This window comes from Chiroxiphia lanceolata, chromosome 2, assembly GCF_009829145.1.
Source record: "Chiroxiphia lanceolata isolate bChiLan1 chromosome 2, bChiLan1.pri, whole genome shotgun sequence".
Lineage (NCBI taxonomy): Eukaryota > Metazoa > Chordata > Aves > Passeriformes > Pipridae > Chiroxiphia > Chiroxiphia lanceolata.
Window position 1 is genome coordinate 14,198,900 of NC_045638.1, and position 72,089 is coordinate 14,270,988.

A 72,089-nucleotide genomic window follows, 5' to 3' on the forward strand; every position below is an offset into this window, starting at 1 on the left:
CATGGAGGAGTGACCCACGGGACAGCAGTTTGGGAAGAGCTGCTACCCAAGGGATGGACTCACACTGGAGAGGCCCATCAAGGACTGTCTCCTGTGGGAAGGACCCCACAGGAGCAGGGGAAGGACTCCTCTTCTGAGCAGTGGCAGAAACGACAACTGACCATAACTCCCATTCCTCATCCCCCTGCACTGCTGGGGGGGAGAACATGGAAGGAAGGAGGGGTGGGGGGAGGGTGGTTTTTTAAGATTATTTTACTTCTCACTCTTTTGCTCTTATCCTGTTAATGATAAATATAAGTGCTATCCCCACTGTGAATCTTTTTTGCCCATGAAGGTAATCAGTAACTGACCTCTCCCAGCTCTTAACTCATGAATCCTTAGCTGGTTTTTTTCTCTCTCTCCAGTTGCAAAGGGGAGTGAGAGAGTGGCTTTAATGGGTACCTGGCAACTAGCCAGGGTCAACCCACTACAACAAGTTAGTGCTGATTCTGAAACAAACTTGTGCTGTAATGCTGGTTGTCTGTTCGGGGGGCAAGAGAAGTGTTGTGATGCAGTAAGATGCTTAAAAATCAAGCTGAATTTCCAGTGTGCTGTATACCAGGACACAAGTGATGCTTGTGCTGTTAATATATGCATGAAAAAATGAGTACTATTACTATAATTAGTAATTTTCATTATAATTAACGTAGCAAGAGCATGAGTCTGTAAAAAAAAGAAGAAAAGGTGTTACTCAATGCTCATACTACAGCAAAGCTCAGGACATTAGAATTTTACTTATCCACAGCAGAAATAACCATGTCAGCCAACAAGTGCATTTGTATGGTCAAAAAGTTAAATATTGCTCCCTGCTTATATACTAATGACTGAATCACAGAATGACTGAGGAAACTCGGGTATCACTCATAAAAAGTGACAACTTGAAGAGTAAAAGATATGAGTGATGCTTCAAAGTCAAACAATAGTTTCTTTAGGTAAGATTTTATGTCCTTTTTAACTTGTGTAAATACATGAGGATATATGTCTCATTTCTAGATCTGTTTGGTTTGTGTCTAAAAATGAGATTCTTAGCCTTTAATCTGTAGATGATCGTGCATCATGCTATTATTAAATAAAAATGCACTCTATCACACAAGTCGGACGCTTATAATGTGGCACTGTTTGTGGAATCTTGTTTCTTAAATACTTCATAGTTGCTTCCATTTGAAGTCTACCTTACCATAATTTATCTTTTAGGCATTCAGCATTATCTTGCAGTGTGGAATTCAAATTTACATTCATCATAAATTCTGAGGAGAAAACCTTTGTAATACTGCAATTTCATATCATGTCTGTACTGATTGTGGGGAGATGAATTTTTTTCATGGAAAAATCTTAGAGAGCTTGTATAACACAAATTTCTTTTCTCTCTGGCATAATTAATTTTATGGTAAGATGTTAAAGATGCATTTCATTTAGTGTACTCAGAAATACTACGCATTTCAGCTTTTGCATGCTAACCTTTTCCATTGCTGAAACTTAAAAAAGCTGCTGAGAAAGACCAAAAAACCAAAGCTTCTGATTAAATATACCCCAAAGTTAATGAAAATTTGGCCAATTATGTTCCATCCGAGTTCAAAGGCAAAACTGAAATATTGAGAATTTCTTGTATTTTCAGTCACCATTTAAAACAGTAGCATCTTTGGTTGTCTTCATCAAAGAGGGAAAAAGAGAAATATGTTGTAGTACAGGATAAAATATTGCTTCTTTTAAATGTACATGCTTTGTAGGCCATTAAGAGAAAACTTTGCACATGGAAAATGAATGGATTGGAATAACCAAAAAGAGGACAACAGCAACATTGTATCTGTGAGTCCCTTTCGACTCATTCATGTAGCACAACTTCTAAGATCAGCAGCACGCTGAGTAATTGATATTGGCAAATGAATGGCATTGCTGTGCCTACATCTTCTTGATTTTCTCAAACTATTGGATCACAGGAGGGCTAGAGAACAGCACAGGAAAGGGATTAAAATAACCAGGTTTTTATGTAGCATACTAATTTTTGCTATCTAAAAGGAAGAAAAAATAAAAATGAGGACTTAATTTCTTTTTTTTTTTAATTGAAGCAACTTGGAGCAGAGGACCTAATCTGAAAACTCTTGAACTAAATCTTGAAATACCTTGTTTCCAGGCACCATGGGCTCTACCTGCCCAATCACTTTGTTCTCACAATATAAATCAGTGAAATGAAGAAGGCGCATGGACCCCTTGGGATCTCAGGTTGTGAGCACCATTTGCACACTGTGCCCTTCTCATCAGTATTGAAACTAGGCAGGTTGTAAGCAGAAAAAAGTATTTTGTTACCCAGATTTGCATGATTTTAAGTTTGTGGTTTTTTTCCCCAATTACTAATGAAAATGTGTACTCATTATTAATGTCTACAGGGAAATGAAGATCAACTGCAGTAAGAGCTATTGAGTTCACACAGTATCTATTACATAGTTCCTAAGGAACATGTTGCACGTAACTGTTATTGCTTGCCAAAATCAAATGAGAAACAGAAAAGTCCCCAAAATAACCAAGGTGAAATTGGTGCAGTACCTCAACATACATTAGTGTCACAATGCAAACACTGGAGTGTTAATTCACCTTTTTCCACACCTATCTGAGTTTATACAGATAGAAGGGAAGAAACTACTAAAATATTGAAACAACAAAAGGCTGCTAGTTTTAAAAAAGATGGAAATTTATTTGCAAAAATGTAACTTTCCATTAAAGATTCTTTAAATGAAACAAATTCATCTGAAGTTCTTAATACATGCAAGTTTGAAGTGAAGCAGGACTAATAGTCTCATACAGTACTTGGAAAGGTTCATTTTGAGTGAAAAAAATTGCCCAAACTCTTCAATTTTTCCTCAAACTCACAGTGTTTTCATACCAAATGTGATGGAAAGGGGCAGAAGAAAAAGGCAAAAACAGGACTTCTGAGAATTTCTGTCCTTTCTTCTCAGAATAGGTGGGATTCAATTTGGCAAACTTTACTACAGCCTGGAGGTGCCTATCTCTGAGCTATTCTAGGTTCCCTGTGTGATCCATGGAGAGAAGTAGGCTCTTTTAAGGGGTGACTCATGTAATCTATTTCAAACACCTACTCTCAGAGAAGATGTCCATATAAGAGCCAAGGGTGTCTGGCTCAGATGTGTGTGTCTACACTTGGCCAGATGAACCTTACCCAGTATGTCTGTGCTGTAGACTGCCAAGAAACATGATAAATTTAGCTGTATAGAGCTCAGTGCTGTCACAGTGAGGTTTTCAAAAGCTAGCTCAGGTATTTCTGACTCCACAATGCAGTCTTCCATACGACAGTGTTCACTTAAGATACCAGGGTATCTCATGGTACTTATAACTCAGATGTTTCAGGCTCTTGTTTTCCACAGCTGCCACCTCTCACTGGTGGCACACATAGCCAGGGAACTCTGGAAACCACCCCATGTGCAGTGTGGGACTAAGGAAACCAGGGTTTGGTGAAGAAATATCCTGTAGGAGTTAAAGTATTATTTGACTTCTGTACTGGTGAAACTACTGCTGAGGTCTGAGTCCAGTTGTGGTGCTGATGTTTTAAACACCTCTGAAATCCTTCCAGCACAGTCAGAGGTCTGGACATGCTGCCAGTCAGGAGAAGTGAAGAAGCTCAGTCTTTTTATTTTGACAAAGAAAAGGTTAGCACGTTATTTTATCGTGGTTTCAGAGTTGCTACACAGCGACATTTTTTGATACAGGATGACAATTTAATCTAGTGAATGAAAGCAGGATGCTACTCAATCTCTAAAACCAGATTATTTCAGGTTACAAAAAAGAGCACTTTTTACAGCAAGGCTAAATAACTGCTGGAATAACTTTATCTGGAGTTTTATAGATTATTCTTTTCCTTGAAAATCCTTTTTAATCTAGATATGATACAGCACAATGAGCTCTTACTGCTTTAATGAAGGAATTAAATAGTGAAATGTTGTGGCCTGTGAAGTGAGACTCTGAAGATATCCCTTTTGGCCTAAAAAGCTGTTTAATGGACCCAGTGCAGCACTGGATCTGCACGTCTCACAGTCCTGGGAAATCTGCATTTCAAAAAGGGCTATGCAGCCTTTCCCATTTCCAATACAATCACTGTCAATCACCTGGCCCTATCTTGCTCACATTATGTTCCTTTAATAAGGTTTTTGATCTGAAAATGTGCTCGGTAAACTAGCTTTCTGTGAGCTGACTCGTTTTATAGAAACATAGATAAGGGAGACGTAGAAGCAGAGGGTGCTGGAGCTGAAGGTCATGACTGTAAGGTATGTCACAGGGCTTAAGTTTGAGGTATTTTGGTTTTACTACCAAGTCTCTGCTGGATTTTCTTTTTCACCATTATATACCAGAACACCTTTAGTAAGCCAAATATAAATCTCCTGTTTAATTTTGACAGAAGAAAATGAATGCTTCTCTTCAACACCAGGCAACAAATACAGGTCCCTGTGTTAGGAATCTAGTCCATCTTTGCTTCTCAGAGTGGAAGAAATTTGAATTTGTGCTTTGCACCTCTCTCTGGAGGATGCTCTGTTGATAGCTAAAATTATAGGATATGAGTCTTTGCGAAAACTATGTTATTAAATGTACATCTCTCCCTCACCCTACCCCCCCGCCCGCTTCGATCTCTTTCTTGCTCAGACTTTATTGAGGCTGAATAAGCTTGGCCACACCTATATTTCTCATCCCATTGGTAAAATATGTTTCTTCTTTGAATAACTTTGGCTTAGGCAGAACTAGAGCGTTCCTGTTAAAGCATAGAACTGCAATTCTATACTGTCTGCTTTGTTTTGTAAGTGTTCCCGTTTGGGGTATATTCCCTTCTCTTCCCTGTTCAAAGCATACAGGGCACACATCTGAGATGAGCTGTGAAGGATTCCTATACTATGTTCCCCTACCTTTACCAAGAGGCTAAAAAATGAAATGCATCTTGGAAGATGCATTGCAGTAAGAGTGCACAACCCCTTGGGAAACATGGTTGTATCAACCTTGATACATGATTGTATCAACAAGTTTCTGAAATGGAAATTTATTGTTGAGTGGAAACATATTTTGTTTTTGCACAATTGGATTTTCTACTCTGTAATTAAATAAAAGCAGCTTCACAGAAAGCTGTAGCATCTTAAAGAAATGATGCATTTTATAGAAGAAAAAACCTGTAGTAGTTAAGATTTAATTTTTTTTTCACTGATCCCAACTACTTTTCTTTTACAGAATGGCAATATCAGTCATCCAACACCGTAGCAGCTCTGATCTGCACAATTGAAAGGTTTTGAAAAACATCTCATCTAGAAATCAGACCTTTTGCATAAAGGCTTTCAGATGACACTGCATCTTGAGGCTGCATCTTCAGCGAGGATTGCTTCTGCATGAGAGTGAAGATACTGTTCTTCCTCTTCCCTTCCAGGCCCACTCTGTGTGTTCTCACCTGTCTTGGTCTAGTCCAGTCTATCACATTTCCTGGCTGATTCAGGGCAGGGCAACGTTTCAGTTCACTTCCTGACTGCCTCTACTCAGGAGCGAGGAGGTGGAGAAATTCTTAACTAAGGTCCTTTTCTTATATTTCTGTTCCTAGGGGTCCTCTTTTACATTTCCAGAATGCCTTTTGATCTGCCTCTGCCAGCCAAAGCATTTGTGACTTGTGATGACCCCTCACAATGTTCTTACTCCTTGCTGTCAGCTTTGAAAAAGACAGTGATGCTGATAAATGATATCTGCTGTGATGTTGCTGGGGTATGAATAATGCTAGAGCTTAGGCTTTGGAGTGGGTTTCTAGTAGAGAAGGGCTTACATATGTACATTTCATAAGTGTAATACTGACAAATCATATAAAATAACAATGTACAATTAAGAATAAAATTAGGAGATGTCATGTGTTCCTTTTATAATAATAAATAGAAATTTCATAGGGGATACGAATGAAGTAAGAAGGATAGAATTAAATTGTCCAATGTGGTAAGAAAGCAGTGAAACTTCCCAGAGTCTATAAACTCTTGAATTAAACATATACTGTACATTTTACGCTGTACTAAAAAAAGTGTAATGGCTGCACATCAGCTTTGGAGAGTGATGCAAATTGCACTATTAATGCCATCTTTGAATTTAGATTTGTAACTACTTATTGTTCTATCAAAACATAGCTGCATTTTCACTCCTGCTTGCTTTATCAAACCAGTTTGAATTTAGGAGAGGAACTTAGCTTGTCTGTTTAGCTTGCATATTATTAGCAAACTTTGCTAGTAACATGGGAGTCATCTACACTAAGTTTGATGTCTGAGCCTAAGTCTATTGCCCTCCATTTATAGGCAATGAAGTGAACAGACAACTCTAGAAGGTGATGCTCTCATGATAAGTTAGCTCAGATAAAGGAGATTAATTGCTCTTTTCAGATGCTTTTTTTCAATTATCAGCTGCAAAAAAAGGAATAGCCTAGGCTTAAGTCTTTCTTTGTTTCTTTATTTATCTTTGTTAGGTACCTCAAGGAAAGAAGATAAACCCATGTTTTGTCATGGATCAATGGAACAGCTTTTGGGTCATGTTAATTTTTATAAGATAAGGTTAATTTGTGTCATTGCAGCTATTTGTAGCAATATGCTTGTTTTGCAGAAGAAGTTCAGGGAAGGGAAAGAAAAGCAGAAAACCTTGAAGTGACCTGATATAGTTTCCTGGTTTTTTTGGATATCACTCACAGTAACAGCCCTGTAAATACCGAAGAGGGTCCAGGGCTCATCAAGATGCTCAGGGGCTGAAAGCTCCTGAACTACGGTGAGAGGCTGAGGGAATCAGTGAAGAAATTAAAGAACAGTATAGCATAGAGTAGTATATAACTAATTAAAGAGCAGGGATAGAGATGACAGAGCCAAAGTCTTCTCGGCATAGTCAAAAAATATATCGGGGATAAATGACCGCACTGAAGGTTGGAGAGCTCAGAGTAGATGCGAGGAGAAGCCATGTCTCTGGGTGGGAGGTGCCCTCTTTACCTGTTGGAATGTTCAGGACTGAGCTAGACAAAGCCATGGCAGAGCTGATCTGGGGCTGGCAGCGCTCGTGCTTTGGGTGGGAGGCTGCTCTGGGTGAGCACCGGAGGTGTCTCCCAACCACTGTCCTTAAGACTTTCTTCTCTTTACTCTAAGGAAACCAATCTCTTTCTGTGCAGTTACGCCCTCAGAATCTGGAGCCTGATCCTGGTCTCCTCTTCCCAACCCTGCTGTGCTTCTCACCCCATGAACTCCTGAGGCATCTGTGCAATATGGGGGTATGCTCCTGCTGTTCCTGGCGCATGGACCATTTGCAAAATGCTCCTAATTTCACTGAATTGTCCAACTTAGGACACTGCTCTGTCACAGTGTGTTTGATCAATACCAATGAGACACCTGAAATTAGATTTTTTCATATGTAAGGTGGGTATGCTTTAATGATCAGCCTATTGTCTTTTCTGAGGAAAAGTCAGAAATAAAAATATCTTCTCAGGGTCCCAGTTTTCCCTAACTGGGAAGTGGGTTTATAGGATGGAGACAGCTAATGTTTTCTGATCTCTAAATGTAAACTGTGATTTCAGAATCTTAATTTCCTGTTGGGATGCTGGAACTAGACAGTACGCCTTTTACAAAATAAGCTGCTTTGCAAGTCAGGTCATTTTGAAACAGTAACTACTTATAAACATGGAGAATCTTGGGGAAAAATTAGGGAGAAGAGAGATACATGGAACTGGAAAGTGCTAGTTTAGCATGGCTCTTCAGCATGAAAGAGCATCTTAAAATCTTCCATAGCTTGGTCATCTTGATACCGAGTCATCTTGATATTTTCTTCTGTCTCATTAATCCTCACCTATTTTAGATGATATAAGCAAATGCACTTCTTTTGAATGTTATCACTTTAACCCCTCTTCACCTTGAGTTCACTACAGGAAATTATATTTTTTCCTGTTAAAAAGATTGCAGAATAAGCACAGCTTTTTCTAGTAGAATAAATTTATTTGTTTATTTTGTTATATTAGTGCTATGGTCTCTCTTGGTTTCCGGGCTAAGCATAGTACAATGTATATTTTTAAATACCAATACTTGAAGAATTGGAGAACTGAAAGAACTCTTGCATCTTTTTCTTCAATGATCCATCAGCCTTGTAGACTGTTCTGGTTCTTTGCCTTCAGAGAAGTTATTTTATATTTGGTTGATTTTAAACTGCATTTTTATTTTATTGATCTATCCAGTGACTATACAACTTGCAGACCCCTATCATTGTGCTGCGATACTGAACATTACGCTTTGTTTCCAGCAAATAAAGCCAGTAAAAATGTATGTACCTAAAAGGCAAGTAGGAATCTTGCATTGTCTCTGTGCACTTAAAACACAAGTACAGTGAAAGTTTTCCTATTCGGTTCCTTTTTCTGAGCTTCATTAGTGCAATCTCCTGGTAATCTGTCTCTGTCACACATAGTTTCTTATTTCACTTCATAATTATCCCTCTTGTATCAGAAAGAGACAAAAAGAAGCAAAGGTGGGACTTTTTTGCCTTTTGAAATGCCTGGCAGGTTATATTGGAGGATGATAAAGGAATCAGAGCCCTGTATGACACCAGGCTGGAGGAGTGGTTGATAGGCTGAAGGGCAGGCTACTGTTCAGAGGCACCCTGGCACGCTGGCCAAAATGGCAAAGTCCAGCACCCGGGGCAGGATAACCCCAAATGTCAGTATAGGCTGGGGCAGCTTTCCAGAAGAGGTGTGTGGGTCCTCTTGGACAGCACAGCAGCGTCCCTGGTGGCCATGGAAGGAACCACAAAGCTGTTAAACAAGGGTCATGAGGCTTCATTTGGAGTCCTATACCTGTGGGTGCTCAAAACCAACTGGAAGTATGTCCCAGAGAGCTGTATAAACTCTGTGCTTTAATGCAGCACCGTGGATGTGAGTGATAGCTTCTGTGTGTGCAGAATGGCACCTGTTGGGATGCTCATAAACCACAGGAATCCTCAGTGGTCGTTATAGGAGAGTAACAGAGCAGGCAAGACAGCAAGCTATAGGAGTTGAGTAAAGAGGGTAAGTTCTAGTTGTTTTGGTGCCTAAAGCAGACTTTTGTGAACAGCCTGACTCCTACAGCTCACAGATGCAAGGGGTGATGTAGTCAGGAGACTTCTTTTAAAAGGTAAAAGAATATTGCTATCAGGCTGTTGAAAGATCTGAGATTCAGATTGGGCTGATTTCCCCCCGAGGTCTTGATTTTTCTCCATAAACTACAGATGGTGTGTAGGACAACAGTTTCTAAATGGGATGTCACATCTATGTTTAAAAAGTTAGGCGAGATGAATCTGGGTCAGTTCTGGGCTGAGTTTTGTCAGTAATATTGCAATCAAGATTAAAGCTCCAGAGAGTTTACATTCACTTTTCACTCTTTTCTCAATTGCACCCTTTTGGCACAGTCTGACTCACCACTACACTTTTAAATGTCAGCTCTCAACTTGTTAAATCACATCTCTAACTCTTAAGTGAGGAAACTAATTTATTTTAAATAATTAAGCTTCAAATTTAGCCTTTTCTTCCTCCAAAAACTGGAATGCAGCAGACCAAGAAAGACTAGGTTGTACCAGTTGATTATGGCAAATGCATAGTCCATATGTGCTGAAGAGGACATCAGTAGCAGTAGTAAAGATTGTTCATCAAACATGCAAGATGAGACCTGATTTGCATTGAAAATTAGCTGAAGATGTGGAGACAGCCACCTCAGCTGTGAGCTACACCAGAGGTTCGAGATTGCTGCTTCAGGAGCCATATCTTCACCTGTCTGGTGAGGATATGACTGAGCCGCAGTGAGGTCCTGTCTTGCTTGTTGCTGCTGATTTTGACTTTGTTATGGGGTCATCTGTCCTGTCCCCCATGATGCAAACAGTCAGGTAGTGCCAACACCATGAGTGGTGAAAGGTTATCTTCCTGAAGGGCTCAAACCAGCCAACATAGAGCTGCTGCTCTGCCAGGAGATCATGGAAGATTTGGTGCCTCTTCCAAGTGCACTTGCACAGCGGCTGAGCTGCCTGCTGTCCTGGACACTGTCTGGGAGGGTGTTTGGCTCAACAGATCTTACATCTCCTCAGCATTAAGGGGCCATGCTTTTGGTGCACTAGGAGCTGTAATCACTACTGCAAGCTGGAGTTTGGCTGTAGGCAGAGATAAACAAAGGCAGACCAGCACTCCAGGTGCGTCCTGACTGGGTTGTCCTTTCTTCTCCTGGTTCTCTTGTAATGTCAGCAGGGTCCAGATTTAAAAGAAATAGAGCAACACCCCAGGGTGCTTGTTTTTAGCTGTACCTAGACTTGGGCTGGCATTGACTGGGCTGAAAGTTCTCATGATCTTCACTGAAGTCTTTCAGAATGATTTGACTTTGTACTTTTCTACCCCCTGCAGTTCTGATGTCTGATGTGTTGTCAGTGTCTACAAATCCCTAGCTTTCATTAAAAAATACTTAACTAGTACCAAACTGTGATGAAACTCTTGAAACTGTGACCCAGCTACATGTGTTGTCTGCCAAACTAGAAGATGATGACAGATCATTCATAAAATGTATTCTGTTTCTCTCAATATTTAAAAATAAAATGCAGATTATTCTGCATTGAGCATCTGATACAAGAAACAACTTAAGTGCTGAAACATGTGTTGTTATTCTCAAAGCAACAAGTCTGTCCAGATCATCTGCCTTAAGGTATAAAGGACTGTACCAGGCATATGAAGCGAGGGAAGGCTAGGCTTTTCTAGCTCTGTTCTACAGGTCAGAACCAATCCAATAGGAAAACATGACACAGTGTCTCTGTGACTTCCTGCTTCTCTGTGCTAAGGACTGTGGCACAACCAGTAGAAGCAGAGTCATCAGAGTTGGTGGTATGTATAACACATGTATGCACTAGAAAGACTTGGAACAGAGCACCCTCCGTGGAATGGGGATCTTCAGGGAGCGCAGCCTAGTGAGAGCTAAGAGTTTCATGTGTTGTCCTCGGGGCATACTGGCAAGAATGTTTTCTGAACAGATAAGGATGGCAAGCATAGCTGTCCTAATGTGGAGTGGCTTTTCTCCCTCATTTCCCACAATATGTTTTTACTGGAAGGTTATCCCCCAATGAAAAGGGACAGGGAATGTTGGGGGCTGCCTAGGATGGAGAGACCCTCTGGTCCCACCTACGGATTGGGATTAGTGTTGTCTAGCCAGCATTCTGGTCTGGGACATGGCACATACAGAGAATTTGGGTGAGATCTAAGTGAGGGTGCAATGGGTGCTTTATAGTTGGCCACACAGTGGCCTGTCCTGACTCATTGCATGAAGTTGTGCATTGTGAACTTGGATAAGGTGCTCCTGCCTGCAACCCTTTGTAGGGAAGCCTTTGGGTCATGCTCTCCTGGTCAAGGAGCAGCATCAACTGATATGGGGCTTGGTGTGGTGCAGTGGTGGGTTTCAGTAGCTTTTGCGAGACCGAGTTAAGAGAAGAGTTTTCCACATCATGCAGGACTACAGCCTGGAGAACAGAAAAGACCTGTCAAACTCCATTTTTTATTACATATTCATAACTTGTTAGAGCAGGTCCCACTCTGTCACAGAAATGACCTTTGTGTGTTATACATCTATTGTTCTTTGCTGCAGAAAGTCAGTACTGCCAGCTGCTATAGTCCCTAATGGAACAGTAGCTGTAGGAGGTTTTGTTTCAGCCCCAAAAGTAAAGAAAGACCTGACTGTTAAGCATAAAAGGAAGTCTGTTTATTGCTTCCCTTCCTATGTAGTCTGAGTAGCCACAGAAAGGCACCGTAGGATGTGTTCTGCCAGGAGGGGTTGTCACAAAGAAGTGGAAGATGGTTGAACACATTTCTGTTTATTGAGGAAAGCCTTGTGCAAATATCTCCCACATTTTAGCAAAATTTACAGCCTCTAAAATTGCTAGCTTTTTGGAGCCTCAGAGGCTTACAGTGCTAAAGTCATTGGAACAACTGCTAATGAGTTAATTACAGTGGATTCATTAGTTAAAATTGCAGCCAGAAACTTGAATGTTGGAGATAATTCTGCTGGCAAGTGGCTTACACTGCTGGGCAGATCTTTGCCTGATTTATGACACCGAGTTCTTGCCTGATTTTCCTGGGAATTCAGTTCTGTTTCTGTCTTATTTATAAAGATTATCTTTTGGTTCTGAAGAGACTTCATAGGCGCTGTTCATGTTGCTCTGCTTCTTTTAAATCTGGACCCTGCTGACAATAAAAGAGAACTGGGGGGAAGAAAGGACAGCTCTCTTATGCAGGCTGGGAGGAACAGGACAGCCCAGTCAGGACACACCTGGAGTGCTGGTCTGCCTTTGTTTATCTCTGCCTACAGCCAAACTCCAGCTTGCAGTAGTGATTACAGCTCCTAGTGCACCAAAACCATGGCTCCTCCATGCTGAGGAGATGTAAGATCTGTTGGGCCAAACACCCTCTCAGCTGTCCATCACCCAATAAATCTGAGGCATTGGGAGGCTTCCAAAGAAAAATGAAGCTAGTTCATAGCCTCTGAGGGTCATTTTGTGCAAAACAACGAGGATTTTGTCAACAGAACAAGAATTTGTTGCGTAAATCAATAGTTGAACTACTTTATTTTTTTTTGTGGGCACCTATTTGATACTTAAAATGGATATTTAGAAATGTTTTTCTTGGCTTTTTTATAGTTACTGAGATTGTCCATAAAATGTGTTTACTCAGTTTCCTTTCTTATAAATAGCAGATATATCAAACCTCCTAAAACCACCAAAAGCAATTCAGAGACCAGGTTTCAACCTTACCTCAGATGTTTTTTCCCAGCAGAAATTGCAGCTGTGGGTGTTGAGCCCTTTGGAGATACTCTCAGGTTTCCCAGACTACTCCAGTAAAGCCTCTAGCTCTTTTGCCAGGTTTTGTTTAAATACTTTTAGTTAACTTTTTGATTAAGCTCAATGAATATCTTCCTTCCACCTTGGCTCAGCAAGACTAGCATCTCAATTTCTCTCCTGTCCAGATAGGTGGACCTTTGACCTGAGGGTTTAATCATTATTCAGGGTCTTACAGCTGTTTCATTAGGAAAAGGGATTGATACGGAGTCTGCTTTTTCTCCACTACAAATCTGTTATTTCAATCACCTACAAAATCCCATTTCTCTGAACAGAGTAGGAGTCTAGTTTTGGTCCTAGTTCTACACCTCTTTCCAGCCTGCACTAAATGTGTAAAAGTTTCTCTCATATTATGCTTGAGATCACACTAATTAAGTTTTTGTCAGATCCATTTTTATGGGCTTTCCTTGCTTCTCTCCCATGTGTGTGTGCACAGGGCACGTCTGCAGCCAGCACCACTGAGTTGCTTGTAGCATTCAATCCCTGAGCAAACCTGCCTGTCTCATCTTGCTTCCGAAAGCTTCAGTTAGTTGTCTCTTAGAGTAAGTCTGATATTCATGTGCTGAGCTGTTAAAATTCATCTTGCCTTTGACACTTAGCTGCTGCTTAGAGAAATACCTCAGGTAGTGGTGAATCAGGAAGAAGTAAATACTTGTTTACAGAAGACGTTGAATTGTCCTAGTCCCAAAGAAAATGCTGCTTCTACAAAAGCCCTTTTATTCTGATTTCTGTAGCAGGCTTCAGAAAGCCATGTGATACTTCTTTGAAGTGCTTGAAGTGTTTTGATCCCAAAACTAAACTAAAAAGACTTGTAAAGATAAACTAAATAGACTTAAGAAATTGTTTTATAAATCGATTGTCTCTTAAACATGCAAAAAAAAAAGTTAATGAACATTTAACAGCTATAGTCTCTGCACAGTGAGAAGGGCTAGAGAATGGCTTCCACACACGGCTTCCATCTGAATAGTTTGCTTTTGTAAAAGTTTGCTAGTGTTATCTGAAAATGACAAAATATTAGGTAGATTAGGTACAGGAATAAAGAAATCCCTCAGCATAATGTTCCAGAATATTTGAAAAAGTTCTCCTCCCCCAGCCAGCTTTCTGATGCCGCTTTCACACTCCTAGAGGGATGAGTGAGTAGTTTCCAACTTCTACAAATGCTGGACATTAAGGAGCAAAAACTTCCTCCCTCTCCTACACACCGTATTTTTGTACATGAATATTGTTGTGGTGAGTAGTGACCAAAAGTGATGAAATAAACCTCATCCTGAACTTAAGAAAACCTTATGCAGCCTAGTAGAAAGTTTCTCTTCAGTCTGGGTTTTCATGTGTTGATTCCCATTTATGAACAGTTTTTCCTACTAAATGCCTTCCTGAACTTAATCGGGTTTTAACCAAGGAATGAGAATTAAAAATGTTTTTATAAATACATTATCAACAAAAGGAGGGCTAAGGAGAATCTCCATCCTTTACTGGATAGTGACAAAGGATGAGGAAAAAGCTAGGATACTTAGTGCCTTCTTTACCTCAGTATTTGTCAGTAAGACCAGTTGCTCTCCAGGTGCCCAGCACTCTGAGCTGGAAGACAGGGACCTCCTACACAACTTAGACTCACACAAGTCTGTGGGATTGGATGTGAATGGGTCCCAAGGGTACTGAGGGAGCTGGTAGAAGTGCTCATCAAGCCACCTTCCATCGTTTACCAGCAGTCCTGGCTAACTGGAGAGATCCCAGTTGACTGGATGTCAGCAAATGTGACCCCCATCTACAGGTAGGGTTGCGAGGAGAATTTGGGGAACTATGAGCCTGTCATCCTGAGCTCTGTGCAGGGAAGGTCATGGAGCAGCTCATCTTAAGTGCTATCACATGGCACATACAGGACAACTGGAGGATCAGGCCCAGTCAGTATGGGTTTAGGAAAGGCAGGTCCTGCTTGACCAACCTGATCTTCTCCTATGACAGGGTGACCCTCTTAGTGGATGAGGGAAAGGCTGTGGGTATCGTCTGCATGGAGTTTAATACATTTCTCACAGCATTCTTCTGGAGAAACTGGCTGTTCATGGCTTGGATGAGTCTACTCTGGCTAAAAAACTGGCTGAATGGCTGGGCCCAGAGAGTGATGGAGAATGGAGTTACATCCAGTCCCCAGGGCTCAGCCTTGGGGCGAGTCCTGTTTAACATCTTTATTGATGATATGGAGGTGCTGAGTGCACCCTCAATCAGTTTGCAGATGACCCAAAGTTGAGCAGGAGTGTTGATCTGCTGGAGGGTAGGAAGGCTCTGCAGAGGGATATGGACAGGATGGGTCAGTTGTATTACATTCAACAAGGTGAAGTGCTGCGTCCTGCACTTGGGTCACAACATACCCAAGCAGTGCAACAGGCTGGGAGTAGAGTGGCTTGAGAGCTGCTCAGCAGGAAAGGACCTTGGGGTGTTGGTCAACAGTAGCTGAACATGAGCCAGTGTCTACCCAGGTGGCCAAGAAGGACAGTGGCATGCTGGCTTGTGTCAGAAATAGTATGGGCAGCAGGACTAGGGCAGTGATTATCCCCCTGCACACTGGATCCTGCAATCCAATCATATCCCCCTGCACATTGGATCCTGCATCCACAGGCTGCACATTGAATCCTGTGTTCAGTGTTGGGCCCCTCCCTACAAGAACATTGAGGTGCTGAAACATGACCAGAGAAGGGCAACAGAGCTGGTGAAGGGTCTGGAGCACAAATCCTGTGAAGAGTGGCTGAGAGAGCTGAGGTTGTTTAACCTGGAGAAAAGGAGGCTCGGGGAAGACCTTATTGCTCTCTACCTCTACCTGAAAGGTTGTAGGGAGGAAGTGTTGGTCTCTTCTGCCAAGTAAAAAGCAGTAGGACAAGAGGAAACAGCTTCAAGTTGTACCAAGGGAGGTTTAGATTTGATATGAGAAAAGATTTCTTCACAGAAGAGTTTGTCAGACATTCAAACAAGCTTCCCAGACAAGTGTTGAAGTCTCCATTCCTGGAGGTATTTAAAAGATGTGTAAATGTGTCACTTAGGGACAGGGTTTAGTGGTGGACTTGGCAGTGCAAAGTTAACAGTTGGACTCAATGATTTTAGAGGTCTTTTTCTGCCTAAATTATTCTATGATTCTATGACAAGTTTTGTATTCTCTTTTGGCACATGGGACCTGATGGGTTGTGCCCATGTGCTGGTCACAGGCAGGGTGTCACCAAACTGAGGGAGATGAACCTTCCCTGTCCACTCAGCACTGGTGAGACATATCTGGAGTTCTGGGTCCAGTGCTGGGCTCCCCAGCACAAGAGAGACATGAATGGACTGGAGCAAGTCCAGTGAAAGGTTGCAAGAACATTAAGGGACTGGAGCCTTTGTTATATGAGGAGAGATGGAGAAAGTTGGGACTGTGCAGCCTGAGGAAGAGAAGAGTCAGGGGATCTTATTTATTTGTGTTTATTTGCATAAATACCTGACTGGGTTGAGATGGACCAGAGCAGAGATGACAGAGCCAGACTCTAGCGCCAGTGACAGGACAAGAGGTAATGGGCGCAGTTTGAAATATAGGAAGTTCCACTTAAACATTTACTCAAAGGCTGATCAAGTTGCCCAGAGGGGTTGTGAAATCTCCCTCCTTGGACCAGATGTTCTCCTGTGCTTCCTTCCTGCCTCAGCTGGTATAGGAAGCTCTGTTCTGGTTTTTTTCTTTTGCAAAAATGATACTGCAACCCAAGTGTATATACCCATGAGGGTTCACCTGTAGTTGATGTTTGTGACATTTTGTAGTTCAGTCCAGCAGCTGCAGTACCCACACTCATGTTGAACTGACAGGATTGAAAGGTATCTGCTTACTGAAAAGGTCATTTTTGGTATCTTTTCACTTATGCCGTAAAAATAAATCCAATCTCTAACTAGGATGTCTTAGCTTCAGCTTTGTGTATGTCTTTGGGTTTTTTTTCCCCCTTTTCTTGTCTGTGTGTTTTTCTGTCAAAAGCCAGTTCATGAACTCCAGAGAAATGTACACCACTGGCTTGGCTGAACTGTTCTAATTTCTCATTTTGGAAAAACAGTGGGGCTGTCTGCCACTGTCCCATTAACAATGTATTACACTGTCCTGACAATTACGAAACAAAATCCATTTTCACACTTGCTAATAATTCTTCCACAGCCACTGCTGCTATGTGCTTGATAAACCCCAATAAATTAGCAGGTTGGCAACTGCTATGGCACCTACATGCAGTTGATCAGTAGTGCTGTTATACAATGCTTTGGTGGAAGCAGCAAGGACACTCCCTTGTTGTTTATCACAGGAACCACAGTCCCCATCGTTTTGTTACCATAGCTGTGGCTGCCCCTCCGCAGTCAGTCATGCACTGTTCATCATCAGCTCCACCCCAGAGTTGCACTCACTAGTTCAACTGCTGATTGAACTCCACTGTTATCACAAATGGGGTTTTTTTGTGATAATATTATGAGGCAGCATCTATAGCAGGGGCTATAAAAGTGTTAAGATGGGAAAAAGAAAGCTGATTTATTGGTTGAGCTTGGGACTGTACAACAGGACTACAAAACAAGCCTGTGCTCATCCAGCTTGGATTCATACTAGGGCTGGCATCTCCCTGTGTCAGGTTTGTAATGTAAGCTCAAGCACTGGGACTTGTTCCCAATCTCCGTTCTTCCCTTCCTATAAAAAGAAAGATGAAGGTGTGCAGCCCAAGGTGTCACAGTCTTCTCCAGGGCATGTTGCACACCTTCCAGCCAATGCATAGGTGATACCTGGTTGGTGACCTCATGCACCTGACACCTGCAACAGAGGCCACCAAGTGGCAGCTGCCTGTCATGGACTGTACAGCTTTCTTTGCAAGGTGAAGCTCTGTACTTTGCACCCTAGAGCAGGGACAGGGCTTAAAATTTGCAGTTGGGCCCACTTGTCTTGGCATAACAAAAGTTCAAAGTGCGCAGCTTTTAGTCCTAACATAATGTTCAAGCATTTCAAGCCTGCCCCCGGGAAAGGCTGTGTGCCTACCTCTCCCTGCTCAACCTCCAGAAGGACACAGCACTTATGGAAGTTGGACTGTATGGAAACAGTTGGCCTTCCACTTCCAGCAACCTATTTTTGCAGATTGCTCAGTAAATAATCACTGTGAGCGTAAAAGGCTACCACAGTGCTATATGAGAAGATTTCCGAAGGTGAAAATGCTGCCGATGGAAATAAAGTGAACTTCAGCTATGTAGAACTGAATCTGCAACAGGGGATTTTTCTTTCAGAGAATTATTTTTTTCCTTCAGTCTGGTAGTCTGAAATGTTAGAAGTTTCATTTCAGGGAAACATTCATTTAGCAGTCGTAGCTGGATATCTATTAGGTGGTTGGTGAAACAAAGTTTATTAACTGATCCATATCCAGAAATGTTATTAAAATCCAAGAATTTTATGTAATATTGTATTGCTCAGATACCAGATATTACCAGGCCCAAATATTTTAATACAGGACAGATTTCCAAAAATCATGGTTATTCTTAAAGTGGAAATTGCCATAAGAATGTTCAGCAGGTGCTATGAAAATAATGTGATTTTTGATTAGGAAAAAAAAATTGATCCAAACTCTGTCATCTCAGGAATTAGATGTTTCCCAAAACTTTTTTTTTTCACTATTTTCAATCTTCTTATGTTCGCTTCCAATTATATAAAGAATTATTAGCTTGAGGATATAAGAAGAAACTGGTAATATCACCTGTGCTGCTGCTGTAAATCGAACGTTCAAGAGCAACAGCCAATAACCCACTGAAGAGGAGAAGGACAAGGAAATTTGATGGAATATGGCTTTGCACTTTTTGTGACCACCAGCTCCTGTACAAAGCTGAGTACTGAATATTAGTCAACTGTCCTTTGTGAAAGTTACTTAAAAGAAATTGCAGGAAGTACAGAATCAAGCATCAACATTTACAATTTTAAAAACTGCTAGTAAAGTGAATAATAATATATCTCTCTGCTGGATCAGAGCCTGGACTTGCAAATGGGTCCATTCAGCTCTTTGCATGAATCCAGCAATGGATCCAGGTTCAAGGATTTCTTATGAAGCCTCCATTAGACCTAAGAAGGGCTTTGAAAATTTATTTTTAGACAGTAAAGGACAGTAGGGATCAGCAGAATGATGGAGTCTGACCTCCTGCATAATCCTGCACCTCCTCCACAGCAGGACATGAGCTGCTTTTTGTAATGAGATGAAGTGAAGCCAAAATTTGGAGCACTGGTTGCTGAGTCTGTTTGAGTTGCTGTGTTGTGCATATGCCTCCCTGGATTGAGAAAATGACCCTGCAAAACTCAGGAGCAGCTAGACATATTAAGTTTCTCTCCTAGGACAGTATAATAAACATTTCTAAGCCTGACACACTCTGTGTGACACAGGAAAAACCCCACATTTAGTTTTATTGCAGACGTCACTGCTGTGTCTCAGAAAAGTTGCGGTGGGTGAGGGGGGATCTTTGGCCAGGGACTGTACAAACGCAGCAGGCACTAAGAAGCCTGTAGCATAAAGGCAGGCAGAGACAGAATGTTGAGATCCACAAACTAACTTTAGAATATCTGGATCAGACACTGGAAGTAATAAAAATACTGCTAAAACACTGAGCTAAGCTGCTGCTATTTTATATCACTGCTAAGTGAGAAGGAGCACTAAAACATTTCAGGAGCTGGTTTAGAGACAGAAATCTGTATATACAGCACGTTGTTAAGGGCGAAAGCAGAAAGTAAAATGATTTCCCCTTTTGTCGCAACTTAGTCCCAAACCTACGCTTAATAAAATGTCCTCAATGAGATATCAGGTTCCAGAAGGACCTGGACTGCAGTCAACTGCCAGAGAGAGATCCCAGGAAGATTTGGAAATCATTCTAGTGGGAGTGACTGGAATTTGCTGAGGAAAGGAAATCAATCCAGACTGGCACTTACAGGGAGATGAACAGAGAGCTCCTCTATGGGAACATCACTAAGGATCCAAAACCCAAGAAAGAAAGACGAAGAAACAGATAACTTTCCATCTCTAGAAAGGAAGGTAGTTTTTAAAAATTACATACATGTGGACATATCTGGTGTGAAACAACAATGACAGCTTCTTAAGTGGATTACGTTAAGAGAAGACCCCACAACTGGGGCAATCCACAGAGGTGGACATGCCTTAAGGAGGAATTCATTGTGTTCCCTCCAGATTTCAGGGTGATGGAGGCTAGTTTAGCCACTGGCAACAGCGTGTCTGAGATGGCTCAGTCCTGGGACGGGTGGACATTCACGCACATTCACAGGAAGAAGAAGAAGGAGACTGCTGCTCCCTGATGCTGCCAGAGTACAGGAGTGGGTGTAGCTGCAGCAGCGGAGTCAGAATCATGCTTGGCAGCTTCTCTCACGAGGTGTCAAGGAAGAGCCTGTGCTTCCAGATATGCTGAGAAAAGGGCAGAATCTATAGATAATTGGTTAAATGCTTCTGTAATCTATTTCTCAGCAAATTAAAAAACTGGACTTCTTGCCTCTGTAGATTTTACAAGTTCACTATTTTGTGGCTCATTTGTATTCTATTATTGTATGATATGTATTATTGTAGTTCTAGTGGGGACAGTTTTCTTACTATCATGCATTAACACAGCTGTAGAAAGCAGGGGAAAAAGCAACATATGAAAGAATTATAATGAACCAACTCATGCAAATTTTGTTATTGCACTAAAACTGAAGCAACTTCTGTGTCCCAGTCAACTCTACCAAAAACATTCCCAAAGCCACCTTATGCACCTAAACTCAAAGTCAGCATTTGATTTCTGATTTCTTGAGAAGGCAGTTTCTTTCAGCACTACGAGGAAAGAAAGGATCTGCCTGACTCCTGTGCTGCTTTCAGCTGTGACTGATACTTTGCTTCTCTTCTTCTCTCTGTGATTGATTGCTTCTTCAGCATGACCTTCAGATAAGTCCTTTTTCTTTCCTTCTCCCCTTCCATTTCTTGCTAATTTTCCAAGAGATGTCCTGAGACTTTTTCCTCTATCCCTTTGTTTTTCCATTTACAATGCACTAATTACTAAGGTGGTAGTTTAACAATGATCCTTACCTGGAGAACTTGTAACTGTTCCTGTTGCTGTCCAAGATAACATTTTCCCCATCTCCAGTTCTCATCAATGGATGTCAAGTTCAAGACAGTTCACTTATTTGTGTACTGCTTTCTTAAATGATTGTTGTGAACACCACCACCATACCACCCACATTAATCGAAGTGGAAAACTGATCCAGAGCCCATTTCCATACCTCTTAAACTTGTATGCAAAGCTGCCAACAAAAAAAATCATTAAGCTGACCTCCCTATATTGGATCTATAGTTTGTTACATCTCTTTACATTTTCACAGATTGCATCTTAAATTCTTCCAAAGCAACAGACAAATTTGGAAGGACCATAGTTTTAATAGTCGGTGTTCTTCCAAGCTCCATTTTCAGGCAGAATGAATTTAAATTACTGGAGGAGAACCTAGTAAATATTCTGTAGCAACTTTTTACTTATGGTGTCTCCACACTTTTACACCTTTTCTATTAAAGCTGCGCTAGTAATTAAGGAATAGTGATTGTGCAAATTATTTAAGTAACTGAGTTAGTGAACTGAGATTACAATTAATGAGGTTAAAATTGCTGATTCCTGCATACAATATTTAATGCTAAGAGTAGTAATTTTGAGTTTGTTATTGCCTGTACCAGTCCCTTTAGTTAGATTTGATGCACATATTTTGTCTTGAAATTACATACACTTTACTCACAAAGTCTTATTCTAAGTGATGAAAAGTATTGAGGTATTTGTGTAACTTTCAGTTAGGTTTTGAATTATAGCAACACTTGAACAGGGGAATTTTTCATTGGCTAAACTGTCATTGAAAACATACTTGTACCATCAACATGATGGTTAAGACGACGTTATACTGTTGACCTGGTGTCAGCTCTTGTGGATTGAGGCATTTTTTTTTGATAGGAGTTTTGAGAGGATGGAATATAAATCCATTTTAAAGATGAAATTGGTGGATCAGCTATGGCCTTCCAACAACGATTTCCTGTATTTGGACTGCTTTTAAAATCTTGTTATTTCAAATAATCTAAATTGGAATTCACTCAATAGCTTTTTTAAAGAGTAAATGTAGGGCCAAGTCAGAGAGGAGAGACTTAAACAAGGAAGTCATGTCAGTCATCCAGCCTGTAAAGCATTTTCCACAGAAGCAACTCCAATGTATGGAACAATCCAGACAGCAGGGAAAGCCTCCCTTTCCTCTGGGATGGCAATGTCAGAGCCTGGAGCATGATTCCACAACCCGTCCAGAAGTTTGGCCCTCTGCACTCAAGGCCATGTCTTTGGTCCGAAAGAGGTATTTGAGAAACCTTTTCTGTCATGGGGCTTTTTGAGCAAAGGCTGGAAGAAGACTTCCCATGACAGAGGCTTCCCACAGCTGCTTGGCAATAACATTGGTTCCTGCTTGGGACACTGCAGTAGGTGTTGCAGCTTGTTGCTTTTGCCGGTACCCACACTAGATCCTGGCCCTGACTTGTGGACTGATTTCTTGACCTCAGGCCTGATGGTTTATTACTTATTTGGGATTGTTCAGCCTGGAGGGTCTGGGGAGATGTTATAGCAGCCTCCCAGTACCTGAAGGGAGCTTATAAAAAAAGAGGGAGAGAAACTCTTTACATGGGCATGTACCCATAGGACAAGGGGCAATGGTTTTAAACTGAAGAAGAGTCGATTTAGATTAGACATAAGGAAGAAGTTTTTTTTAAAATGAGAGTTGCAAACACTGAAATAGGTTACCCAGAGATGCTCCATCCATGGCAATATTCAGGTTGTATGGGGCTGTGAAAAACCTGATCTAGTTGAAGATGTCTCTGCTTATTGCAGGGGGGTTGGACTAGATGATTCCACCTCAAACTATTCAATGACTCTGATTATGGACTTGCCTGTTCAGGGATCTCACCTCACACAGCATGGTAAGACCGAGTTCTTGTGTTAATACCGTTGCCTTTGCCAGCTTTGTCACCAGCTCTCTTTTCCTCACGGAACAGCTCACTCATGCTGCTTCCTGAAATAGTAGAACCAGAGAGCATCATAGCATATCCAGATAGGATGCAATTATGGAAGCACTTCTCTCCAAATCCCTGTGTGTGAGGCTGACAAACACTAGAATTTGTATCCTCTGAGGGCAGCTCATTGATATTGCTGTTTTCAAGTCTGAAAAGTAGAGGAGGAAAATTAGAGACCCTGTCCTTTGAAAAACGTTGCAAAGATCGAAGAAAAACATTACTTCTGGCTTGCTCAGGCATTCCTTGGGTTTTCCTTGCTGGCTTCCATTAGTGGCTGGTCTGTCAGTGACTTTTCAAAGCTGCATTTGGAAGTTTTTATCACAGGATGCTCTGTAAACCAAAACTCTAAATATGCTGTTATGATGCACTATTCTTTGATGTGGGTAATATTCTGAAATGCTAGAATAAAAGTCTTCTGCTTGTGAATTCTGATGGCACTGACACACAGGGCTCAGGAGCTGTTGCCTTTGCAAAACTTCTGGCTTTGCTTCTCTCTTAAGTGATTTGATGCCACTTAAATACTTAATTTCTGAGACCAACACAGAGATGCTGTTGGCTCTTTCCTCACCTGAGTTTTTGCAAGAAGTCAGCAGAGCCTGACAAGTTCTCCTGGGGAACAGCAGGGGATTAGATGAGTATGTAGTTACTTGCTTTTCTAGGCATGCAGGCATTGTGTAAAAGGTTGTTACCTGGTTGTCCATGAGATGTTTGGAAGATAATGTGGCCCACTTCTATTACACACCCTCGCAGGAAACCTGTAACTTCTGGTCACAAGAGCTCTATGCAATTATTCCTTTGCTGCATGAAAGGAATGTGTGAAGAGAGACTGGGGAGTAGGGGGCCTCAGAAAGTAAAGATGTTTCTCTTTTACCCTTCTTTTTATTCTTATAACAATATATGAAGAAGACACACACTGGCAAAACCAGCTAAATTTCAAGTGTAGCACATGAAGTACCGTGAGTGTCAAAAGAAAACTGAGACTCAAGTATAGTGAATTATGTTGTAAGGTTCAGTCATCATGGATGTCATAGGTCACGTTTTGTATGCCTCAACCACACTCCTCAATTACTGCAGAAGTGACTGGTTCCCTCTCTTGCATTTTTAAACTACTTTTTGTATTCTAGAAATGGTTCACGTGAGATACTGCCATGGCTCAGTGCCTTAAATAGTAGCCATATAAAAGGACACGCAAAGATCGAATCCTTGCTGAGAGATAAAAGTCACGATCCATCAAATTAGAAATGTGCTGGCAAAACATCTTGTTTTCTTGGTGTATGTGATAAGGCCATAGTAAGTTGCTTAATAATAACATAGTAGAATGAAAATGGTGCCAAAGATGTATCCTGGTGTTGTTTCGGCTGAGATATGACTCCTATATTCAGGTGTATCCTTCTCTCACTAGAGATAAATCTTTTTCACTAGAGAGATAAATATTCAACATGTACAGCATCTTTGCTATATTAAGTTACAAGATTTGCTTTGCAATAGAGTGTAACATTTACTGTAGCATATCCTTATCTAGCAAGATTTTCACTGATTACTGTAAGGGTTTTCTGGAATGGTACATCAAATGAAAGCCATGTCACTTTTGCTGTCCCTCTACCTGCAAGCTAATCAAAGTAGGTTGGAAAAAGTCAAAGGCCTTAAACAATCCAAACATAAATAACTGGAGCTGCCCAGAATAGGCACCAGGAACAGGTATTGCTATTTGAATATCTTAATTGTCTTAGGAGGCATTTTAAGGCCATTAAAAGCACTCAGTCAGCCCTCTGAATGGTTGTTTGTTGGTTTGTTTGGGGTTTTGGGGGGGGTGGTTGTTTAGATTACTGGTCTTCTATCTTCTTAGCATATATTAGAATTAAAACATATCTATGTATATATATAGGATTTGAAAACTACACAGCTTAAAAGCACAGGCTATTTTAAACTATTATCATCTGGTGAGTCTTACTGAAGGGAATATAGCTATGCTCATCTACCACAGGCATAAAGCTGGAGAAAGAAGCTTAGTCTTATTTTCAAATTTTTTTTAATGCAAAAATATGAAGATTAGAAGATTACATTTTTTTCCTACTTTTGTTAAATTACCTTTCAAATTCAGACTTAATTTATTGACTGCTATACTTAAAAGAAATAATATTAAAATGCACATGAAGCTGATTACATACACCAATTCTGCTTTTATCGTACAGACATTAGTCTTTCCTATGGTTTGCTCAGTTCTCTTCATAGATTTGTAAAGATCTATGAAGGTCATTTCTTCACAGATGTGAGGGTATGGATGAGTACGGTCAGCTTTAGTCTTCAAGTCACAAAGGGCAAGAGTAGTGGTACATTACCGATCTGTAGTTCTTAGTCTAAAGTCACAACTGGCAGTGTTGTGCTCACAAGGAATTTTGTTGCCATTAAAAGTTCCCATGAAAAGTAGCCTGCTTCAGATGGCATGTGGAACCACAGGAAAAACCTTTTACACCATGAGGGTGACCAAACACTGGCACAGATTGCTCAGGGAGGTTGTTGAGTCTCCATCCTTGCATCCGTGGAGATAATCTAAAGTTATCTGGACAAGTTCCTTGGCACTTAGTGCTGAGTGGTCCTGCTTGAGCAAAGAAGGCTGGAGACAGTAACCTTCAGAGGTCCTTTCTGATCTCAACCGTTCTGTGATTCCGTGGTTGTGTAATATTGAAAAAAAAGGCTTTGTTATTTTGGGTTTTTTTTCACTTCAAACTGAAATTTGGTAATGTGTGGATGTTTGTGTGGAAGTTCAACGTCAGCAACATTGTTTGCTGGGTTTTAGAGAGGAAGCCAGAGAATTTGCTTAGCCATGTATAGTGAGATTTAGTTCCAGATTGAGAAGCCTGAGTGATCTGAGTCCCTCTGTAGACTTCCCAGGTGATACCTGCTACACCTGGAGTCTTGTGTTTCAATCTCTAGGTGAGTCCCATTCAAAACATGTCATTAAAAGTAGAGAGCATGCAGACTGGAAAATGTGTCTACTCAAACCAGAACTTGGCTAAAATAAGAAGAGTAACAGGAAGGGTCTTCTTGTAAAAATATATATCATGACCCAGGGTCTTTGATTACTCGAACTCTATTTTCACCTTTTCAGAGATACTGCAGCTTTAGCAGCAAATTGTACTCAGTGCATCACTTGGACAAAGATTTGGTCTAACAGATGGATTTGCTTGCTACTGATGTAAGTAAAAAGTGAAAATGTCCCTGCTTGGGTTGAGCTCTCAATCTTTCATTGTGTTTTTTGATAAAAATCCATAATTATCACATGTGTTGGGTAACTTCCAGTTATCCAGAATCCTGTACCTCCTGGTTCTATTTATTTATCAGCCTCACTCCCTTACGTGTATCCAGCATGAAAAATGGACATATCCAACTGTGCAACACTATTATGTGCAAACATTAAAAACAAGGAGAAAAACTTCCCCATACCATGTAACTCCAAAGAGTTCTTCCTAATCTTAAATATTTAAAATCCAACTCACCACTAAATCATGGACTAGAAATATATATGATGGTCTGCTATAAAATCTGACTTGTGTATGCAGAAAATACAGGGAGAAGATTTCCCTGTGAATTCAGGGAGAGGATTGCTTTTGGGATGACTGAAAGTTCAGATTCAATGCCATGTGCTAGACACAGTGAGATGAGTTCTGGAGATATTTGTTTTATTGGACATATTGTATGTTCTGACTGAGGGGATTGTGGCTTGCACTGCTGTTTTCCTGTTGGAGCAGGAGGTAGCGAGAAATAAATGTGCATTTCATTATCCATCACTGAACAAGCTACCAATCTGCTGGTTTGCCTTTACTGAAGTGTACAGGTTTTATTCTTTGTCTCTTGGCTGAGTGGTACTGAGTTGGCTATGAAGAGATTCCTTCAGCTGCATGAAGAATAAGCTTCAGTTCTTTAATACTGCAGCAGAAGAGAAAAATGTTAATGTTTCCCTCCACCATCAAGGAGGTTATTTCTGCTTTAAAACTCTTATCTATTACACTGTGCTAATTATATTACAAGATCTTGAATGGGTTGTCTTACTTTTTTTTTTCTTCCATTGATAAGTAATCTTTGTACTAAAAGCCCTCTCATAATGATGTGTTCCTTTGGTGGCAGCATGCTGACATCCAGTGCCAGCAAAGCAAACAATTAACATCAGACTGGGCTACTAAGCCTTACGATATGTAAAGAAGCACTTTGTTTATCAGTACATGGAGTTTTTCCATAGACTGAACACAGTTACTCTGTGAAACAGTCTTCATATGAAGAGAACACATCCTGCAAGTCTGATTTAGTACCACACCAATTATTTTCAGTTGCCTTGATTGGACCTTAACTATCTAAATGCAGTGTATGGAATGGCGAGTCTCACTGTTATGGTTCTTGAAGAAGGCAGGTGTAAAGTTGTGAGAGCTGTGTGAAGAACCCAAGTATGAAAAAATACTTACTTGCAAATGAGAGGAGGCACATCTGTTTACTGAGAATTGCCACAAAAATGCAAAAGGAGTTGAATTTAGAACAAGCTGGTCAGCTGCAGGAAGATGGTGCCAGGTTATGAAGACGTAAATACGTGTGGAAGTACCCTTGGTTTCCCTGACTGTTTAAAGTGAGGAAAGCACAATGTGGGATGTGCATATTTATCTCTCTAGTGAGAGATATTTATCTCTAGTGAGAGTTATGAGCAGAAAATGAACTGTAGTGATCTAAGATAGGACCGAGGAGAACTTGAGATCAGATATCAGCTATTATGAGAATTTTATATAGCACCAAAGCAAAGAGCCTCTACTAGGCTGGTCACCAGATCACAGCGGGTTTGTTTTCTGTTCTGAGCATCTCAGAGGGACAGCTGTCCTCATATGTGCTGGTAGTCTTCTCTAACTCAGAGATTATTTTGCCAGGGGGTGGGTGGGGTGGGGGTGGCTTTGAAAACCAAACAGATGAGGTGTATATTCCATCTGGTCAGACAGGCTTCTTGATGACAAAATCATGTGCTTATCAGTGATCTGGGTTGGTAAAAATGGTCTGTTTCACTTAGTCCTTCATTCAGGAAGTGTCTTGCATTCTAGTACTTATTTTTTTAACCAAGTTGGGAGGTGGGAAGTGGGGGGGGGGCAGAAAGGAAGGAAGAAGAGATGGCCCTAGAAAGTGCCTGAAGATTCCAGGAAATTGGTAGGCTGGACTTGTTAAGGCTTGTGAAATGATTTTTGTCTCAGGCTTTCAAATGAAAAAATGAGATATTAGAAGGATGATAGTCTTTTATCTGCTGAGGAAGATGGATGGGTATGACTTAAGATGTCATGTATATGAATGGGTGCTATAAAGGGATCATTCTAATGACATGCTGTAAAAGACAACTGTCAGGAATAAATTATTCTTCTCTTTTGATGATATTGATGATAATGCACTCAAATTCCCCATGACACATTTTCTCACCCAAAGTTAAAAGCTTTTCCTAAAATGTTTAATGGGCGCAGAGGTCTTTGTTGTGCTTTTCCAACTCCATGAAAAACATCGGGTAGTGGTTTACATAAGAGCAATTTTGCCTGCAATTAGTGTGTTTGCACACAAGTACACAGCCTTTGATTAAGCAAAGGAAAGTATGTAAGCGCATGTGTAAGTACCTTTCAGCAGTGGAGCAATGAAACCGAAATATGAAAGGAGAAAGCCTGATTTCAAAAGTAACAGGGCTGGTAAGAAGAGCAGTTCTGAGCACCTGAGCAGTTCAGGACTCTGACAGGGATGGAGATGAGCTGTATGTAGCTACCTCCAGAGATACCTGGGCAGGTCACACCCTGCCTATGCAGCCCAAGACCAGCACCACTTACTTGTTCTAAGGAGCAGCATTGGAAACAGAGGGGAGAAAGACAAAGAGGCCAAAAACACTGAGGGATCTGTCTTGCAGGTGTTGACCACCAGCTCCAGTGCAACCATCTTAAGAGCCTAGAGGTGAGGGCCCTCAGCCTGAAGGGAAGCTGACTATGTTGTGTTGCACTGTTGCCAACCTCTCCTCCCAAAATAGCCAACATGTCTACAGAGGGAGTGTCATGTCTACCCATGGACAACAGTTTGGAGAAATCAGCAAACCTGCGTGCTTGAACATGCTAGGGGAAAGGACACAACAGAGGTACTGTGGCTATGGTTGACCCATGATGGCACAGGGACACCCCTGAGGGACCAGGACTCATGGGCAGCCCACTGTGGGAAAGAGAAACTGAAGAGCAGGATGGCAGGAAGCCATTGACCATAGGGTGCTAGAATGAATTACACTATTTCAGCCTCCCATGCAGTCATGCCTCACTGGAGGAATGTTAGTGCACTGAGATTAAAAAAAAGGCAAAAATAAGGGTACTTGAGAGTAGGAAAGGGAAGGACAGGAGTTAAGTAGGTTTTTGCGCAGTGATTTCTGTTTTGTTTTGGTTTGTTGGTTTTTTTTTTCCCCTCACTGTGAACCAGTGATTGTAGGTTTGTGTGGGTTGGCAGTAAATTAAGTCAGGTAAAATTCTCTGACTTGATGCAGGTTTACCTTCAGCAGACTGGTATAAGAAATGATGGGCTAAATTACAGTAAAGGAAATGTAGCCGGAGCATTTGGAGAAGTTTTCTAATGATAAAGGAGGCTGATCACAGACTGGATTGCTGAGGGAGTCCGTGGAGCCGCTGGAGGATTTAAGAGCAGATTAAATGAACTTCTGTCAAGAACAATTTAGAAGAAGTTGATCCTGCCTTTGGGACAAAGAGGCGAATTAGGTGACCCTTTTGAGGTGCTGCTGAGCCCTGTTGCATTTGATTTCTATGACACTGACATGGTCTTGTGTACCCCTGGAGAAAAGAGGATACCGAGCTTAAGTATCAGAAGGCAGTTTCAGTCAGCAGGAGGTGTTTCCTGAGGAGAGATGGCTTGAGACAGAAGGCTGAGGATGTTAAAGAGGTGAAGGGCACAATTAAATGAGATTACATAATGCTGTATTTGTAATTAAGTTGACAGAAAAGTGAATCCTTTTTCATTTAACCTAGTACTGACCACGTGTCTCAGAATAGTCTTCCTTAAATCAACGTATATTAAAAAATTGGATCCTCAGGTGCTGTTTAGGTCACTCTGTGGGCAGGGAGGTACTGGCAAGGATGGTATTTAAGAATTAGGGAGCCACTGAGGATGCACTCACAGCACCTCAGGCTGCAGCTGCTTTAAACAGAATGATTACCAACTCCAGCTTCAGCTTGACTGTACATACTGAGTCTCAAGCACCTTGCAGCACTCCTGCCAAGGACAAGCACGATTTCATCCTTCTGCCTACTACATTAATTCAGGTAGCTATTTTGAGGTTAAGGCCATGTTGGCTTTGAACTGCAGCTGGTAATGAACACCTGGATGGACTTCTGCTTTATTTGCAGGTGACTGAGGTAATATTATTAATTATTAAACCATTTCTTGTAATATTTAATTATTTCTCCCCATTTTGTGTTGAGCAAGCAGTGCTATTATTGCCTGTAACCAAATAACCATCCCCATTTATCATACTAATTGTGTCCTAATGAGGAAGGACCTGAGACTGGGTGAGTTGTCTACCCTGAAGAATTTTGGAATGTAGCTTCCTGTGGTGATGATCACAGGCTGTAATAATTAGGTATGCTAGGGGCTATACTTATCATGAAGCTTAAATGCAATAAAAATTCATCATATGGTGGTAGGCTTACAAAACACAATGAATTGCCATAGTAAACATGGAAATATGAAAATAGAGTATGAACAGATACAAGATTACTTCCTCTTGCATGGTTTCCCACACAAGGGGATAGCTCCTTTTCACTGCATTGTACATGGAACTGAAAGAAAATCACAGCAAAGACTCTGTGCTGAATTGCATAAAGTTTTAGGAGGAAGACTGGGTTTTGCTTGCTTATGCTTCCCTCCTGGTTTCCTCCCTGGTCCAGCAATATTACACTGAATGCACTTCTGCAGAGCCCTTGAATATGCACTGCACCCTTGATAATCTGTTGTGTTTTTTAAAAGGAAGCAGGATACTGGGCCTGCGATCTGACTTACGGATTCAAAGGAAAAATATAATCTGCTAAAACCACCTGTCTGTCTGCATATAGATACCTTCCAGATAGATAAATCATACCCTTTTCCTCCTGTTTTTGTATTTTACCATGAAATTAATTCACAAAAGTTTTAACATAGTAACATCCATACAACAGGGAAACTCCATATGAATATTCTGGAGACAATATCCACTTTAGTTTAATACAGTGGATAATCTACTCAAGGGTTTATCTGAATAGTCAGTAAATATACCTGCAACTATAGGTTGTTTTTGAAGTCCTCCCCATGAGACAACAGCAACCAATAACATCTGCAATCAGAAACAGTGAGACGCTCAAGTTTTCAGTTTTTGCCTATGCTCAATAATTTCCACAATAGCTTTTAAAATGATGCACTATTAACTATTCAGTATTAATCAATATCATCAGGAGTATTTATTGGAAGAAAAAAGTGAAAACTACTGTAGTTTTTCCAAGCTGTTTTATAGCTCTTGATTGCTTGTTTGATTGTTTGTTTTTAAAAGTAATATGTTCAGAGAAGAGAGAAATGTGTTTTAAATATTGAGAGCTAGCTTGGAAGATGCAAAGGGAACATTTTGTGAGAAAAACCTCCACACTACTCAAAATGAGCTCTAATGCTGATAATTGCAGGTTCAAATCTAGATTAATCATACATGCAGTAGTCCATACATAGCTGAAAGTTGATTCAGTCCAGTGTTTAGGTGTTGGGAGTAAAGAGAAGGAAACACCTTTGCTGAGCATGAAAGCTATAAGGATGATATTGTGGAATACAAAGGACAGATAAGACTGTTTTTCTGTTATTCCTCTCTTATAATGGTACCTTCACTGAGAATCACTAGACTGTTCATTATCTCTTTCATTTGCAGATGCAGTCACCCACAAGTTAGAATAACTAAGTGGAATCCCCCCTATCCCTGCTGGTTTTGAGTGCAGATTTATGTTTCCACCTTCTCTGTCACCTTCTTTCAGTACTGCCATTCCTCCTTGTCCTGTCAATACATGCTCTTGTAAAAAGTCCCTCTTCATCTTCCTTGTAGGCTCCCTTCAGGTACTGGAAGGCCATAGCTAAGTCACCCTGAAGCCTTCACTTTTCCAGGCTGAACAAACCCAATTCCCTCAGCCTTTCCTCACAGGAGAGGTGCTCCATCCTTTTCATCACCTTGGTGACCCTCCTCTGGACTTGAGAGAGAGAGAGCTCTCTTTCTCTTGTGTTGCCACACCAGCCTGGGTCATTACTTGGTAGGAACTGGGACTGGCCCCTCAGCTAAGAACATTCATTTGCCATATGATTTTGAAAGTGACTCAAAACCCTGGGTACACGAGGAACACATTTTTGTCCCTGGACCGTGGAAGAAATGGAGTGATCAGTAATAACTCTCACCTGACTGAGAGACTGCACTGGCATCTAAATGTTTTGGGTATGGATACCTATTTTCATGTTACCTTGAGGTTTAGCAAATGTAGTACCCTGCTTTAATCTGGCTAAAGGTCTGATAATATTCTGAGTATTGAAGCTGCATGGTCCTATCATTTTCAAGGTAACAATGAGATGAAAGTATGCAATACCTGTACTGCATAGGCTGCTGGTTTCTGCTCTAGAACATCTTAGACTAGCAACATCCTTGAGACAAAATAGGCTATGTGTTTCAGTTTGCACATTAAAAGCTATGGTTAGCTCTCTCTCTCTCCATGCATGTATTACTTGGACATGAATTTTAGAAAAGATATACATCTAGATCACTGTGATGGGTTCTTTGTAACACCTGCCTATTATGATTCAGTTTTAGGCTTTAGATTTGGAGTATTATCTCTATATTTTTTGTTTAGGGTATTTTGAAACCTTCTAAAAACCTTCTCAGGCATTACTATTCTCTCTCAGTCTGGAGAGATTGTAATCAGTCAAGGTCCTTAAAATGGTACTCTATAACAACACGCTGAGAGCCTAAGTTTCTATTGATTCAAGAAAGATACTCTGGTCATTTATTTGCTTGCTTCTTACTAGATTTCTGGTTCTTTGACTTTTGCTGGTGAACATTGTAATTTATTTTACGTCCACTCACCTCATGTCCTGCTCATACTGTAAAATTTGTATCCTTCATCACTGCTGACAGGAATGCCAGTTCTCGGCTGGGTTCCATAAACCCAAAATCAGAGAAGGCATATTTACTGCATTTACTCTTCAGTGTGATTTTTGTACTCATAGGAGTGAGCATGTGCATGTTGTCATCCTTGGAAAGTTTTTAGACAAGTGTCACATTCCTCTGTGAGGGTGAAATACGGAACTGTACAGAGCTGCTGGAGAGGACTAACAGAGAGCAATCAGAAAGGTTTGAGGCTGGCAGCACAGCAAAGGCTTCTGTTTCCCAGAGGATGCCCTGCCTTGCTGTGTGCTTCAGCCCTGGCTGGGAGGTCAACAGCCGTGATTCAATCACGGGGATTTCCCGGGGGCCTGCACAGCTGCTGTTTGTTACCAACCTGTCTCCTCCTGTGCTACTTACTCTCTCCTCTTGTGCTGTCATCTTGGGTTTGGGTTTCTTTGTTGTGTTGTTTTTGTGGGGGTTTTTATTTTTTGTTTGGGTTGGTTTGGGGTTTTTTTTAGCTTTCTTCTTTTTTTTTTTTCTTTTCAAAGCTACTCACTGCTCTTCAAGTATTTTCAAGAAAGGAAAGACAATGTTTACTGATTTGAATTTTGGGAATTGAGTTCCACTGGAAAAATTTGAAATGCGTTACCTTTTGTTTCCTTCACAAGAATAGAAGTATTGTATCATTCTCTCATTCCTTCACCTAGTCAGCAAGTGCACACATTCAAATGTCAGTACCCGGAGGGAAGAGCAAGTGCCTGGCAATGTGGCAGTGTGTGTGTGAGCAGCATTGTTGGTAAGCAGCCGCCGCTCCAGTTGAACACTGCAATTCTGCAATGCAGCCAGGAGCACTGAAACAACTGGCTGAGGAGTTCTCCAAAGTACTTGAGTTCAGCATCTCTGGGAGTGTTGCAGAAGATATGGGGGACACAATAAAAGCTAATGTTGTGTCTGTATGTTTATAAATTGACAGGCTGTGCTAGGTAGCTTTAAATTGGCTTGTGTTTTATCAGCCCTTAACAAATCATGAAAAGAATGATAATAATCAATGTAAGCTGTAATCCCTTCATTCTAATGAGTGTTATTCAACATGGTTTTATAACAAACAGCTTGTGTATTTCTTTGGTATCAGTTTTAATTAAATTACAAATCCGTGTGATAAAGGCAACACTGTTGTCATGGACTCCAGTAAAACAACTGACTTTTGTCAGAGTAACATTATGATTAGAAAAATAATTACTACCAAATGAAATCAATATAACATATATTTATATCATATATTAAGTTAATTAAAATGTAATAATTAAGATGTTTCAACAAGCAAGTTCAGATGCTGTGTTTGAAATGGCTGTGCTTGTCCTTAGCAATGGTGGGAGATGGAGAAGGTAGGATGAGGAAGCCCACATTCTTGTCTACAAATTTTTTTTTAGTTTTACTAGTGTTGAACAAAGTAATTACTGACAGAGTTTCAGAGAACAAGAAGTTAATGAAGTGGGGATGGTCCTGTGCAGGGCTAAGAATTGGACTCGATGATCCTTGTGGGTCCCTTCCAACTCAGCATATTCTGTGATTCTGTGTAAACTGTTAAGCAAAGACAGAAGAGCTATTTCGAAGTACCAGGGTTATCATGGGAGAAGATGATCTTCCCAAAATGACACAAGTACCACAGCCAGAGCGGGGGGGCAACCACCAGTGAGCAGCACTTGCTTGCCTGCATGGCTGGGCAGATATGGGGCAATCGCTCAGGGTCCCAGGAGGTGAGTGACTGTGAGCTTGAACTGAGCTCCCATTACAGGCTGGTGCCAGAAATGACAAGTGAGGTATTAGCAAATTTCAGTGGGCTATATATTGAATGAAAATATAGCCATGCTATTACTGTTTTGGTGCTTTGGCATTAATGAAAGTACTCCCAAAATACTCAGTGCAATTGTGTTGTCCGCGTACTGACGTACAAATATGTTGACTAGCTGGGAAAGGTTCAGAAGACAACTACACGGCTCTTTTCTGACACTTCGTCATAGTATTTCTTGCAAGAGAGCAAAAAAAGAAATTTAGTTCACTACAGAGGACATTTAAAAGTGACATAGTGCCTCTGTAGCAAGACGCTGTCTCACAGCAAAAGTCTGATGAATTTAGGAGTGTGTTGGTTTTGGCTGAGGTAGAGTTAATTTTTTTCTCAGTGGCTGGTATGGGGCTGTGTTTTGAATTTGTGCTGAACATAAGGTTGATGTTTTTGTTATTTTTGTTATTGCTGAGCAGAGCTTACACAGAACCTTTTCTACTTTTCATATGACCACGCTGGTGAGGAGACTGGGGGTGTATGGGAGGTTGGGAGGAGACGCAGAAAGGACAGGTGACTCCAGCTGACCGAAGGGATACTCCATTCCATGTGACATCATGCTCAGTATATAAAGTGGGGATAAGAAGGAGGAGGGGGATGGGACACGTTTGGAGTGATGGTGTTTGTCTTCCCGAGTCACTGTTATGCTTGATGGGGCCCTGCTCTCCTGGAGGTGGCTGAACACCTGCCTCGCCGTGGGTAGCAGTGAATGAATTCCTTGTTTTTTTTCACTTGTGTGTGTGGCTTTTGCTTTTCCTATTAAACTGTCTTTATATGAACCCATGAGTTTTCCAGCTTTTACCCTTCCAATTCTTTCCCCGATCCTGCTGGTAGAGAAGTGAGTGAGTAGCTGTGTGGTGCTTGGCTGCTGGCTGGGGTTAAACCATGACAAGGAGATACACTGGGAACGGTCAGCTGGAAGCTGAAGCTTGGGAATTGCAGACTGAAGTGCAAGTCTCTAACAGTGAGAACAATAAGTTATTGGTCCTTTAAAAAATCGTGCATTTTCACAGTAAAGACTTCAGGACTCCAGCTTTAATTATGAAATCATCCAATAGTTCTCATCCTGACTTTGTTTGTTTTTTTCTCCCCAAGTCTGTAAGATGAACGCCTACAGTTCCTATTTTCCTGCCTGTTACCTTGAAATTGTGTTAAAAAGTCGTACACTCTTCTTGATTTGTGATAAATTAATATGCTTTTTTGGAAATTATGCAAATTATTTTTTCATGTATCTTGTACTAGCACATATCTCATCTGTCCAATAACAGCATTAATTTAAAGCTAATACAGTTATATCCTTACCTTTTCTCTGTTGATTACAAGTCTAAACTCTTCTCATTTATTTTCAATGTAGTCACTGTGCAGAAAATTTTAATAATTGTGTTCACCAAAGTGATTTAATTGCCGTGGTTTTCACTGCAAGTGGAATTGACGTCACATTTCTACTTTCAAACTGCTCGCATGCACTAAAACCTTCATGTTAGTTCCTTGCCTCTTTGTGTTCTGCTATGGTTTTCCAACAAGGTGATGGGGATACTCTTGCAAATGTAAATAACGGGGAAAAGCTCATGTATGTGCAACAGCTTCTCATTTTACTGATTAAGGGTGTATGTAGTTTCGGCTTGTTGGCACCTTTTGCTGTATGAACAGGATAGGAAGCAATTCCATGAAGGACTTGTTGGCAGCTGTTGCTGCTGGTTGTACCCACGTGCTTTGCGTGAGTGATACTGTACTTGTGTAATTTACAGCTCAGGAAAAGAGGGTCTCACATTCAAGTATGTGATGATTCATGCCCAAATGAGAACAGATTTCTCAGGGAAGAAAGTGATGCCCTCTTCCATTATTTCATGGCAGTTTTGCAGTATTTTTTACCGTCTTTAAAACATTTCTGGCACAAAGCTTATCTGCCAGAAATTTTCAGTCTCCGACCCTGTTGTTTATTTCTCAGATTTACTGTGAGTTTTCTGTGATTAGTATTCCAGCCTCTGCCTGCTAATACAACGTCCAGAGTTCAACAAGCTCCAGCTTTAGCATTTTTTTATAAAACAGTGGAGCTCTGCAATAAACTTATCCCTTCTGTCTTATCGCAAATATTTATCCCAATTCTCTTAATAAAAGTTCTGAGTCATCTCTAGTTCTGTGCTTATAAAAATTTCACTGGAAAAACACATCACAAGCCAACAAAATGAAAGCCCCAGCCTTCCAAAGGCTTTATAGAAAAGATGTTTATTCCTAACTAAAAATCAATTCCTTTATGTATAACAGACATTTAATTAAATTATTAATAATGCTAATTGTGTACTTGAGAGGAAAAAGTAACCATATAACCTAAGAGTTTTGAAATGTTTGTTGTTACTGGGCTTCGCTGGTGTCCCTGTGATTTACTGGAAGGAAGTAATATACTTTTGCAATCTCTGGCATATGCTAATTACTCTGTTGTTTAGTTTTATTTGTTTGTTTTGTTTGGGTTTTTGTTTGGTTCTTGGTTTGTTGAGGTTTTTTTCCCCTGAAAAAAATGTCCCAGTTTATTTTTAGGAACTTAGGCTTTGTCTAAATCAGGATATAACCAGGCATTTTTCTCTTGCCTTCCTTAATTTGCAGCGCATGGACATCTGCAGTGAGAAGTTGTATAGATCCTGCTGATTCACTCTGGCAGATGCTAATAGTTAACTGCATCCTGTCTGCAAAGGTGTGGGATTGTCTCAGCAGGATGCAAACAAAACTGGATTAGGCATGGCCAAGCTTGGATAAAGCTTTTTTGCTTCTGTTTTAGACATCAAAAGAAGCACAACAAATATGAAGGTTTTTTATATTGAATGTGTTAAGGACAGGTTCACTACAACATATAGTGGCAGGACTCTTTGGATCTAAGTTGAAAAAAATAATTATTAAAGAATATCCTGATCCCATTAAAGCCAGTGTTTTAGCCTTATGCTCAATTGGAGTACCCATGCAGTGTTATGCATCTTCAGGTAATGAGAACATTATCTGCTAATTCAGTGACTGGTAATATCAGTGCAGTTGGCCACAACTGCCATGGTGTTATTCAAGACTGTCTATGTAAGCAGTCAGATCAGAACATCAGATCTCTGTCTTCTTTCCCATTGGAGGGGGCGGTGAAGCTTTTAAATATTCATTATTCTTAAAAGACGCAAAAGTTTGCAGATGAACTTGGTATTGGCCCAGATACCGAAGCACTGCATAGCAGCCCCTGCCCAGCCTCTTTGCATCGTGCTGCTGTGCTGCACAGGCAGGAATTTTTAGATCTGATGTTTGCAATTCAGCATTGAGGCTCTGCCACCCTGCCAACCTATTAAAAATGTAATTGTAAGGAAGCAAGATTTCCTGTGACTTCTTGTGAGTTCTGGAGTTTAAATCACTTTACATTTATGATCATGAACTCTGATGATGGAGTGCTTCACTTATTGATCAACATGAAAGGAAAAAGATATATGCCCCTCAAAATATCCTTTCCGTTCACTAAGCTTAAAATTCAGTGTGTTGCTGCCCAGTGATGATTTCATCTTTATTGCAGGGAAACTAAGTGAAGTTGTCTTATCCAGTTTAGCTATGGCCTTTTTTTCCCAGATGGGTCATGAAAAGAGCTCTACAGTAGCAGCCATTTGAAAATATTATCTCTTTTCCCCACCCCAGGATGTTACAGAGGATTTACTGGATAGTTTTATTTGCTTCAGCAAATACCTGCTGCACTTAAGTCATAAGACACTGAAGAAATACTGCAGTTGGGTCCTTTTTATATCACCAACAATGTAGCTGCATTGTCAATTACTCCTGAAACAGTGCTGAGGAGTTTATGGGAGGGTTGTGAATCGTACTGGAATCACTATTTTGGGATTAATTTCTCTTTTAAATCCCAGCGGGAAAGATTTTCATACTCTGAAAAGGGATTAAAATGTGTTGTGCTCTTTTGTGGTACAAAGAGAAAAGTATTATATTAATTTCCAGAGGGGTTACTGCTGATTTTCTAGAGAATGTCCATGCAAGTGTTGCAAATATATGATGTGATGCTACACAGCCAACAGTGGATTTTGGAACAGCTTTGATTCTTTTGCTGTATCTCTGGGACTGGAGATTAGGATTTGCTAGATGATAGCACTCCTGTTATTTGAAATAGCCTAAATTTTTGGAATAGTTCAGAATGTATTTTCTTCCCAGCATGGATCAGAAGTGAACTGCCAGAAGCTCGCTGGTTAGCACATTTGGGAGTGTTTGGAAGATCTATGTTCCTGTCCCTATTCTGAATCACGTCCCTGCGCAACTGGCTCCTGTGAAGTCTTTTTCTCTCTTCCTTTAGGCTCACAAGAAACATGTATTATTTGGGGAGAAAACACTTCATTGAAGCTGATGTTTCCCTGTTAAAGGTGGGGCTTTGTAAGCAGTTGACATTTTTTTATTGAAAGAATTCCAGAAATTTAGGGCTCTGCAAGTTGTTTTCATAGAGCCTCGTTATTTGCTCTGTCCCTTGAAACCCTGTCTACTCAATTCATATGAATATATACAGAGGGTCAGCCACATTTGGAAGCAAAATTCTGTAATAAAGGCATATGGAGGAGGAAGCAGATAATTTTCACTGATCTTTTTTGTCTCTTTTTGTTTTGTTTTCACCCTTTCTTTTGCTATAGCAACAATGCTGAGTGTTGATGCCATAACATGTTGCAGATGATCTGGACATTATCTTTAGCTCAGTCCATCTTCATTTCCTGTAGAAAATGGGTTGTTACCTGTGAATACTTTTGTAACCTCCTCCCTGTATATGCTCCCTCCTCCTCGATATATATCCTTCTCTATATACCTTACCTATAGGTGGCATATTTATCATAATATTTTCATTTATGTGCAGTCAGATGCCATCTTTATTTTCAGATGCCTCTCATTAATATTTCAGGTGCAATAGGTCCCTTCAGGTTGGAATACATCACACCTGACTGAGGAAAAGTGGTGCTACATCTTTCATAAAAGTCTGTCAGCTATTCTTTCCTAGGATAGTCCACCTAGTCGGAAGCGGTGGATCCTGCTGTTTCAATCTATCTTTTATTTTGTTTCCTTATTAAACAGCCTGTCTTTTCGTAATAACGTGCAACATATCTACATTTCCATCATGGATAATGGCCCTGATGTGGTCTATGTCACTGAAACCTGGCAGAGTGAAATATTGCCCTCCCCCCAGTTTTGCCTCTATCATCAAGTTTGCATTATATCAGGTCATCTAGGAGCTGCTGCAGTAATCCTTCATTCTTATTCCAGCTGTCCACTAGTGGCCTCTCATGTTTCATCAAGTGAAACATTGAAATAACAAGGTGTGCGTATTTATAGCCTCATTGTTGATTAAGTATAGTAGCTAGCTTGTGAAGTAGCTATTGGGAAATAGGATCTTAAATCAGAGCTCATTTTCCCCCTTCAGCTAGGATGACAAAGGAAATGAGATATTCCTAGAAGTGTTGTCCACAACTAGATATAATAAGGAACAGAAGCTAAAGCTATTTGACTGCATTAATTAACTATTCTTCAGAGCTGCACATCTGTCAACTGGTAACTGCAGTAGCTTCTCAACTTCATTACTTTAAGAAGGTATCTTTAAGAAGCATATTTCTTTTTTGTTGTTGTTGTCGGTTTCATTTTTGTACAGATCTTTAAATGTAGTGATACATAGCAAAATGACTTCTTACTGATCTATAAAATTGCAATTTACCATCCCCCAAAACAAGCAAATAAGAAATATCAACAGAAAAACACTCAGAGCCTTTGCTACCATTAGAGTGTAGTATAAAAGGAAATTTTACAATGTAGCAGTCACTAGACTGCACAAGACATCAGTCTCCTTCGTTTGCAGGTATATCTGTGTAGTTCATAAATTGTCCTTTGGCCTTGTTCTCTATGTTCTTTAGCCAAAAGACTAGCTGAGAAGAATGGATGTTGCAGATGCAATGAATCCTTTGAGACACACATCAGCAGATTACAGCTACAGAATGACATTGAATTTCCTCACGACGGAGAGCCAGGCCTGACACTGTGTCCCTGCGGACATTAGGGTGTGTTGTAACTGTAGGGAGGATTACCTAGCTGCTACTTCCCAGTGACAATTTGGGGTACACTACCCAGCATATTCCCTTCTCTCTGGGAAGTTGCTGTGATAGTGGTCCCAGGGGTTCCTGGACCATCTCTTCACTCCTGCTCAAGGAGAAGGTTTGCAGTTCCATCTTTTTTTTGTTGCTTGCTGATATTAATATCTCCTGACTCTGATGAAAACTCAGGTTTCCCAAAAAGCTGTTCCTTTTTTATGTTTGAAGGCTATTTGCACCTTGCTGAGAAAAGTGCCTGGTCATGAAAGGCCATTTCCTAGCAGAGACTGCAACAATGATCTCTCCTATCACTCTGCAGTCTCAGGCCTCAATAGAGCTGTAGTTGTCCTTGTTCATTCTTTTCTCAGTTATCATTTTCTGTCACTGCTTTGTATTATAAGGTTGCTCCTGGTAATCATGGACCTAAGGAAGAAGTGGGTGGCTTTTCATTTTTCATCTCTGAAGAAACACTCAGCATCATTGGTGGGTGGTTATATACCCCTCTCCAAGGGCCTCTCTTGGTTTAGGTCTCACCTACTTCACATGACAGTTTTCTCTCTGTGTGTCTCCTCAAGAGATTTTGAGAGAAGGCGTCTAATGTGGCTTTACCTTTTTGCATTTTCTTTCTGTTTTTGACAAGTAACAAATGATCACTTCATTATAAGAAAACAGGAAGTCCTGATTTAATCTGTTTGGCACATGTTGTTCATTTAATTATTTCATGATTGTTGTGTGACAGCAGAGTGGGAGTAATACGGCCACACATTATTGTTTCAGGTTGCATTTTTTTATGATATCCCAGAAATAGATCACCAGCCCCTCTCTCCAGTCCTCCTTTCTGCTAGCAGGTTCAAAACCTACTCTGTCCTGAAACTATAGCACAACCAGTGCACTGCAGATCTAAGAGTGCTTGCTTCAGTTCCAGAGCTCTAGTTATAAACAGGAAGCCTCTTGATTTAGTTCTCAAGGCTTGAAACTTTTGTTTACTCTCCAGGAAACTTCATTTAATACTCTTGTTAAATAAAAAATAAACCTGAGAAGTGCTTGAACCCTTTTTGAGAGTGATGTTTTTGGTATCAGTCACCTTGGCCTGCCTGACCTTTCACTACAATTGAAACACTTCTACTCTCTAACTGCTTTAGCAAATTGCTGTTATGTTTGTTTTAAATATAGAGGATGTAGCACGTCCTGGCAAGGCATGAATAGTTTTCAAGGCCAGGATTTTCTATTGTTAGGCTGTCTTTTTCTGATCAACAAGTTCTACTTATTTCAGGTTGGAGCTCATCAACCTGAAGATTCAGAAGGGTAGGATGAAGTTTGTGTTTCTGAGAACTGATTAAGAATTATAACAACTGCAAATGAAATTTCTGCTGTAAAACATCACTTAAATTACTGTAAATCCTCATTTGATTAACTGTTGTGTTACAGGTACATACTTTTCTCTGTAAGTGAACTCAAATCTTTTATTTTTTTTGCTTTTGAAATCAGTTGCTTATAGGTGATATTTGTTTTTTAATGGAAGTAAAATCAGATGATTATCTGCAGTAATGAATCAGAGAAACTGGGGAACATGCTGCCATGATTATTCCCGTGTTCAGTCAGTTTGTGTATGTATTTCATAGGAAAAGAGTTGCCTAGAAGGTTGTAGGAGAAGCATCTATGAATGAGCTGTGCTGTGAGCTTTTAAAGATAGGCATGATAAGAACAAAAGGACCTGAGTGCAATCTGAAGGGGCAGAAGAAGGTGAGAGGTTTGCGTCAGCACTACACATTGAACTACAGATAAATGCAAAAGGACTAAAGTGAATCACAGAATCACAGAATCAGCTGGGTTGGAAAAGACCTCCAAGATCAATGAGTCCAACACCGCCGTGGTTACTAGACTGCGGCAGTAAGTGCCACATCCAGTCTCATCTTAAAAACATAATGATGACATTAACAGAAACTGATAAAATATGAACTGAGACTGAAAATGAAGCAATATTCAATGTGTTTTGAAGCCATATCTTATTGTTGAATGGAGAACAGGATCTTCTTTTCTTACAAGTATGACCTGAAAGATGGTATTTCTTGTCCTCTCTTCCCAAATAATCCACTGATACTGAGCTCCTTGTGTGATTTTTTTTTAATGATATCTCTCAGTAATAACAACTGTTTTCCCTCTTTGTTTTCAGTATATACTCTTAGACTGAGTCATGTCAATTTATGTGGGCTTTGACTTCTCTTACCTTCAGTAGAGTAGTCTTGTTCAACCAAGATCAGACAAATACTGTTGAAGGAAGAGCAGAGAAAAGAGAGGAGAAAGAAGGACAAAATGATGGTGCAGTAGTGAGGTTTCTGATGTTTGTTGTCGCATTTGAATCAGTCATAAGTTCATTCATTGCATATAGGGCAAAATCAGAAAGGAAGGAAAGGCCTATCAACAGCCAAAAATGTGACACTCACTTGATAAAATTCTTTTGGAATGACTCCTTTAATTGTTTTTTGGCTCATTGTGGGAAAAAAATCTCTCCCTTTTCCTTCATTTTAACAAGAATAAGTATATATAGACTTTCTATTAAAATTCACTAACTATGGTATTGCTTTTCCTTTTATCTTCTCAGCCAGGTTAATAAGATTCTGTGCACACTGTAGAACAATAACACTCTTGTCTGGTCAAAAACACATTTTACATCTTCTGGGAGGAAGTAATCCTTATGTAAATATGCTGGTTGCACTGTTCATTGGGAGTTTGCTTGTGTGCTGAAGAAGTGTGGCTCCTAGCTGATTGTTTAGAAGTAATTAATGCTTCCAGAAATGTTTCTCATGCCTACACTACTGTAAGAATACTAATATACTGTAACTGCAATGCTCCCAATTCAGATTCAGTGGCAAAACTACACTGTAAACAAGTATAATATATCCTTCTCTCAGAGCAAAGATATTTTATGTTGGTAAAAGCGTTGTTATATGTAACTATATTCCAGGTATTTCTACTGCCACAATACTGACCAGGTGACACATCTTTTCTCAGCCTGGCTTACAAAGAAATGGAAGTTGTAGGTCATAGTAGACACAGTACTCATTATGCCTAATAAAGAACTTCCTGGATCTCAGCCCCTTCCCATTGAATCTCTTTGTCCAGATGTGCAGTAGTGGTACTTGCAAAGTCTTCTGTGCAAAGAAAGCCAGTAAAGAGGAGCCAAAGAAGTGGTAAGAGCTTCCAGGAATAACCCCTGCTTCAGCTTGAAACTGTCATGCTAGGAGGATCTTTTAGGACCTTAGGCAATGAAACGACATCTCTATTCTCATCTGATAGTGGGAATAAACCCTACTTTATGCTCCTGCTGTTTTACCTAATCGGATGATAATGATAAGCTCTGGGGACAAGACTGTCACTTAATAAGTGTGTTCAGAACCCAGTCTGCAGGTGGAGCCTCTAAGCCTTGGAGGCCACAGTCATGAAGGGATTTACATGGCTTTGCCCATTGATTTCCATGGGAAATACATTTGTGGGTCTTGGTTGTGGATAACACAAATACACAGTAAGAATCAGAAATAAAACTTGCAAGACTGTTTAAGGGATTATGTTGGAATGGTGAAAAGGGATGGCAGAAAGAAAGACAGCAAAAAACCCTGAAAGAATAAAAAATTTAAAAAAACAATATGTAAGGTTTTAACATTTATATGTTAAAGATCAAACAGACCATGCAGTAACTTGCAAATTAGTCTATGCTTAAATGGCACTGAAGGTTAAGAAGCTAGTAGAATTGTTTCATTCATTTCTTTGCTTCTTTCTTTTGTGATGAAGAGCACTAAATCTGTTATCCTAGGATAAAAAGATGATCCAGGCCATGGAATATAAGTGGAGCATTGGTATCAGGAGACTTTCTTCTGCTGCTGTTATAGTTTTAGGGTGAAACCTAAGTCCAGACCTTAGCCTTGTCCAGTGATTAAGATCTTGCTAATAGGTGTATTGATTATGTAGAAAATTTAAGGCTTCAAGTTTGAGCATGGCAATGAAAAGGATGGTGCAGAAAATATTAGAGAATGGAGTCCTTCTCTTTTAAAGGTTTCTGTCATTGATGTGACTGAAACAACAAATCCACTCTGATAAAGCAAAATTCTCCATAGCCAGAAAGGATTGGACTGAACTTCCCTCTCCGAATGGGCAAGTACGGGAGAGCAAACATAAGGGAAATACTTTTCCAAACTACAGCTCTACTGTCTTGCTGAGCTGAGGAGTGACTCAAATCTGTGACAATACCTGACTCTCATGCCTTGCTTCCCCTCTAGCCCTCACTTCGCTCTAAATGAGTATTGTGGGAAAGGAAACAGAGACAGAGCCCAAGTGCATGTCCCTCGTCTCCCCTACTACAGCCACAATTCAGCCCTCAGCTAAAGCCCAGTTCATGGCCAGAGAGGAAGGAAGGGAACTGTTCCTCTCCTCTGGGTAGAGGATAGACTGCAATGAGTATAGACTAACACGTGAGGCCTTTTGAATGTGAAGACAACCATGTTATTGTTTGTGGGGCTTGGTCCCTAGTGGTCTGGGCAGGACAGGGGGACAGTGAAGTCAGCTATTGCACGACTTTCTGTGTGATTCATTGACATAATGTTTACACTGGAAACCTCGGGAGAGATGTACAGTTATTTTGCTGTCAGCCAAGATTCTGCAAATTGATTTCTGGCTCTGTTTGTTTGATTCTCTCTAAACGGATATTAGTTGTTTTTACTTACAGCCACTGACCTCACCTTTTGGTTAAAGGGTAGGAATTTAAAAGGGTGTTCTGATGATGAGAAGACATAAATTCAACGCTCTCATAGGGAGCTGGGAATACAAATCTCCTTGTCTTCCATGAGAATTTTTATTTCTATGTGAATTCTAAAAGCCCCTTCTCCTCCTATCACTCCAAGGCTGAATTTTTGTTTAAAGAAAGCTGCCTAACAAGGTGTTTAAAACCTGTGTAAAACCAGGCAAAGGAACTGCTGTTGTGCTGTAGTAATATTGGAAACAAAAGTCACTCTCATTTCATTTAACACTGTGGATCTGAGAAGAGGGAATGAAAGGTATTCTGATTGCAATGTGATTTTATTTATCCCAAGAAAATTAATTACATTAATGCTTTATTAAATTATATTTAATTAAAAAAAGCTAAACCCCAAGAGATTGTTTGGATCGTTCAGCCATTCAGGTCTGGAAACTGAATCACCTTTAAGCAGACTCCATGCAGAAAGGAAGTAAGGCAGTTTTCCATTTTCTTGGGTGACAGTTCAGCATTGAAGAATTGCAGTATGTTAATAATACAAGGAGTAGATTTGCCACTGTAATCTCTTCAGTATCTACTTCCCTTTCCATGATTATGGTAGATCTCTATTAGGCCTCTTTCTGAACTGTTTGGTAATTATGGCTGTGCTGTTGTGCTGTAGTTCAGCAAAGCTGTGACTGAATGTGTAGGGTCCCTTGCTTAGTTACATTCATGCAACACATCATGGCTGTAGAATTGACATTGCTGAACAATCTTTATTTTAAAATGTATAGTATAAAATGTCACATTTGCAGATAAAGGAGGAACATTCCTATTTATGCAGGCAGAACTGATTTTCTTCCTCCACAAAAATACCATGGTTCCTTGGGAACCATCTTTTATTAATAGATCTGAAAATAGCCTTCTTATGCCTTTCGGTCAGACGTAAACTTTTCAATCAGAATGGTCTGATGTCAGATCTACAAAAGCTATGGTACCTAAATTATAAGCTTGATTTACTTTTTGGATGTATGAGTTCAAATATGTTCTTTGCAAATCCTAGCAATTTTGGTGTAATCAGAAGAGATTACATGCAATTTCATTGTCACTGAAACTAACATCCACAGGGCTGAGAAGCACAGACAAGACAGCATTCTGTTCTGTAGGAATAATAGCCTGCTGTGTGAAATAGATGTAAGATTTCTGTGATATATTGGGCTGTCCAGTGGTGCTTCAGGGAACATCAGTTTTGTACATGTAACCAAGGTTCAAAATCTTGCTTCATTTCTTTCCATTTGTGATTTTCCTCCATTAACTAATCTTTTTCTGGTTACCTTTTTATCTTTGTTGAGAATCCAGTCAAGGAATCCGTTCAGATCACATTCTTCTGGGAGTTTCTATAAAAGATTAACTACAGTAGTAATGAAATATGATGAAATATTAAAAATATGAAATATTAAAAATATTTTAATTTAATTATGCACTTTTATGAACTTCCTTTGCATTTACTGCATTTTGCAGTAATTGCTAGTCTTTTTTCTATCTCTGTGTAACAGGGTCCAAAGTGCCCAAGGAGCGTGACAACTTTGTGACCTATAAAATGCAGGCTTGGGTCTTCTGATTTACTTCAGCATTCTGCATTATTTTCTTGAACATGAGTCTTCAAATGGTGATTGTGCATCTTTGTCTGTGTGCATGTATATGATAATGGTATGTGCAAAAATGGCTGAAAGTGATGCTGGAAATAGGTATCACAGGGGGATGGTGCTGGAGCTTTTTTCCACTTGAGTAGAAGCATTTATTTGGTGATGGGAGAATGAAGGGATCTAGTTTTATTGTCATTTTCTCTCAATGCAAGTGAGCTACTTGTTGAAGAATGCAAGATAAAATCACCTTACCAACAACTCAGACTTCCCAGTCTCCACAGATATTCCAAGATGAATCAGGTGGAACAGGTGTTTCTTTTAAGGACTTCAAAGCAAGTGTATTGGATTCCTTTAGAGTAATCACAGCCTGGATCTGGGATTCTGCCTCACTGGTTCCCCCCACATGGTGAATGCCATTTCAATACCAGTTCAATGCTTTGCTGCCTTTTCAGATGCAAAGTGTAACTTTCAGTGCTGTTCAATCCTTGAACTTTTCTGGCTCTGTTCTTAGAAGTATGCACTTGTATGAAATACTGCAATGGTTATAATTATGGGGGGAAACTGACATTACTGTCCTTGGAAATGTAAATTAATCCATTTTCTAAGAGTTTTGTGCTGCACTGAATATGTGTATATTTTGCAAGTCTTTTTGGAGCAAATGCTGAAGTTTATACCACGTAGAGTAAAATCCACTTGAAAAGTTGATGGTTTGTATGAAGAAATTGTCATTTGCGGTAATTTTAAATTCCTTACTTTCCTTTAATGTTTGAAAGATACTATCAACTGAACTCTAATAGTTTTATCTCTATTAAATTTTGTAACAATATGGAAAAAGAGGAGTCATTCAAACTATTTCCAGTGAGTCTCTGGTTTATGATAAAATCTATAATCATGTAATTTGAGTTTTACCCAGCTTCTAAATGCTGTGAGCAATTTCTTTCCCATATTGAAAAACCTGCTGTCAAGATTGAAGAGGCTGCAACGAAGAACTGTATGAGTGCTTAGGACTGTGAGGATATGAGTTATGAAGACAGATTAGACGGACCTAGCTACGGGCTGTAGTATATTAGACAGCACAGATAAATTGAGGCTAAGAGGGCATTTCACAGTGGGATGAAATATACTGAAGGAATGCTATAGATTGATGCCTCTTAGTGGTTTAAGACTAGTTGCTTCAAAAGCGTGAGGTCACATACTATGAAGTTGACAAGTAGACTTGGAAACTTGTAGACAGGCCATTGAAGTGAAGCATTTGTGTTCAAATAAGGGAAGACTGTAGTGAACTGTACACATCAGTAATAAATAGAAATTGTTTCAAGAGGAAAATGGATTAAACAACCTGAAAAAGAGAAATAAAAACATGGTTTCAGGTGAAGAAGAGTGAAAGGACTGGGGTAAAATAATCTAGATATAAACAGAAGCTTTCTTTAAGAAAATATATTTTTCCCCCCATCTACCTTCCACCTTGCCTTGCTGACCTTGTACAGTTCCTGCTTATGTTTCAGTCAATTTGGATGTACTTTCTATTGTTAAAGCTTAGGGCTCCCCCAAGGTATGTAAAGTAACTCAAAAGGATTGGAGGTTGCAAAGGTTTTTGAAGTACTTTTATTTTTAATTTACTACTACGTAGTAGTAGCACGTACACATCTCAGACACAAACTGTACACTTTTGTAAATTTACTAAGATTAGTTCACATACCTGCAAGTAGAAGACTTCATGTTCCCCATTGAGTGCTTTATAGAATTTCAAATTATAGTTATTTGTAGAAAAAGCTGCTTATATTGTATTACAATAATGATTTTTTTCTGTATCCCACTAACTTTGTTAAAACAGCATTGACTCATAACCTCCTGCTGCACTGATCTCTGTGTTAAAAAAATCATCTTATCAGTTGTACTCATGGTGCTGAAGTAAAAAGGAGCTGCTTCTTGATAATAAAGTGGAATTTGCTTATCTTGGAGGTGTCCACCTGTAGGAATGGCTTATGCTGCTTGCTGTTGCCTTGACCTGCATTAGCAGGATAAGACATACCTGTGGTGTGATAGGATGGAAGCTGGGAGGTGGCAACAATAGGATTGTTTCTGGTTCCTTTACTTGGAGTGTGGTGGGTTTTAATGCCTTGGCCAGTAGCTGGATGCCCACCCCGCCACTCCCTCGGCTCAACAGGACAGGGGGAGGAAATCAGATGGAAAAGCTCATGGGTGGATATTAACAGAGGGAGATCGCTTGCCAGTCACCATCACAGCCAAAACAGACTTGACTTGAGGAAAATTAGTTTGATTTATTGGCAATTAGACCAGATTTGGATAATAAGGAAAAAACCTACAAAATTAAAACACCTGCCCTCTCCTCTCCCTTTTCCAGGCTCAAATTCATTCCCTCATTCCCAGCTGGAACCCGCTGTGTCTGGCATGGTGAAGCCCTGGACACTCCTCAGGGAGGCTGCTCCTGACAGTGCCTGGGTACATGCACCCAATACCCTGAGATGTATTAGTCTTTTTTTTTTTTTTTTTTAAGAAAGCTTAAAAAGTATTTTTGATTATTTTAGCTTTTTCTTTTATGCAATCTACTTTCTGAGACATTCCTTTAGTTTCTTTAGAATTCAACCATAGTTGAAATCTTGGTGTAAATTAACCCAAAAGGAAATCCTTTTCTCTGTCAAAACATTCTTTTAAAGTGAAATGATACTTAAAGACTCTAGTTTTGAATAGATATTAAAGAAAAGATTGTTACCACTTTTCTCATTTTATTGAAGAGGTCACCCCAGTTGATTTAGCCTTTTTTTATTATTATTTTTTAAATTAGTTGCTTAAGCACTTCCAGATATCTAATTAAGTTCCCAATTATTGTGAATATTCTATCCTCAGATGGCTTCTTATATTAGTAAATAGTTCTCACAAGGTCGTTATTTCCACCCAGCTTATAGAAACTTTTCCCTGTTTTTGAAGTAAGGAAATCAGAATATTACACTGCCTTCTTGCACTTGGATTAAAAAAAAAAGTCTATTTAAGTAACTTGAATAAAACCATAGTGGTCACACTGCCCACATGATCGTGTGAACAATGTGATCACAGTGGAGAATAATTCCCACTGATGATTCACTTAAGACAAATTTTAGAGCTGGTCCAAAATTGTGCCCAGAAGGCAATCTATATGTTCCCCTCCTTCAAGAATAAAAACCTCAGAATACAGTAAAAACAAACTACAAGGGTTTTTTTCATATTCAAGCACAAGTCCTATGAGGAGAGGCTGAGGGAGCTGGGGCTGTTCAACCTGGAGAAGAGGAGGCTCAAGGGAGACCTCATCATTCTCTTCAACTGCCTGAAAGGAGGTTGTAGCCAGGTGGGGGTTGGTCTCTTCTCCCAGGCAACCAGCAGTAGGACAAGAGGGCATGGTCTTAAGCTGTGCCAGGGGAGGTTTAGGGTGGATATTAGGAAGAAATTCTTTACAGAGGGGGTAATCAGGGATTGGAATGGGCTGCCCAGGGAAGTGGTGGATTCTCCGCCCCTGAAGATTTTTAAGATGAGACTGGATGTGGCACTTAGTGCCATGGTCTGGTAACCACGGCGGTGTTGGATCAAGGGTTGGACTTGATGATCTCGGAGGTCCCTTCCAACCCGACTGATTCTATGATTCTATGGTATTGAACTTATAAAACCAAAGTTTGTTACCAGTCTTATAACACAACCTTCTTACACAGCTGTATCCTGTTAAGATGCTGTACCTGCTTTTTTCCCCAGAAAGAAGCATTTCATTCCTTTTTTTTTGGCTAAAGCTGGAGTGCAAAGCACAGCAGCTGCTGTCCAAAGATAGTAGACTTACAGGTGTGTGTTTTGCAAATGTGGAAAAAAAATTCAGCCAGAGATGTTTCTTTCCATTATTTTAGAACTTGCTACTCTAGTAACAGGAACAGCTTCCAAATTTCTCTTCTGTATTTTTTTTTTTTAAAACTAGGGTATGTAAATACCGAACCAAATATAGAGCCTCCCTTCACACGTCCAGCATTCTCCTGATGTAAGATCCTCTAATATAAATGTCAGTTCCCTTGCTTATGTTCTGGCAGAATATTAAAATTAACACTTGCATTTTCACTTGCATTTCCAACACCTTCATCTCAATGGCCAATCAGATCTTCAGAGTAGCCTTTTTCCTCCCACCAATCTGAATGAAGCAATCTCTGATCTGAAAAAGTAATTTTTTCATCAAGTGTTTTCTCCTTTTGCTTGTGTATAGGATGTGGTTGGAAAAATCAAACAAAAAATTATGTAAGGAACACAGAGCTAGAAACAAAACCTTAAGTATTTGGGCACATATGGAAAATAGAGCTCAGGGGTACTCCTTTTGAGCTATCAACATGCTTTTTAACAGGGTGGATTTGAGAGATGCTAGAAATTCATTTAGGAAAAACACTGCAAAGACAGCTTTCAAATTCTTTTTGTGTTACTGTGACAAATTATAGGCTTTTTGCTGTAATACAATACAGAAATTTGCAACTGCATCAACATAGTATCTAGAAAAATCTACATACCCCTTCATCCACACATGTCCACTGTCAGTTCCTCGTATTGGTTGATATTTAGAGTTTTATGTGAGGTCTGAATTTTTGGAAGAAGGTGTGACTCAAATATATTGGTTATGTATGAAGTAGAATTCTCAAATTGTTGTTTGTCAAACGTGTATATTTAGTATAAAAGGCAGGAGTCAAAATTTTCCAGCTTGGCTGCATAACAACATATGCTGCTTTTCAAAACTGTCTACTTTCAGCCTAGTTTTCTATGGTTTGCCCTGAGACTGAAGCATTGGGATTTCTCTTCACTGCTGCCTTTACACCACAGTGCTTTTCAAATGAATATACCTTCTGTGAGGGCGAGAAAAAGAGGATGCATAAATCCATGGATGTCATTGCCTCCTAAATGAGAGCTGGATGCCTCTGTGGCATTGAAAGGGAGGCTCCAGACTCATCAGAGGATACTGTTGTGCCAGGAGGGCTGGAGAGGGCCCCCTCCTTGGGCAGCACTAATGTGGGAGAGGATGAGGAGGATCTGTATGAGTGCTGTGACTCAGAAAACCTCCTGCTCCCCATCTGGGATGAGAAGACTCCTTTCTATAAAACATCATCTTTCCCCATACCTGATATTTAGTTGCACTCAAGCAAATCCGGTGGTCTGTGGGGTCTTTGCAAGTGTCTGTCAGGAAAGAAGAGTCACTCCAGACCCCCATAGGAGTGAGTGAGTCTTGTCTATGGCTTGACTAGCATCTTGAGGTGACTGGCATCTTAGTGACCAAGAAGAGAGCTTGTGATAATGGAGTGCAAGCTAGGGGTACAGTCTGTGGGATTAAATAAAGCCTCTATATGAAAATTGAGATTTTTTTTTTCCAAAGTGAGAAGCTTAGACAGAATACATCTGAGCAATGATGAGAGCTGTGACTGATAATGTTGCTCAGAACCTTAAAGTATAGGTCTTCTGTACAAAAGGTTACATGCTGCATGTGTTGTTTCTTCTTCTGTGTATTATGCAGTTACATGCCTGTTGACGCTCTTCTTGTTTTCTCTTCTTTAATTCAGAATTCTTTTTTTTTTCTTCCAGTTAGGAGCCCAAGTCTCCTTTGAGTTATAATAACTTGTTTATATGGTAAAAAGACTCCATTTGTTTTAATTATGAGCATGATTTTGATTGTTCCCTGGTAAAATGCTGTAGTTAAAAAAAAAAATAACAACAACAAATTATACACAAACATGACAATGTCCTTTCCAAAGCCTAAACAGTCTGTGGCTGGAAGGCAGAATTTAGGGTCTTGGTTTATAACTTGCTATAGCTAAGACAATAATACATCATTCTCAGCTATCACATAGCAGAGACAAATCAGATAATGCAGATAAAATCTCCTTTCTGCGGATTAAAGTGAGTGAAAAGCAGAGATAAATTGCAATCTCCAAATCAGTGGCAATACAAACTAGACAGGAACCTCCTACAAAGATGAATATAATTGCATCTTGATTTCAAAGGCTCCTAGATTTGTAATTCCTAGAAAAATTAAACAACAGGTTTCACCTAAAGGTATTTTTAGTGTCTACAGGTGTATTTTGGTGGTGGTAAGAACTGTTGATATGTCAAACGTAATTTTTGATGATGAGATATTGAAGGAGAGCACCAAATTGTGTATATTATCATGTTTGATGATGAGCAGCTGTAAGCCCAAACTAACATAAATGAAATGTGTATCACATTTTTCTGTACCCTGGGGAAGTGCAGGACAAAGTAATGCAGTGATTACACTTCCACTGGCACGCCATTAACAACTCCAGATGGCAGCACTTTAACTGCAAACATTTCCAGGTGTAATGAGAAGGCTAAAAATAACTAAACAGCGAGGCATGACCTAGTGACAGCCTAATTTGCAAAAGGAATGAAGAGACAACAGGACTGTCTAACTGAAGGCATCTGAAAGAAATGGCTTAAGCCATGAACGAATTCATGTAAATATAAAATATTCTTAAGGAAGGACATATGCATGATCTGTCTTTGCTTTCTGCATAATTCATCGTGAAGATGAAGAGTGTTCATTCATGTGCAAACTTATATGTATAACCTGGTAGGAAAACACTAAATTCCTCTCAAAAAAAGACGAACCTTCTTCATTTAAAACTGTCATCCTGATAGGAAAGCAGAGGAATTTGTATTTGCCTTTCAGCAAACTTGTTCTCTGGTTGGTTGGTTGGTTTATTTGTTTGAAGACAAGATACTGGAATTTAAATATGTGCCTTAAGAAGCAAGGATATTTTCATATTTTGCTTAATGCCCAGAAAGTGCCTTGGGACATCTTAAGTAATTACCATCCATTTAAGACTGAATTTTCTAGGATAATTTTATTTGCTCTGTCACTTATGCGCTAGCAATCCTTGCATTTATGTGCATGAAGTGGATTGACTGCTATTGGCTTTGAATAAAAGTAATGATTTCTGTCAAATACATTTTGCATCATCTTCAGAAAAGTTACTGAGCCTAGAACAGAGATGAGGGTACAGAGTGCTACCAGTGTAGAACTGAATGACAGATGCAAAGCTCTTTCAGTGAGAAACTGTTATTTATATAAAGTTCAGGTAAATCAGTGAGAAGTAACTGCTTCCCGGTTGTCCTTTGCCAGTAGATATGGCTGTATGGTGAAGAGCTCCTTCTGAGGAAAAAGCAATATCTTGAAAACAATGCTGTTTTCTTTAATAGTCTGTAAATTTTCAATCTATTTTAGCACTCACATAACCTTACAGACTTAGCTGGACAGATTCCTTTTTATTGCAGCTGATAAAACTTGGATGTCTTTAAATTGTGAGTGGTAACTTTATTAGTGTATTTCAGTCGAGAACTGTCCACTGTCTGCAAGGATCATACTCACACATTGTAATTGAAACAGTCTTGAATGTCTCTGGGAACAAACATGGAGATAAGTTGCCATTTTTACTGCAGCACTGAGGGTGGTTCAGATGAGTCTGTTTTCACAGTCTGAAACTACAACCAGCTCCTGAAATATGTATTGTCCCTTGCACCCAGTGTGCTGCAGCTCTGCTGCAGTCCTGTCTCTTGTGAATTTTGCATTCATCATTTTGCTCCCTGCTATTGCCATCATCCCTTCCTCTAGCACGTCTCAAAAGGAGGGTCTTCGTTCTTCCTTCTCTCAGGATCAGAGCTAAAAGTCATGATTTGCCTCCCCAGGCTGAAGGGATTGGCTCCTGCTGTGGCTCGCTCAACCTTCTTGCGACCCCCTAGACTAGATGATGGCAAGGATGGCATACTCATGCTAAAATCACCAATATCTCTCATGGATAACATGCCTATGTTGGTTGAAAGAAGGAAGAGAAACTTATGTCTGTCAATAACCTGAAGAGTGCAAGATCAACTTTTTGAGACTATGGAACTGTCATATAATATTCAAAAGATGAGGTTAAAAATTCATCGTCCTTGTCTATCTCTTGATTGTATCTTTCAAAATATGCAGGCAAAAGAGATATCATTCATGATACCACCATTCCGAAAAATGAAAAAGGCTCACTGAAAATGTGATTTTCTGTCCTGAACACTGCCAAGGTAGAAAAGTGACTTCTTCTGCTGATAAAAACACCTTAGACAAAAAATCCAGACTTACAAGACTTGTGCATTCCCTGCATGAGGATGTCATGAGCTCTCATTCATTTCTGTTCAAGCTAAGAAATCAGGAAAACCTTACTAAATTAAGTAAAGTTTTAGGCTTATGAGGCTTATGGTTTAGACTCAAGAGATAAGTCAGGCAAACACCAACACTTTGGCTGCTTATCCAAATTAACCCTCATACTTTCTGAAATTTGTTCATGGCTCATTTTCCCAATGCAGGAAGGGAAGTTAATGAGAGTTTTGCTTATATTAATCTCACTTCCAGTTTGACATATGTGGAAGCTAATATAAGTTTAAAAATGCAATAGTTCAAGCACACTGTTGTGGTAGGCAAATATTTGTACATAATCATCTTGTTATATTAAGGAGTTTATTATTCAAATATGTTCTGCCTTTTGGGATATAATAACTTTTGAAATATCCAAAAGAAAAATCAAATGTGATGGCTTTTAATACGTCTTTCTATGAATGAATATTCTGATATGAGAAAAAATTGTTGTTTGGAATTTATTTGTTGTGAAGAACTTGCGTCTTTACTGGATATTGAATGCCTTCATCTCCGCAGAGGCATTTCTATTTGGAGTTCCATCCATGCCTGCCTTCTTTCATAGCCACGAGCCTAAATAGAGGAAGATGTTTATCATTTTCCATTTAGAAATTAGTATTCTGGTCCCTCTGCACTGCATATAAAATGCTCGTTATGCTGGAGTTTCACTGGAGTAGAAATGATTGTTCCAAGGGGAAAATTTCTCTCAATCAGGTTTGAAGTGCATGCCTCAGGGATGGGGGCATCATCTTTCTTTCTTGCACACAGTCAGTCGTTGTATATCAGCACCAATTGCAAGGTAAAGTTCAAAGCTTGCCTCTGAGTTTGTTCATATTCAAGCCTGCTGAGAACAACCTGTCCGTTCCTCTCAGCAGACTCTCTTCTTACACTAGAACTCCTTTTCCTTTTCGTATCTGTATAAAATATACAAACTATCTCTTTCAGCCAAGGACTTTGAAAAGCCTTGAGTTCTGGTTAGTTCTTAACGTCCTTTTGAGGTACTCCTCTGAAAATATTCTGCTGTGTCTTTTCCATTAGACTGTAAAGTCTTTGGAGTTTGTGCACTGCTTTGCAGAATTTTGAGTGGGGAACATTGGTTTTTACTTAATGTGCATGAAAATTGGGGAAAAAGTTCTTACATTTGATAACCTATTTCTCTATAGGAAAAGTGGGATTGGATGAAAAATTTACTCTGATTATTTGAGGGAAAACTAACATTGCTGGAACTATCTCAAATTCTAATCTTCTGTCTTCTCTGATAAATGTATTTAGGAGGATGCCTGCATTTGGGGTATCCTCAATTACCTGGTTCAGGTAATTTTGAGTCAAAAACGATAATGTGCAGTAGGTTATATTGAGGAAAAATAAGGTAGATTGTCAACACAGATTTTCTGTCTGAATGATGGTAATTTTATGTTTCTGCAGAAAACAAAATAAGTTTGTTGCAGCACGAGCAGTCTCAGCAGATTTGTTTCTTGATATTCTCAGTTAATCTGACTTCCTTTTTTGTGCTGCTTCGCCTTGAGTTTATCTTGTTAGGAAGTTCCTGATAACCTTCTGGGATAAAGGCAATCCCACATTAATTAACAGCTGCACATTGATATGAAGCTGTGCCTGGGAACCTTCCTGGGAACCTCAGAAGGAGAGAGGTCTGTGAAAGATCATGAAGGTGCACTGCCATGTCCTAGTTCAGGGAAAGTATATAAAAAGTTGCTTATCTGTGGAAAAATTTTTTGGTTTTGTAAAATTCAGCCAGATCTTTAGCAACTGGAAAAGGTTCTTAAAATAGCCACTTGCTTCTTTTCTAGTTCAGTGGCTTTAGCATAAAATAACTGGGTATAAACCAAACCAAACTGAAAAAGTGCTGTCCTCCTTCGCTTCTGATTTCTGCAATGGTATTGATCTACATTATTCCACAGCTCTGGTGTCTGGCAGAATCACAAGATGACACACCTATCTGACAAAATGTGCCCATAGCTTTACAGTTTCACTTATTTTAGGGAAAAAACCCCAACCCTGAATGCTCTGAAATTCCATCAGGATTTGAAGGAAAACATGTTAGTTACTAGAAGGTTAGGAGGAAGAGTGAATTGAAGGGAATTCAGCTGTTTTTAAAAGTTGACTAGATTACTTGAACTTTTAACACCAGAATAAAAATTTCATTGAGCAATGGGAGAATATCTTCCCCTTGGAGCTGCATGTAAACTACCTTACTGCATAAGGAGACACTGCTTTTACTTGACACCATTACTATATTAGATTTCATGCTTGCAAGCACCATTACAAAGGAGTTGAGGATAGAGGATATGTTCAAGACCCAGCAGGAGTCTTGCTGAAAAAATGAATGTATTAGAGTTCCTTGAGACATCAGGGACTCTTCGATTTTCCTGTCTATTTTCTTCTTGCTCCTTCTGTGAAAGTCCAAACTCAGTAGTTTATTCATGATCTATACAGTTGGATAATTTTCTGTCTTGTGGTGGAGCCAGTCTGTTTGTCTCTGTAGATCCACTGTTGTTGCATCATACTATTTACTAAGGTGGACATTTTAATATTTTGTAGGAGAAGTCTGCAGCAATTCCAACATCTTCACCTGTCACTAGAAAGCTGAGTTAAAAAGTAAACTTTGCAATCCTGAGGAGACCAAGCAAGAGTGAGAACTGAATATGTGCCAGGCACTACTTAGAGAGACCCGTCACTGGAAGTGCTTAAGTCCCGGCTGGATAAGGCTTTGAGCAACTTCATCTAGTGGAAGGCATCCTTGCCCATGGCAGGGGGCTTGGAACTAGATCATCTTGGTCATGGCACCTGCTTTTCAGATATTTATATGGATTAATGAGGTCCTCTCTTGGTCTTCTCTTCTCTAGACTAAGAAGGCCCTCAGTCTCTCCTCATAATCATCTTTGTAATCTTTCTCAGAGAAACACAGGTAAATACCCTGGGTCTGCTTGTGTAAATTCTTCTAGTGAGATGAACGCAGAGATTGGCCAAAGGCTTGCTTAAAAAATTAAAACAAGAGCAACAACAACAACAACAACAAAAGGCAAAGCCTCTCTCCCTACCACCTAAAGATCATCCTCCAATACTTGGGAAGCTTAGGCGAGAGGTGGTGAGGAATGTCTCTGAACAAGGGGAAGGTTGTGCAGCTTTCCCAGCTGATGTGGGCTCAGAAAGCTTGTGGTGCTCCTGACCTGCCAGGCTCCAGCTGCTGGGCCTGGACAGTGCCCATGCAGTCTTTCTTCAAAATATTGGGAGTGGTTTTCCGGTGCAAATGCAAGCAATATAGAAATTAACGTGAGTGCTTTTCCTCCATATGTCCAGTGGCTGCTTTTTCACTCGTACCTATTCACCTCCACTGGGTTTTGGTGTCAGCCTTTTGTTTCTCCCTTTAAACTGCTATGTTTTCCAGGGATCTCAGTATCAGTTTATCATTATTTTGCCTGAACAAATCCAACCTCCAGGACATCTCCAAGGCAGGATTTCTCTTTTCTTGGGTGGTCAGTAAAGATTCCAGAGATTTTGCTCTCTCTCTGTCAGGCTCTGCCTTGCATTTCTGGAGATCCAGCCATTGAGAAATGCCAAAACAGGGACTTACCCTCCTTCATGGGTTTTCTTAGTAGTCTGTGACATGATACTTGCTGTGCACTGCATTTCCCTAGTAAGATGTTTCTGTGGTTGTGTTGGGTTTGTCACAGTTTCTGTCTTCACAAAGAGATGGCACAACTGGACAGTGCTTAGAGGTAAATGGATTGAAATGGAGTTGCTGAGCTATTAAAAGCAGTGCAATATTAGCAGAATAAATTAACCTGAGAGGGGCCCTGTGCAAGGCCAATTTCAGCTTCCAAGGTAGCCTAAATGTGGCCACACAGCACTGCAGTGCAGCACATACACCTGGTCATAGATGCTTCCAGGAGGAGTGGCCTTAGAAAGTGAGCACCCACAGCCTTGCACAGAGGTGATCAGTGACAGTGGGTCTTTAGAGCTGCTGTGTGTCATCAGATAACTTGAGAGTGCATGAGGTTTCTCAGGTTAAGAAAATGCTACAGTCAGCCCCAGTATCAGCAGAAAGTGTATTTTCAACTTTTGTGTTACTACAGTTTATGATCCTCATGATCAGTGATGTTTGTGATGTGATTTACAACTTCTCACAGTGTGACCTGAGGTAGTGAGAATGGGAAATGCACATTTTCTAGGTGTCAGAGGAGAGGTGTTGACTGAGCTGTATGCTTGGCAAGAGGTAAATCCTGCCTGTTTTATGTCAGTGGGAGACAGATAAACATGAAATGTTTCGTCCATGATGTAAAACCCTGTGAAAGGGATGCTGCAGCTAATCATTTATTTTAGTTGATGATATATTGTGAAAGGTATGCCAACAATTGGTGACTTAAATAATTCAATACTCTTGTAAAACTTACAGGAAATGCTTGCTTTGAAACAATAATTGGTCATTCAGTCCCTATTCAGAATGGTTTGTGTGATGAGTTTTGACAATTTTTTCTAATACTTTATCTCCAAATTATTGTTTTTTCATCATTCAAGTAGGACCATCTTCATGCCTGATACAGAATTATTTTTATTATTTTAAACACTAGATTTCTGATTTAATGTTGCTCTGGCTTTAGAAAGAACTGCTTGATAAAACATGTACATTAAAGTTCACGTTTTCTCTGAAGCATCATTTCATTGATTTGTTTAAGGTCCTTGTTTGGTCACTTACATTATTTCCTCCTTTGGGCGTGAGAATCTGTGTGTGCACATGCCTTGAAATCACCTTGAATAATTCAGATTCTGCAGAGACCAGCCTCTGCATAAATGATAATGCACAGCTTTTCCAAGCTCTTAAGAACCACAGCGCTATAGATAAGAAAATTCAATAAAACTGAAACTCTCAGTCTTGCCTCCAAGTAATGGAATCAACACTCAGCTTCCCAAATTTAACACTTCTAGATTTTCAAGACTTTGGTGAATTATATTTCCCGATTCTGCAACAAAAATCTCATAGGAGAGAAAGAGATTAAATCTGTGTAAGGGAGAAAGAAAAAAAGGAAGAAAGGTGTTGTGTCCAGTGGGTAGCCTGAAATGTACATTCTATGTATCTTTTTTAAAATATATTAAAAAAAAAAAAAAGGGTTGCCACTGATTGTTAAACTGAGGCTTTTTGGTTCTACTTTGTGATCACTCTCCTACTGCTTACACAAATAGCCTGAATGTTTGCTTTTGGTATTTTACCTTGTGGTCACGTTTAGAAGCTGCTCCACCAAAACAAGATTTTATTATTTTCAGAAGTTTATGAAGCAAAGAATTGAAATAGCTGAAAACATACAAAATAGTCTAATGTCACTCAGTAGTTTAGTTATAAACCTGAAATATGTAGAGTAGTAATAGAACATTGACATTTACTGCTCAAAATAATATCTGCTATGCAAATCATGTTTTCAACAGGAGAGAAAAGTTTGCAACCAAATAAAATTACCTCATGGGACCTCCCCATGCAAAATTCAAACAGCCTCTGAGAACATCATTGTAGGTGAAGCCACTGAACATCAAGCAGTAGGTGATAAGCACTGGCAATTTTAAAAATGCATCATTTTCAGCAAATGATTGAGGAAATGTCATCATGTAACTTTGCTATTTCATTCTCATATGTGTATAACTAGTGCATTGCTACTGTTTATTTGCTGTTGCTGTTTGAAAGAATTTCTGCAGTCAAATATCAATTTTTTTTTCTGTTAGAGTTTAAGAGGATCCCAAATGTGAGCAATTTATGTCCAGCAGAAGTAAATTTTATATTTTGCCAGTGGTATGAAGATTGATCAACTAGAAAGGAATTTAAATAATTCTTAATATGCTTATTGATCTGAAGGCACATTCCTTAGAAGGTTCATATGCGCAATCGTAATATATACATATGTTCATATGTAATATTTGAAGTATGTAGGATTCATACCTACTTTGTTTTTTGTCCTAGTTTGGTGAGATTTGGTCTTAAATTTTGTTTTGATTCTGGTATAATGTAAATAATAATGCATGTCTGGATACAGGAGAATAGGGACATCTGCATAGCTTGAGTGCTGATCACATCAAGTTTGCTAGTGTGGGGAGATGAGATACTTCTTGCCCCTCAAGCCTATTTTAAAGGATAGGAATTGCAGCTCATGATATGGTGCCGACTGGCTTTCCCGCTTAGCCCCCAGGAGATTACAGTGGAGTTACTGAACTACCACGCCATGCAAAGTGTGCAGGTGTCAGAATCTTTGCTTCCCCACAGCCCTTTAGGGTCTAACTACAGGTTCCTTGAACTCCTCCACAGAAGTGTGGATGGTTCGTCACATAGTGTTGATTTTGCTGAGAGTCAAACTGAGACTGGCTTTCAGATTTAACAGTTTTGGATGACTCACTCTTTCAGAGAAGCAGCTGCAGGGTATTCAGGAATAGGTGAAAATGGCAAGCCAATGACAAATGTCGTTGTGGTGGTGACAGGAGTTGCTAAATATGGTGTAGCACCTCACAGGTGAATAGAGGTGGTGAGCAAATAACATTAAAATACTTGAGCATCTTCCCACAACTCCTAGTATCCCTGGCAAAAAAAAAATCTGACCTTAGAACTTCAAAAATAAATAATTAGCCCGTTGCATTTGGAACATGAGCTTAAACATGTATGTTGTTGTCATTACCTAAAGTATTTTAATCTTTAATTCTGAGCTTTGGATCTCTTGTACCCTTAGCAGTGAAAGATTCTTTTGAGGTGGCACTCTGGACTTCAGCAGAGATGTACCAGCCACTGGAGTGGCTTGTCAGTGCATAAATTGCTGGAAGAAAATGCCTTTAGTATTTCTTTAGAATGTGAACTAATGTGACCAACCTACCTGCCTGCCACCCTGTTGTTTCTGTCTTCTTTGCTGAGCTGCTATTATTCAGAGGAACAGGACAAAAAGACAGGCACTGAACTTCCCCAGCCAGATTTACAGAAAAATAACAAAATTCAAAAACTTTATTTTTCTCATTGTTAAGGTTCTGCAGTCCTAAGAGACCACCTTCTTAGGGGTTGATACGAGTATCTGTGGTGTACTTAGATGTCCCCGTGAAGATTTCTAGCTTGGTACATGAGAAGACATTGAATCTTCCACTCAGCTGCTGACATCAGGTTATACAGGCTCCACTAAAATAAATCCAGAGCTTGTGGCCTGTTTGCCATATTTGGTGAGTAGTCCCAAGCTGCCAGTCGAGTGTCTTTTCCCAATGATCTCTAGTTTAGTTGTGGAGTTTTCTTTACTTGCCATACCTATTTTACAGATTTGCAAAGTCATGCCTTCCTGAAAGATAATGGTCTTGTTTTAGGGATGACGTGTTGCAATAGAGGCTCCAACTGGGAGCCAGGGCAAACAATTTACACAGTCTTGTTTTACACAGACTTTAAATAATACTGATGTTGGTATCCAGGTAAGTACACACAGATAAGAGTGGACAAGTTTTCCAATATAATCAGAAAGCCTCTGTGATTTGAAGCCTATTGAGACAGAGATTTGGTCTCCTTCAATCCTCTCCTCCCTCTTCTCCCTTTCGCCCTGTCTCCCTTAACTGCTTCTCACATTTCTAGAGCTAGGAGATACCCAGTGAAACCTGTTTAAACCACACCAAGTATTCATCCATAAACTGAAGCCTGAGTTTGTCAGTGCACAGCATATAACCAGGTTAAAAAACTCCAAGAGATTTATGGGAAGAAGGTGGCTGACAACCTATAAAGCATGATGATGTGGATGTAACCTCCTAGTTTGGTGGCCCCCAAACTCCCAGAAGTGAGGAGGGCATATGAGAAGGAAGCGATTGTGTGCTTCTCTGTCCTTCCATTCCCACCCAGTATCTGCTAATGACTGTTCTCAGAAACAAGACATTGTTTTGCAAAGTCCTATTGATGTGACACAGTATGTGTAAGTTTTTTGGCAGTCCTAAGCAGAGGGCTAAGGAGTGCAAGCAGCACTGAAAGTAAATAGTCTTTTCTCCCTCAGAAGCCGCCTCTGTCTTTAACGTTTGTGGAAAAAAAAGTTGGCTTACCTTTACTGTATTATTCTTCTTTTGTAGAGAGTATCCTTCCTGTCAGGTACCAGCTCAGACTCTTTCTTCGATGCAGATGGAAATTTTCTTTGATATAGTGCCCACTGTATGACACAAAGGGCTGCAGTTAATCTAAAGCAGGTAGCAAGAACATCTATTCAAGATTCCTGTATTTTAGGACTTGGTGTTTAAGACAGTGTCATATAGGCATATGCATTGAGACTTACTTGTAAATAATTTAGTCTAAAGGTGTTTGGAAAGAAATATTTATATGGATATTTTCATCTAATATGAACAGGAATCTCAATGATCTACTAAACTATATGCCTAAATATTTTTAAAGCTTTCTAAGACAGAATGTTGTACAGACTGTGTGATATTCCATTACTATAACTGTGTTGAATCACTTGGGTTTAGGCTCTTTTGCTTTTTTCTTTCTAATTGCATAACATCATCTCTTGAAATGGTGGCTTGAACAAAAGGCAGACTTTAAAGGATTGAGGGCTTTTCCCCCACACCTACACAAGTATCTAAAAATACTCTTAAAATTATTCAAGAATGAAGCTTTTTATGTTGAATTTTCTCAGATACATTGTGTTTTGCTTTTCAAGGAGTTAGTCAGTTTGTCATTCTCTGTAACACATTGGGTTTGTGAATATTGCTTTCATTTTTACATTTATGGAGCATTGCAAATAGATGCCTGCTTGTGATTTGATCAATATAAGAGCTTTAATGCTATTCTTAGGGGAGGGAATATGTTTGATCATAAGATCTGAAATGCATACTCTATTCAATTAATGAAAAGTCAAAAAATATAGTTAAGTTCCTACTAATTAAGCAAGTCATGACTGACCAAGAATCAGCCATGGTAATCTGTGATGGTACCATGAAAAATGCATTGTAATTAGGTATCACAGCTTGATTACAAATCATCATTTTTTAACAAATGTATGCCTCTTTGTTGGTTCCAAGTATCAAACTTGTCACAAGTATCAAGTTTGTCACTGAAAAGGAAAATCAAGTAATAACAGCAACAATAACAACAACAACAAAGGAAAGACATTTATACAGTGCTCCAATATTTAATTATTTAAATTTAATACATAAATACTTTTATTTATTAATCATTATTCCAACCTTCTTTTAAGAAAGACTAAAATGCTGTTTCAAAGAAAATACTTAATTTTAGGAAAGAATTTTTAATTTTAACACTAAAAGGTTTTTTGTTCAAAGCTACCTGTCCTTTTGTCTCTTCTATGTGGGAAAAAATGAAAATATGAAAATATATGAGGGCATATGAAACTAATTCACCTTCAACCCACATCCCTCCTGAAATTCTAAACTCTGTTATGCTTCTACAAAAAATACGACAAGAATTATATACTTAGTATGCAGGGACTAGTGCTTGCAGTAATGATGAGGAGCATTTTAGAAGTACAATACACTTTTTTTAGTCTGTCCACATGTCCCATAATTACTTTCATATTCCTTGTCCCTATTACATAGCTATAAAGTTGTACAGAGGGGTAATATTCGAAATTTTGCAAATATGCATTTGTTCAAATGTTCACTTCAGTTGAAGAAATTCCTACCTCAAAATTTTGTTTTCCTATGTTACTGTTTGGGATGTACATGTTGGCAGCAGTAGTGTATGTATGATATGCACACTGTAATAGCAGGTGGGGATGATCCTGCAGAGGTGAGAAGAGAATGCAGGAGACCCAACGTCCACACTAACATCTTCGTAAAGAAACACTTCCATCCTGCTGAATAAATGCCCATGAGCAGATGGAGAACATTCAGTGCACCCCAGCTTAGTTTCATCCCAAATGAACACAGTCTGTGTGCTCTGAGATTGCCTTGCTGTGAACAGCAAAATGAAGTTAAGGGGATGCCCAGGAGATTCTCTTCAAAAGCACACTCCTGACCCCAGCTAAAATACCAGTGAAGCTGGGATTTTCAGACTGAGGTAGAGTATTAGTTGCCCAAAGAGTTGTATTCAGACACTTGGAAAAAAGTATTTCTCAACAGGTTAGACTGCTGCATCTTTTACACCTCTGAAGTGTAAGACCCAGTGAAGTTTCCTTAAACACAATCTCTTCTGCTTCAGCTTCCAGCCCTATCCTGCCATTTTTAGTAGGAAAGCTAACTATCCTACCCTGCAGCAGAGGCATGAAGCCCTGGAGATAGTGAGGTGCAAAGCTGCAATAAATATATTTTCTGCACACAGTTCCAGTCCAGCCGTGGTGCCGGGAGAGGACTTGCATTTTTTTACTGTGTGACTTTGTATAGGACCAGGTGGGTTATGTGCTCTGCCTGCTGGCTTTCACTGGGAGTTAAAAGTCCATCTCTCTCATGTTCCTTGAGTTGAAAAGCTTATTTTCATTTCATTATATAGCTCTCTAACCTCCTGCTGACTCAGCCTTTCCTCCTGCAGTAAGAAATGTCGTGTGGACACAGTCATTTTCAAATATCCTTGTTCAGACTTCATTATAATTTATTATTAGCTGTATTAAGTCTCTCATACGTTAAGTCTTGAACAGCTTAGCTATCAGTATGGTGACTGAGTGAGCATACTGGGAAAGTATGTCAGTAATTTCTTTATCTCATCTGATTAATATCAAATATTGCAATTATTGCAATTCATTCTTGACACCCACATTTTTTCATTAGCAGCATACCACTCACACCTCTTTTCTTACTACCTACTTTAATCAGAGAAATGAGTAGCTAATGACTTATCTGTGCATTGTGGTAGGAATGAGTAAAATGATCAGTATTTGGGAACTGTTACACATGCATGTAAGTGATGCATAACATAATTATATTGCTAGAAATAAGACATTCCCAGACAAAAAATCACCTGTGGTTACTCTGAATAAACTAAAAGTCAGGTATTATATCACAGCTGTGTCAGAAACTTACTTTTTGTTGAAGGAGTATTTTATTTTTTAAACCGTAAATCTAAGTGTCACAATTTTAAACACATTCTTGATTTTAAAAAGAATTATAGATCTGAATTCCTTTTAACATTATGGATTTTTGGGCATGTATTTTTATTTTAGAACAGATTATTGCTCAAAGGGGATCCCATCTTCACAGCACTGCAGGCTGAAATTTCTTCTAATAACTAATTGGGTCAGTATAAAAAAAAGTTCACAAAGTTCAAAATTCTATCTGCAAAGCAGTACAATTTTAAGTTCAGCAGAATTTAGGTTTTCGTCTATTATTTTGAGCATTATTTTGAGGTTGGTAAGTTTTCAAAATGGGTTCTTCATTTTGGCCATGTAGAATACTTGCACATACAATATGAATGGCAGTCTACAGGGTTTTCCCTTTCTCAGCAAGGTTATCTCTTAGCAAGCTGTGAGCAAAAAGCTTCAGAGCCCTTTTAGGTGATGTATTTCATTTCTTTAACCTCTGCAGTGCACTCCAGGAGCAGAGCCTCTCCTGCACTGGTTCAGTGGGTTGCAGCTTTAAGGTTTAGGCACATCTGCTCCACTGTTGGGAAACAACTCCTGGAAGAAACTCCTTGCCTCCTGGCAGTGCTCATTGCATGCTTCAAGACAGCCCTTTTTTCAGGACCTGGTCTATTCTGTATCTCTCCAGAAACAGTGAAAAGGTAAAACATCTGTACCAGTAAAGCCTGTCCATCTAGGTCTTATTAGTTTTTCAGCCTTTTCTTGCACGTCCTCGCTAGTTCCAAAATTGCTTCTGGTTGGTGGGTAAGAGCCTGCTGTAAATTTCTTTTCCCTGAGTTATGTAACATTTCCCTACTTCTCTGATTTAATGATCACTTACCTCTGAATGCAACAGCTCTAAATAGTGGCTTTAAGGCAAACCCCATAGATCTGGAAAAAATAAGCCAATAATATGCCTGAAACCATACAGACAGTTATTTTCCAGGTGGTTAAACAGAGGTTCTTCACATCAAGGTCCTTTTCCAGCTAATTCCTTTATTTCCTGTTTGGTTTTCAGCAGACCTGAATTAAAATGAGATTACTCTACCTACATCTTCCATTACAGCTGTCTGTCAGCTGTCTTGAAAGGTAGACTATATGTTAATTTTTGCATTATTGATACATCTCAAATAATCTGTTTCATAGAAATACTGAATATGCTACAGAGGTTCAGCTAAAGAAGTCTAAATACAGTTAGAGGCTGTCTACAACAAAGGTGAAGATTTTAAGTACAATATAGTAACTTATCCACTTGTATTACTTGTAATTAATTTTTCTATACTGTTCTATGTGTGGGTGTGAATAATATGACTGCAAATATTTGCATTTGTTTTCTTCTACATGTTTTCCAGAAAGTAACCTGAAAAGCACACACACCACTTTGTTTCAGGTAGGAAACGACTTTGTTTTGCAGAGGAACCATCTCTGGATTCTGGATAAAAATATCCCTGTGGAAAGCAAGAAGGGAACAGTCAGGTGGGCCTCAGGGACATGAACACCCAGCTCTTATTGTAACAGCACATGGTCTGGGCTTCTCACCAACGTCCCTTTGAAAGACTGAACTGTGGAATTAGGTCAGAAAAGGCTTTACTCGGTGCTGTAATTCACTTCCAAGCCATGCAGAAGAGAAGACCCAGTGGTGTATCTCAATCAGCATTAGCTGTGTGGCAGAGTCCCAGTCACGAGCCAGGCAGTACCATCCCACTGTGCTCGGTCTTGGACAGGTACAGATGAAGAAGCTGATGGCTTTCCCACAGTTCGTGACTTACGTGGCAATAGATCTATTTCCTGCTTTGCTTTTCTTTTCTCGGGAAAACACCGCATCATGTATTATGGAAACATCAAGAATACTGTCTTGCCTGTGCTGTTTAGTAAATGACTTAGTGCTTCTTGGTAGAATATAGATGTCAACACGAATATTGAAAATGTCCAAGGGTGTCATGAGTCCCCTCGTGCAGGGGAGAGATGGCATGCTATTAATGATCCTTTCTTCCACAAGCAACCTCCAGTCATGTTATATAAGGTTGGGACAGAAATAAAAATAGCCCTTCATTAACAGCAGCCTTGTCTGCTGTACCTATGGCATACTAGACTTATTTAAATAACATTGTGAATTCTTGGGGAAAAAGGACCCAGAGATGCAGCTATTATTTCTGCTGTAGTGTGGCAAGGGCTTTGCTGCTGTGAATAATAACAGCCATGTTGATGGGTAGACCTAAATTAAAAGTGAAAGAGGTTACTCATTCATTGCAAAAATCCATCTTAATGTGAAGATGAGGAAGTTTGGGGAGTCTTTTCATTTTATTTTTGCTTTTAGGTCTACTATGTAGTATTTAGGGTCTTTTTAAAGTTGGAAAACTGTTAATAATATGACAAACCAGCAAAGTTTTAAACAATTTGAGTTCCTTTTTGAATTCTCCTCTACTAGGCAATTACAAACTCAGTGAGGGATTTTCCCCGCTGCAAAGTGACATATCTGGTGTCTAATAGAAAGTGGTGACATTTTTCTTCATGTATTTTTTCCATTTTTTTTTTTGCTTATATTGGTCAACATTTATCAAAGTGTGCCTTGCTGTAACATCTGAGGTTCTTATGTGTTTGGAATTAGGAAATATCCTTGGTATTATTAGAGATACTAGAATGCTAAGCAGTGGCAAGCATCAAATGATACAGGAACTTAGGGGAGTATAAGCATCATATTTGAATGGGCAGGGCTGGGTGGTGAATGTGGGTCAGTGGAACAAAGTGCCTGATCTGTTTTGTGTGCTTTGAATGGTTTCATGGCTTCAGGGACTACTCTGGTACTGATGCTCAGTGCACTCCTTGTGGCCCACAAGGAGTACTACTGAAGTACCACTTTGGAATTCCCCCCTGCCCATAGCCGCAGGAATGGCCATGCTTGAAAAACATTTCCCAGTTTGCTACCATCAGGAGGTTTAAAAGGCACCCTGCTGCCATGTAGCCCCCATTTGCAAAGATGAACCTGTGTACTGAGCAAATTCAGCAGCTGCTCAGTGAGGAACTGAAATGAAGATACATTTATTAAACCCAGATTTTGCCTTGCTGCCTTTTGAGCAAGGGTGGCATTCCCGTGACAGATCAAGAGTAAGATGTCTGAGGAACCAGCTTATGATTTGGGTTTCTGTCGTTGTATAGGGGGCTTTCTAGATGGCAGAGAACTCAAGGCATGGGTGTGTGAACAACCTCTGAAGTCCTGTAGCCACGGAAACATGTGCTGTGCCTGAGGTAGCTGTCTGTCCAAATAACTTGATTATTTAAAATCAAACACCCTGGTGCAAGAGCAAGTGTAGAAAAAGTTTTCCACTCTACCTATCAAAATGTAATAGTATGACTGACTGCAGGTGTAAAGAGGGAGGGAGCAATTTAGCTCTGCTATAAGGTGTAAATAAGGAGAAAAGAATTTGCTTCCATCTTGAATTATGTAGAAAGTCATTAAATGAAGCCAAGTTGCAGAATTGGCTGATTTGTGTGCCTGAAGATATTATTCCAAACACAAATAATAGAGAATGGATCCTGAAATATCCCTGAAATTAGGCTCTATAAAAAGGTCTTTTATTTACTTTTTTTTTCTCCTTTGGAAAAAAGTAATTTTGTTCTTTGCTATATGTAAATGTGTATGCGTTCAGTGGTTCTGATAGATTTACTTTACTTTCATTGCTTTCATTCCTGAGGAGGGGAATATGAATTTTGAACCTATTTTGAACTCTGTGTGTTGGTAATTTACTCAAGAAGGTGAACTGGTAAAAAGCTTTCATCTTCCATTATTATGGGTCCTTGAAGCCAGAAGTCTTCACAGCAGCATACTGAGAATGTCAGAAGGAATCTGTCCTTTAGTCCTTCCCCTGGATAAATAGCAGTGGTGTTCAGGAAAATGCAATCTGAAGTCTGGCTAAGGAAATGAAAAAGCAAACAAGCAGGAGCTTTATTTTTAAGGAGGAAAGGTACTTGGGACACTTAAGCATCTACAAAAAGAAAGAGAAATAAGGCTAATAAATGGTAAGATTATGCATCAGCATTCAATTTTTTTAAAAAAGCTGAAATTCAATAAATGTAATCCTAACATGTCAAGAAGAACAAGTACTCTGGACTTAGTAGTAGCTGGGTTCAGAAGTAGCACCTAAACTTTGAACTAGAAAACCAATTATCAATAGCAAGCACATGTAAATAAAATTACATTTTTCTCTTAAGAAAAACTACCCAGTGCCCTATTGCTGTGAGGTGCATTATTTTATCTTCCCACCTGATTATTTTAGGTAGAACCAGGCAAGTACTTCTAAAGGGCAGAAACATTTCTTGGAACTCTTGGAGTTTTATCTTTACATTTTTATTCCTTACAGAAGAAAGTATGTGAAATGTAATTTCCCCATGCTAGGTAGTGATTCTGAAGGAGAGAAGTGAGGAAACAGTACAGGAAGCTTCAAGTGACTGTGTGACAAGGCAAAGCTTTTAACATTTTTTGTAAATTCAGGTTAAGAGATTGGTGCATAGTAAACAGGTTGGGACAGAATAGAGTGCCTACTGGTTTGAAAGTCAAGGATGCAGTGAGAGCACTGCCATCTTATGTTAATCAGGTATAACCTATATTATTGGTTGTGTTTTATCCTTCCTTTTCTTCATCCCAGCCCAATGTTTGTTACAGGCCTTTGGTGCCTGAAAGTTGATCTATGTGCAAAATCACAGAAGGAAGATGTAGATTTAAAAGCTCTCCAGTAGCAAAAAGTTTCTGGACCTTGATGGGAAATTCAGGGTGATGTAATACTTTGGTGAGTTCAGACCTAGTGCAACATCTTCCAGCTGGGGTCTTGTGAAACATTAGGACAGTTTTTTGGTCCCCTGAGTGTGTCAGGGCAAATCTGTAGGCAAGACAGTAGCAGTGGGTACGTGCCGTGAAATTGCAAGTGAAAAGAATATCTCTTTGTAATTCTGCCATTTGTTGTAATTTTGCATGTGTTATGAATGACTCTCACTCTCCTACATACTTCCCTTCTCTGTACATTTGCACACAAATCCAAGGTTAGCCAGCTGCCCAGACTGACAGGGTATTTCTTTTATTGAGTCACAGCCATGCTAGCAGCAGATCTGAGATCTGAGGACAAACCTTGGCTGCTTCTTGGGAATACTAACAGAAGAAATGCTTTGATTTTTTCCTGGGTTAAAATAATTTCCAACAAGTCGATGTGAATCCGTTTGCACCTACCTTACAGATATGCATTTCACCATTTGTATTTTTGAAATTTTGAGAGTGAGTTTTTGCCAGTGAATGATCTGTGAGCATACTTTGACATTCCATGAATGTGTCATAACTATTATTCAGTAAGAGGCTTGTATTTAAGCCTGGTAATTGCTCAAGCACTAAAGGCCACAGTAGCTCGAATGCTAAATTTCTTCTGTAATTATGGACTGATTGACTAGATAAATTGTCTGGTACTATTTCTACCCCA

At 39.7% G+C, this 72,089-nt stretch overlaps 1 long non-coding RNA gene across 1 annotated transcript; it reads right to left on the reverse strand.

Annotated features, from left to right (window-relative positions):
- Positions 1-14,089: 14,089 nt before the first annotated feature.
- Positions 14,090-35,561, reverse strand: LOC116782484. The gene is made up of 3 exons (XR_004355250.1): positions 35,430-35,561; positions 21,226-21,229; positions 14,090-14,100 (listed from the first exon to the last, which is right to left on the reverse strand). It is a non-coding gene; the product is annotated as an uncharacterized LOC116782484 (long non-coding RNA).
- Positions 35,562-72,089: the final 36,528 nt, after the last annotated feature.